Raw genomic sequence first — 66,456 nt, 5'->3', positions numbered from 1 at the left:
CCCAAAAAGGACCACCCTATAACAGGCATTGATTTCTAAAACATTTGAAAGATCTGTCAAAATCAAGCTTTTTGTTGTCAGTCAGAGAAATGACGAGCATTTGGCAGTCAGTGTCCTCTGCTGACTGCACTGAGCAAAAGTGGCCCTTGCTATCTAAGTGCTTTTCATTACATGAAATAAGAGTGCATGAGAGTGCAATCTCTGGAGGACAGTTAGCTAAAAGACATGAGTATCTTCTAAGTAGGAGGGAATTTCTGAGGGAGATTTTAGAGAAAGCCACAACTAAACCATACTCAGGAAGAAAATTCAATGAACAAACAATAAAGTTAACAAAGATCTTCACAAGTCTGAATTAGGGGAAATTTTCCTTCTGCACATCTGGACAGGAATTTAACCTCCTTGATACAAATTAGGACACGTTAAGCTGGAATCTGAAAAAGATCAGTGCAGTGGGATAGCCAGCATTACTCAAACCCATTTGCCAGATGAAGTAATCTTCTGGTGCATCCTCCGCAGAGCACAATTCAAAGTTTAGGTGCTTTCAACCAGTCTCTAAAGGTATCTTTTGAAGGATACTTGAAAGTATGCTTCCTTTTTGGCTGTAGGAAGAACCTGAGGTATTCAGGCTTCTAGCTTATTACCTTAATTAGAGGCCTGGATTTAGATAAGGTGAATCTAAGTCACAAAAATGAAAATTAAGTGTAAGTGCAAAGATCTGCAACATAAAGAACTTGATTTAACAGAATGGTTTGGGTAGTCTCAAGGTAAAAATTAAATATAAATTACTATTGTTGTTACAAGAATTAATAACTATTCACAGCCAGGCAGGTAATGTCAACATCACTTGTAATAAGAGTGATAGTAATAATAATGAAAACTTCACTTAGGTTGAAATTACTGTTAAATATATGTATTTTGGTTCTGATTTCTTCTGTGTACACCAGACAGTCAAGGGGAACCGAATTAATCCAGCAGGCACTGAATTAAACACAGTGCATTCCATTATGCTGCAGCAGAGTAACTTGCTCCATTCCAGCTCTGCAGAATGTCTAAGTAATACACCAAGTCAAGTGTAAGCTCCAAGTCACCATGCTCCCTTCTGTCCGCTTTTCAGAGGTGATTTCTGGAACTCTCAAACCTTTGAGAGTTGCCCTTTTTTTCAAATCCATGTTAATCATTATTCATCTAGCTCTTATCATCTGTGGACAAAGTGCTGCCCAAGAGCTGCATAAAGCTTCCAATAGCAAGAGCAGGTCATTTGCTTGATTTTCTGAGGTCCATTTCTTATTTCCTTCATACTGATCTGACTCCAGGACTCCACAGAATTTACATGAGCTATCCAAGGACCAGTGCAGGTAAGGCAAGATCTAGATCTCTGAATTTTCCTGTTGTTGCAGAAAGACATCAAAAGTGTAACTTTCAGTTTATTCAGGTGTAATGTATCCCTGAATCACTGACAGAGGTTTCCACTACATGCTTCCATGTGTCTCTCTTATCTGTTTCTGCAGTACTCACTGTTAAGCATATTCCAGAAGAAGACAGAAACCTGCAGTTGGAACCACCTGGGGCCCTACTGACGTTAACAGAATTGAATTTCAGGCACACAGAATTAAAGCCTGGCCCCAGTTAGGTCAACAGCAGTTTACAGTTGTGTTTAAGAACTCAAGCGTTCTCTAACATACTACAAAGGCTATGCCTCATGAAGCTCTACTGTGAGCTTCAGAGAATCACTGTTACACACTTTTTCAATCTTAAAGGCTAAGAGCAATGTCGCAGCCAGTGTGAATGGCAGAAAGGGCAGATCCACAGCAGGAAGTTCAGAAGATGGAGAGTAGAGTAGAACTCATGACGGATAGTTCAGAAGATGGAGGACATGATAGATCTCATGATGGGCAGTTCAGTGGATGTTAGACTGAAAGCAGACCCCAGTGGTCAGTTCTAGTGATGCTTCTTGTTCAGACATATCTGATATACTTTGTTCTTAAGTTGCATACTGTCTATCAAAGCACTGCCCTAGCCATGAAAGAGATTAATAGCTATCCAGTGTGCTCTCAGGCATGTCCAGTCTATGGCCAAGGGTAGTCCAGTCTATGCCACATGTAGTCCAGCTCACAGTGCAGTCACCCCTTGCACCATGCCGTCATGACAGTGGCTCTGCCCTGCTGAGCAGCCCATCCTAGCATTAGGCATGCACCCATTGCTCACAACAACCAAATACTGGTGTGTTGTCTGAGCTGTTTTGGCTGAAACCAGAGCAAGGGAAGTTCAGTGCCAACTCACTCAAGTTATGGCAAATAATAGTATGCATTTTGATACATTGGCTAAACACATTCCTGTGAACAGAGAAAAATATGAAGCATATTTTTGCACTTCTCATTTTGATAAAGGAATTTTGATAAAAGTTTCAAGATTACTGAAAAAAACACCGATTTATATTTGTACTCCATTTTCAGTTGTCATAAACAAATTACTTGCAAATTTTCAAACAGAATGTATAGACTTGCTATTACACATTCAACTCAAATATCATCATCTCTTTACCATGTCTCTTCACCAGACTTTTTTTAAGACCGGAGAAAAATATCCCTAGCTTCACAATCACATCTTATTCACGTTATCACTTCTAGACAGCACACACATTTGTGAACAACTGTTGTCAAGGATTAAGTATAGGAAGATTAAGTACAGGAAACTTCATCAAAAGTCTAACTAATGCCTTGAGAACTCACTAAGAATTCCAACAACTCCCATTGAATCAGACTGATGCTACCGTCACAAAACAAGGTCAACTAGCCCACTAGTTTTATGTTTTTAATGCTCTCTTTTTTTTAATATGTTTTAATAAAAATATTAACAGTTAATATAAGTTTTGTTTCTCGTATAGAGTAATAATAATTTGTATTTTATGAAGGCTGCTCCAAAAGTAATGCCTCTTGTTTTATTATGTTGACCCACAACATCAGAGGTGGAAGTTGTGGTAACAGCAGTAGAAGCTGAACCTTCCCACCAATATTCCATCACATTTTGTTGCCGTGGGATGGCAGCAGATGGAGCAGTCTGACAGAATGGAGTCTGACATGGAAGTGCAAATAAAGCAAAGGTGTGTCACTCAATTCCTCCATGAAGTAAAGTTGCACCCATTGACATTCATGCAGACTCTTGCTCACTGTGGGCAAAAATGCATAGCTAATGGTGGGAACTACGTTGCAAAAAAAGTGTTCTGTAGCTGAGAATTTGCTCTATTAAACAGAGTTACTGTGCTTACTGTATCTGTTGTAGTTTCAGTGGAAATAAACAGAAGGCATTACTTTTGGAGAAGCCTGTGTATATGCAGCCCAAGACAACTCCTCTTTACTCAGTGTGGCCCAGGCAAGCCAAAACTTGGACATTCACATAGTAAATCATCTCATTTTAACTGTGATTATAGTAATGCCTCAGCACACATCTACATAATACCTCAAATTTTGTTAATTTGTCTCCCCGTTGTTTGCACAGACATGAATGAATTGACTTTTTTCTTGAGCAAGAGCAGAATGTGGTACTTTACAGCAATGAAATTGTGATCAGAAAGAAAATTGCAGATTTTATTATCCCCAGTGGAATAGTATGGCATGGAACATATTTTCAAAATAGATTTATTCCCACTATTTTGGCTAGTGTATCAGCATACTTCCGTGAAATGAGCTGGTTTGGTTCACGGATAGTCTGACATGATAGGACTGAGGGCAGGCAGGCTGCGCAGTCATGAGACTGTACACCACATTATGTGATGTGGGAATGTCAGCTAGCACTAACAGAAGAACTGAAACCCTCTCCTGCACTCTGGGAAACCTACGCCTGCAAGCTGTTTCACGATTATATAAAACAGAGGGCATGTTCCAAAGAAACAAAGTATTATATTCTTTGTTTTGTTCTCCATAGCTCTATTATTAAAAGAGCAAGCGTTCTTATCTTCAGGAGCAAGATGACAGTACAAATATGGAAGAGACAAGTCAGGATGTGTTTAGGTTAGTAATACATAATCAAACTAGCTCCAAGTTGAATTTCATCCTTGGGTATTTAAACAGTTGGCTGATGAAATCTGAGTTACCAGGAACCAGAAGGCATAAAATGCAACCTATGTTAAAAAGGAATAGGCTGGGAACAATCCACTACATCTGCTTTATCGGGACATAGTAAAAGTTCATGCGCTTTGAGACTCAGTTCAGAAGTGCATGCTTGATCTGACCTAAAGATGTTGATACAGATGCATTTGGACCATTAGTCTAACCCCTGATCTGGGAAGAATGCTGGAATAAATAACCAACAAGCTTTGGTAAGTATGTAAAACAAATTCAATCAATTAACTGTGGTCAGTAATAACTTACCTGGAACAAGTAACATCAGTATAGTTTCAATTTACAAGACCATTCTTGTGGCTACAGAAAGACAGAGCAGATCTCATACATACATTTTACTTCAGTAAAAGTCTTGACAATATCTCACATACCTTCCACAAAAATAAGCCGAGGGAACACAGTTCATGTTAAAATGTTTTAAGTTGGAGACCGAAGTGGTTGTTTTAAGAATAAATTCAAGATTCTGCATTTGCTCAGGTATTGCCAGATGCAAAAACACAGCTGGGAGCTGTCTGGCTATGTAACAACTCTTGCAGAAGCAAAGTGAACCACTGGCTGAATTACGCCAATATTGTGCAAGAAAAGAAAAACTATACAGAGATGTACAAAAGAAAGTACAATCTGCAAGGCACACGAGGTACTAATTCTCCTGCTTCCCTCACTTGCAGTGTTCTGCTTAATATTTGCATCCAGATGTGGAGCCCTCAGTACAGATGAGCCATAAACCTGTTTGAATGCATTTAGAGGAGAGCAACAAAAATGATCCAAAGGATAGCCTGAAAGATCTGGGGCTGTTCAGTGTGGAGACGAGAAGGCTATGGGGAGACAGAGTACCTTTCAGTATCTAAAAGGGAGTTACAGGAAAGAAGGGGACAGACTCTTTAGCAGGGTCTGTAGTGACAGAACAAGAGGAAATGGTTTCAAGCTTAAAGAGGGTAGATTTAGGTTAGATATAAAGAAAAACCAAAATACCCATTCCTACTTAACACGCAGGTGTTTTGAATATTGTAGCAGCTACCTGAAAAGCCCAATCCATCGTGCCCACTAACCGCATCCCTCAGTGCCACATCTACACACTGCTTGAACACCTCCAGGGACGGTGACTCTACCCCTCCCCTGGGCAGCCTGTGCCAATGCATCACCATTCTTTCGGAGATGAAATTTTTCTAATACTCATCCTGAACCTCCCCTGGTGCAACTTGAGAGCATTCCCTCTCATTCTATCTCATCCTAATGCTGCTCAGCAGCCTCCACTTTCCAGTCTTAAAATTATTTTAAAACTTCGATTTCCTGTACGGATTGTATTATCGGTTTTATGCTGGAGCACACTTTTACGCAGGTGGGAAACAAGCAAAGAGTGAAAGATTTTTCTCCACAAGTTGAAGTGTCTCCGTGAGAGGACTCTGCCCTCTGCCGGGACTCCTCACACGGGAAGGACGTGATAGGAGACAACCCACTCAAGTTTGAGATTTACGACAGCAGACAACGGAAAACTACAGGACTGCATCGTCTAGGGCTTCCACAGCCCTCCACGCGCCAACTGGGGAGCAGTGGGGAGCAACCCACTCCCAGCTAAGAAACACAACCGCAGCACTAACCCCACCGCGACACCTCCCCTCCCCGACCCCGCCTCAGCGCGCAGGCGCGGCGGGCACAGGACTACACTTCCCAGCATGCACGCAGAGCTCCGGGAGGGGTGCGTGGCGCACGGCGGGGCGGTGGCGCCCGCCAGAGGAACGCGGCATGGAGACGGATGAGGCGCAGCCGCGCGCCCATTTGGCCGCGCTGGTGCTGGCGCGCGGCGGCAGCAAGGGGATCCCGCTGAAGAACATCAAGCTGCTGGCGGGAGTGCCGCTTATCGGATGGGTGCTGCGCGCCGCCCTCGACGCAGGCGTCTTTCACAGGTGCGCATGCGCCATCGGCCCCCTCGCAGACGGGGGGCTTCCGTGGGCCGGAGCGGACGGCGGTGTCCCAGCACCGCTGTGGGCTGGCCGGGGGCTGGCCGAGGCGGCCCCTCGGGTTTGTCCAGCGATGGACAAATGTCAAAGGAAAGGGAATAACCGTGTGTGCCGGGAGCCCAGCTTGTGGCGGTGCGTGGAGCCCACTTGGGATATTCTTTGGTGCTATTCTGTGGGCTTTACGCACTTCTACCTGGCTATTACACGTTTCTACGTGGCTGTTGCACGATTCTGCCGTTTGCCAGGACAAAAAAAGAATTGTGCAGACGCGCACTAATAGATGAAGCTGAAGGCAGCGCACGATGAGGGTGCTCCTGGTGTGCAGCACCCTGGGTGCAGCTTCCTGATGTCAAGCTGCTTGGACTATGCTAAGGGCAGGGACTTGACTCTCAGGTTTTGTGTTAAAGTGCAGAAATGAGCCCCAGCCAGGTTCAGTGCTAAAGTATGCACCATCTTCTGTGTCTTCACAGCGGCTGTACTGCTATCTGCTCTGGAAAATCTTTTTTATTCTATTCTAAAAAGTACAACAAGCGTCTTTGACTTTATTTTTTTATAAAGGAACAGTGAGATCTATTAATCTAGTAATCTAGATTCTAGTAATAATAATTATAATAATTCTAGTAATCTAGAATCGCTTCTAGAATATTGGTAGTTACCTCATGTGAATCCATACCGCTTCATGACTTACTGTGAATATGATGCACATATGCGTGCTAGGTTTTTCATTTTGCCCATTACACAGCCAAACTCTGTTGGTTAAATGGGCAGTGACTGTTTGAATTAGCCAGGCTCAGGCAGCTTGTGGAAAAGACTTCCTCTTCGTTCATTTACATGGGTTTGACTTGACTTTGTGTCACTGTCAGATACAGTTTGGCTCTGATGATCTCACGATGTCTTTGAATGGAAAAAAATTAACTAAAGCACCACTAGTTATGTGCAGTGCATTGAAAACACCAAGATTTCTGAGAGAATAAAGGTTTTTATCATAATTTTTGGTTTTGTATGATGCTTTTTTTTTCTTTTTCCTTTTTTTTTTTTTTCCTGGTCATAGTGGTGACAGCAACCACCTTACAGGTAGCTGACTCAGGCGGAAGTGTTTACCATCACATAACGCTCAGACTTGGTCCTTCCCTTTGTAAATGTTTACTATCCCTGAACTGTACAATCTTGCCTTACCAGTACTGAAGGTTTCCGGCACCAAAACTGATGTGTTTGTCACTTGAACATCTCCTTCTCTGCGATTATATGAAGCCTAGTTAATGCACTTTAAAATTCTTGCAGAACAAGCTTGTCTTCTGACAGAGTGGCATTTTTACTTGCTGTTGGCCTTGTTTCTGAACCCTGCTGTTATTCTGAGTAAATTGTTCATGCTAGTCACTAATTCAGTAATATTTTAGTATGCCTAATATTGTGGCAAGTTGGCATTGAATTTTCTGGTTGCGCATCTGAATTTTACATTGCTTACACTACATGTATATATGGCAGGTCAGGCACCTCACAGCATTAAACTGAAATGCAACTCAGGCTTGAGGTTTTACAGTGTACGTGGTGTATATTGTATCCCTGTTCTTGAAAGTGCCATGTTGGATTGATGTACAGTTTTACTTCACAAATACAAATAGTTCCTTTATTGCCAACTATAGCACAGGGTATTGTTCAGGTGAGCAGATTGTGTCAGACAAGCCTTTTGCTGGATATTGTTCTTTGTATGATCAGTAATTTCTGTTGATGTCTGCCAACAGTGTGTGGGTGTCTACAGATCATGACGAAATTGAGAAAGTTGCGAAGCAGTTTGGTGCTCAAGTTCATCGCCGAAGCCCTGAAGTATCTCAAGACTCCTCTACATCTCTAGAAACTATCAGAGAATTTCTTAATCATCATCATGGTAAATCAGTAATGAGGCATACTGAGTTTTTATGTCATAGGCCCAGAGGGGTGATTCACTTACTATTTAGAAATATAACTAAAGACTATAGTAAATAAAATTTGGAAAGATTTCCTTCTTTTACGGCCTCTGCTCATCCCACACTTTGGGGTTGTATATATTAAAAATATTCATTGTTTCATAAATGTATGTTTATTTTTCTTCAGAGGTCGATATTGTAGGAAATATCCAAGCAACATCTCCCTGTCTGCATCCCAGTGATCTCATAAAAGTAGCAAATCTGATTCAAAAGGAGGGCTTTGATTCTGTTTTCTCTGTTGTGAGACGGCATCAGTTTAGATGGAGCGAGGTAAAAAAAGGAGGTAAGATTTTTCTGTTCGTGGCTGCAGTTAAAATTAGTCAGAGTTTTATTCAAGGGTTTATTGTTCATACTCAAGACGTTTATATTTATTTGGAAATGATATCATAAGCATGGGCTGGGTTCCTGGGGAGGTGTGAGATCACTTTTAAGTGTCGCTGTTTTAATATTACTGATCATTACTCAGCAATTCTGTATTAGTTTCTAGAAGTGATAAGATGCTGAAAATGGAAATGTTGTTAACATGTTAACTCAAAACATAACTCCCAGATTTACATGTTTATGCCTGCTTGGTGGATTTTTGTGATTTTGTAGACATGACACTGAGGTCATGTCTTAACTAGGGAGATGTTTAGTCTTACTGCGCAATAGCTAAAAAGCTGCAAATATGTGATGTGAGATCTTAGTAAAGACAGGATGACAGCCTCCTAGCCTGGAGGCTTAAGATTTGCTTCAGCCTGCTAATTTGTCTGCTGACTTATGTGAAATTGCAAACTGCCTTTGATTCATGAGGACTGAACTCATGGTAATTAGCTCATACAGAAGAATACAACTATTTTTCCTAGAGCAGATATGCCTCTCAGCTACAGTTGCCAAGAGGACTGAAGTCTTTATTTTCAAATAAAGATTGTATCTTTTCATTGCTGTAAGAGTACCTCCTGTGCTTGTACAAAGAACTATTCCCCCCCATTGTCTGTGTTGCTTTTATTTCTGTGATTAAAGCATAAATGTTGTGCCTTTTTTCCTCAAAATGCCTAGTTCAGATACTGTCTCATCTGGCTTTTTTCTTTTTTTTCTTTTTTTTTTTTTTTAAAGAATGTCTTCCTCAAGTATTAACATTATTCTATTGAGATATATAATGCTTCAGATGTATTTTTTTCTGAGTTTACCAAGTGTCATGCTTTAAAGGAAAATGAAACAGGTGAAGCTTGATACTAGAGGTAAATCTCTGCTCTCTCGTTCAGTTTCTGCTGCATTTTTTGCTGGCATTGACAACAGCATGGGATCTTAGGGAATTTTGTTTGTTCAGAGGCGCTGTTTTGTTTATTTGTGAGTGCTAATTGAACAAATTGAAAATAGTTAATGTTATGTGTGTCTCTCAATAGGAAGTATATTGGAGAAGTGCCAAAATATTTTCACAGATAAAATTTCTCTTCCCAAGCTCTTTTGTCACTGAAATATTTCAGTGTTGGTCCCCTCAGCTCTTGCATGCTTGGGACATTCTGGTTTCCAGGTGTACATAGCTGAATGTTTTCTGTGTACCCTCTCTGAAAGCTCAACCCTTCCCTACCAAGTACCAGGAGATAGTAGGACAATCCTCCATTTTGTTATCCATAGTTCTGAGAAATAGCAAGAAATCTGGTGATTCTTTGTAAATGAGTGAAAGCCATGAGAGAGATAACGAAAGAAGATGGTGGCTGAATTGTGTTCTTAGTTTTTCAACAGAAGGTTTTTAGAGAAAGTCGTTAAGTGATTCTGAATGAGGATTCTGGAAAATTTGCTGGGTTTTTCTTTTTTTTTTCTTTTTTTTTTTTTTTTTCCATTTATCTCTGTTAACAGAAAACAAAATGACAGAGCCCCAAAACCTGAATCCAGCAAAGCGGTACCGGCGGCAAGATTGGCCTGGGGAGCTGTATGAAAATGGTTCATTTTATTTTGCTAAGAGGCATTTGATCGAGAAGGGCTACTTGCAGGTTAGTGCTGTTGGTTTTCTTGGCTCTTCATAATAACACATCTTTTAACTCTTGTCACAGAGGGATTTGAATTCAGTGTTGTTTCTGTTTCTTACACAGTCTGCTAACGGCACTTTGGCCTCAGGTCAGTTAGCTTATTTCTTGTAACATTACAGGACTGTTTGTAATCAGGGCAGTTCAGAGCAAATATATTTGTACAAACAATATGTTATTTTATATATATTTATATATACATATATATATATATATAAAAGCCTAAAATACTGAGTTTCACATAAGATACATACATACAATAAACTTATAATTCAGTTTAGTATTACTGAGTGAAAAGCTTACGTTAATGTAGTGCCATGGGCTTCTTACTTGAATCTATGAACTTGTATTCTTGGCCAGTTTACACTCTTTGTCCTATGCCAGTTTCGCGCTGTGATTTAAACAGTCTGTTATTCTCTCCTGATGTTTGCATACTGGTGTAGTAATACAGAGCCACAAAAATAATCCCTTACCTTTCCCGTGCAAAATAGGTTTGCCATTTTACTGTATGAAAAGACCTACTGAAATCTGTACGTCCTAATAACTGTAATGTATATCATCTTTCTTGCAGGCTTCCTTTAGTTGTGGAAGGAAGATACTAACCATTGCTTTTATAAAGTTTCAAATATTCGGTACTGTGTAACAGAGAATGTGTCATTGTTGGTGGTTCACTTGCCTTTTAGCTGCTGTGACTACAGTGTAACCAGATATTTTGCTTTCATTACATAGTACTAAATTGTACCATTTTGTAGTTGTATTAACTTGAGCAGAAAATTGTAATGAATTCTACTTTATTTAGGGTGGTAAAATGGCCTACTATGAAATGCGTGCTGAGCACAGTGTGGATATTGATATAGACATTGACTGGCCTATTGCAGAGCAAAGAGTATTGAGGTAAAAGCACTATAATTCCTTTTATTTCTTTAAAATTAGTAATTGTTTCAATGAATGTTCATGTGAATTTGAAGGCTTTTTTTTTTTTTTTAAGTTTCAATTTAACAAATTATTCAAGATAATTGAAATACTTCATTTTTCCTTTCTTTGTTAAAATCATCTGAATTACCTTGGTATATATTTGTATGTGTTTCTTATTTGTGTAAGTGCAGTCTGGGGAAAAGGAAGACTGTAATCCTCAATATCTCATAGCAATGTATTAATGTAATCTCTGCTTTTTCCAGCTGTCTTGTTAAGCTTACATGGCCTGGAACATGCTTGGTCATGCACATGAATAAATCATAGAATAGTAGAATCATAGAATCACAAGGTTGGAAAGGACCTACAAGATCATCTAGTCCAACTGTCCTCCTATCACCCTTACTATGCATTAAGCTACTAACCCTTATCTTGTAGCACCTCATCCAGACACCTCTTGAACAACACCAGGAATGGTGACTCCACTACCTCCCTGAGCAGGCCATTCTAGTACCTGACCACTCTTTGAGAGATAAAGTTTTTCCTTATATCTAATCTAAATCTCCCTTGGTGCAACTTGTGGCCATTTCCTTGGTCTCTATTTGTTGCCTGGAAGATGAGGCTGACCCCCTCCCCATCACAACCTCCCTTCAGGAAGCTGTAGAGTGTGGAGAGTGGTCCAAGTAGAAGGTATGGGCTGATTACATCTTGCCTGCTGCCTTTTCTTTGCGGCTACTCTGTATTTCTATAAGGAAATAGCAGATGGGAATTGAATACGTTTGCTGTACCTTTTTCATCCTTTACTCCATTTTGCTTTTTCCCAACACAAGTGCCATATAGAACATAACCTTTTATGCTAAGTAAGTAAATCTCATTCTGATTTTTCAATGGAAGACATAACTTACTTGTCTTTTGGCTTTTTGTTCTTTTCTTAATTGAAGAGGGAGAATTTAGTTGAAGAGTGAAGATACTAAGGGAAGACCTTAGGGGGAAAAATGCGAATTTTAAAGCCAGTTCTTCTGCCTGGAGTTCACAATTGTATTTGAAATATTTGTTTTCAGAGTGCACAAAAACTTCCATTTGAAAAGATAATTTCTTTGTCTTAGCTTTGGATATTTTGGCAAGGACCCATTAAAAGAAGTGAAGCTATTGGTTTGCAGTGTTGATGGATGCCTGACAAATGGTCGCATTTATGTCACAGAAGATCACAAGGAAATGGTCTCCTACGATTATAGAGATATTGTTGGTATCAATCTATTAAAGAAAAGGGGAATCCAGGTGAGGATTGTTCTGAAGTGTAAGGCTTTATTTATTGCTGTGATTAATCAGCGCAGTACTCTGGTTCAGGTTTGGGACAATCATTGTTCTCAGGTTCCTTAGAGGAAAATGAATACGTTTTGATAACATGCTCAATCTCATCTGTAGCAGCTATGGTATCTTTTTCTTTTTGTCCTTGAAAAATGTGGGAAGACATTTAGATGATGTTTTGATGGCACCAATCATATTGTGAGCTGTTTAGTCTAGACACACATAAGCTAGCAGTCACTTCATATCGTTATTTTTTATTTTGACATGATTCTGCTGTAGAAATTGTGTTTTTGCAATAGCTTTACTAAGCAGGACTATGCTTGTTATCTCTCAGCTATGTAAGAAGAAGAGATACCCAGAAAAATTACTTGGCTCATCCTAGATGACTTTTGTGGCTGAGGAGAAATCAAACCCCCCCAGTCACGTCCATCTGCATAGTTGCTTTAACTGTAACTTATGTGGTAACAATTTGATGTAAATGAAAAAACACAAATTATAATGTGGATGCTTTCCTTAGTTATTGATGTCACTTCTTTATTATTGTTGTTGAATTCTGCTGAACAGAGAATTTGCTTGCATTTATGTGAAACTAGCCTTCCTGTTATTGTCTCTGTGTGCACCTGCCTTTGGTGTAGCTTGAAGAATTTAATGAGGTAAGAACTAGATACAGATATGGGCTGCCTTCAGAGGGCCTAGTCTGAGTCCTATTGCGTATAGAGGTAAGCATGGATATGGCAAAGCTAGTTAAACCCTAAGTAGGCCATTGCAGATACATTTTGAAGTCTCTGTTATGGGCTTTTTTCCTGATGTTGTAACAGGTTAGGCAAGACATTCTTTACATATTAAAATGTAGGTGGTGCTGCCCTGGGGCAGTGGAGTAGAGTAGGTGGCTTTCCAAAACTTCCTTAGTTTTATCTTCTGTGAGGCAAAAGAGAGGAAGCTTGTAATTGTTTTGTTGCCTGTGGATGCCTGTTTCTGTACTTTCACTGACTTGGAATCTGTTATTAAAAACCTCCTGGGCTTTGTGTTTCATTTACTTTATTTCTAGTGTATGATGCTAACACAGTCTTACTCTGTGCACCAATCCCATTCATTCTGTACTTAAAATCAATGCCAAATACTTGCTAGCGTTTAATAGCAATTAGGGATGATAAGCTTGTCCACAACTTGGAGACAAAATGTGGAGAGATTGTGTTGTAGATCTTCAAAAATCTTGCTGCAGTCATCTCCTGTTTTTAGCCTACCCTATGTATTGTTTCTAAATTTCATATTTGAATTTAAATCTCAAGAGATTCATATGCCACACCACTTCAATCTGTTTAGTGGTCTCTTGGTATTCTCAAGTCCTTATGTAGCTAAAACAGTAATGTTGTTACGTAGAGGAATCAGGAAAAGTACTTCAAAAGTTTGCTTCCACAGATATTTCAGAAACTGTCCTCAGAAGCTCTTTTATACCCTACTTTGCCTTAGATCAGATGCTGCTGCATTAAACAATGAGCATTGTGCTGTGATATCCAGTATTTTATTTGGTACATGGTGCATATAAAAAGACAAAGGTAAACTTCTATTTTGGGGAAACTCAGGGAAACCTACAGAATGATTTTTTTGCTTTCCCAAAGCACTTCGTAACTCAAGACTGTAATATGGTTTTTTTTGGACACAAATCACTTCTGTTCTGAGTTCTGAATGAGGAAACGAGTCATGCAAAACTCTTCTGATACCTGATTATGTTTCCAAGAACAACACTTATACTCTTTTCTGGTTAATGTCAGATATTCTGGTTATATCAACCAGTTATATAACTTACTGGTCTTTTTTCTTTGTATGTAGGTTTTATTCTAACTTGACTTAATTCAATAGGTTCGGCTCATCTCTGAAAGAGATTGTTCAAAATCCCTGTCAGCCATGCAGCTGGGATGTGTAGCAGAAGTTAATGCAACAAATAAACTACGAGTCCTGGAGGACTGGCAAAAAGACATTGGTTTGAGCTGGAAAGAAGTTGCTTATTTAGGTTAGTTTCTCTCTTTAAAACACTTTGGCCTCTGCTGTTACACTGAATTTAGTGAGATTAAAGCGCAAGCAATAACACATTATCACCAAAAGCAGATGCATATTTTAAGTCTTACTTGGGTACAATCTAAATATTAAATGCAATGGTGAATCATTGTTGAATTTTGTAAGTGTGATATATTACTTAAGTTTATAATGTGATTTAGAAAAGCTTTTCATATTGCGGAAGTGTACATTTATAATATACAATTCTGAATTGATTGTAATGCATTTCACAGAATCACAGAATGCCCAGGGTTGGAAGAGACCTCAAGGATCATGAATCTCCAACCCCCCTGCCAGATACAGGGCCACCAGCCTCCACATTTAATACTCGATTATACTATTTAATACTAGATTTCAGATTAGTATCATACAGGTTATACTCTGAATTAGAAACAAATCACGCAGAATTAAAACTGAAAGCTATGTGATCCCATACAAAACTGTATTTCAGCGGCAGCTTAGTTGTAGAGTCCTGGAGGTGCTTGCTTAGTTGCTCAAACAATTTTACTCTTATGAAAAGTACATACTCTTGCTTGAATATTATGTGTAAAGTATGATCAGTGTTGACATTTATCACTGGGATTTTCTAAAAATATGTACTTAAGGGCTTTTGAGCTTCTCAGATAAAAAATGTGGCAAAAATAGAAATTCTAATAACTAGATTAATATTTAAACAGCAAAATCAATATTTTTTCTCCGTTTTTCTCCTCTGTGGTATTTTTCTTACATATCTGTCACTTTTTTCAATAGGAAATGAAGAATCTGATGTGGAATGCCTGAAGAAAGCTGGCCTGAGTGGTGTGCCCGCTGATGCTTGTGCACTGGCTCAGAAGGCTGCTGGTTACATTTGTAAAAGCAGTGGAGGCTGTGGTGCTGTCCGGGAGTTTGCAGAACACATATTCCTCTTGTTAGAAAAAGTGAACTCTGCAAGAAAGCAAATGGAAGAAGTGAATTCAACAGCAGAGAATACAGGGGGAAAATGAGAACAGCAGAAATGGAAATAAGGAACTAATGAAAAAAACAATAGCAGAGTTGTTTTCTGTTTTTCCACTTCTCCCTTTCCTAATATGGTTTTACACTGTATTAGAGTTATAAAATGTTTCCCTCTAATTTAAGGTTCCACTTTAAGTGTTGACATTCATGATTGTATTTATGATTATTTTAAAAGCTATTTAAGTGCAATTGAAGAAATACTACAAAAATAGTGTCCTCTAAATCTACTCTTAATCATTAAATTTGTTCTACAAGAATGAATGTATCTTTGTTTTATAATCCAGATATATGCAGGGAATAAAGATTTTTTTCGTGATTTGTGGATTTGTAATTGAGACTCTTAAAAAGTTTGTTCTGTAAGTTGTGGTCATTTTATGTACATTTCCTCTATCAAATGTCAGTATGATATTGTACTTACATGCTAGCTTTTCTTGAGATGCATGTTTCTCCAGTAGGGAAGAGTTCCAGCATATGCTGAAGCATATCCTGTATTTTAAAAAGTGGAGTTAGTGTAAAACTAGTTAATGTTAGTTAAGAAAAGTATTTAATCATGTGTTCAATTTAAGCTGATATACAGCTAAGAGGCATTTGGAATTATGCCTCTTACCTTTGAATCTGGTTATATGGGGTTTTATTTCAGTGCTTAAATTAACAAAACCAAATGCCCCAAATTTGAAACTAAATCTCCTATTAACCTTTGAAATCTTTCCTTGGAAAAGTAATTGCTGTGGAAAAAAAAATCATAGTTGATGTTTTTGGGTTCATATAAACTACATTCAGATTATATTTAGCATATTAATTTAAAGTTGGTGTGTATACATTTGTATTTATGTAAAATACAAATTTTACTGGGTTTCGATGTGGAGAACTCAGTGATCTGTAAACATCTGTAGACCTGACATTGAAAATACACATCGGTTTTCAATCCTTGTATTACTAATGAGTCGGGCTCAGCCTTGGGTTAGGCTGAAAAATAATAAAAAACAAATAAAATCATGGCCATATAGGCAATTCTTGTTGAGATGAGTAATAATAGTTAATCATTTTATTTTATGTTTCTCAACATAAGATTTCCTGTACCTCTTTCCAAAATAAGATCCACTGATTTCCTGCTTTTTGTTGATGAACTTTGTGTTTACCTTGTGTCCCTTTCTAAAGCAAAATTTTAAATTGAAAAATCTTTTACTAGCTGTAGCAGTAAGGTAGGTAGGTGAATAGTTGAAAAGTGAATTAGTTGCACTATTGCCCTCTTCAATTATCACTTAAATAATTCCTTTCATTGAGTTTTAGGGCTCTGTACTAGATAAATACCATGGATAGCAATAGCACCATATTTTGGACGGAACTATGAACTTGGTACAGGTCGATGAGTCATTTTACTCACATAAACAATGTAATAAATTGCAGAAGTCCAGATCGTTTGAACAGTTCAGCTTAATAACGTCATTTAAAATTGGCCAAGCTCCTATTTACTTCACCTTGTCGTAGTCAAGGTACTTAGTAACTTTGTGTTCAAGGACAGTTTCCTGTGAACAAATAGATCTAGAGAAGTTGCGATGAACTTGACTCCCATTCCTCTTATGTAAGAGAAAGCAAAAGCATGACTAAGTGCAACTGTAATAGAAATAAGAGTTGTCTGTACTACGTGTAGGTTTCTGTTTAAATCAAGAGCTCTTCTAATGATTCAGCAGAAAGGAATGGTAGCTGATAGGTTTTTTCACTTTGGCAAATTCCTTTGAGAAAAATCCGGTAAAAGTTTTAATTGGACATGTCAGAAGACACTGTGCAATAAAAGAACTCTAGAGCAATTTTACGAAATAAAAGCAGTCTGAGGATATAGGAGGCAAAATCCACTGCCTGAAAGGTTCCCATTTCTATTGCTCTACATTGGAATATAGGGAAATCCCGACTATGAAACTAGAATATCCCAAGAGATGCTTCGATGGCTCTGTTTTTATGGAAGCTCCTCAATCAGATGGGTTTAGGTGTAACAGAGTAGAAGAGATTGAGACGATGAATTTTACCATGAAAAGAAATTCTGAGTACAAAAATGGTACAATCTTGAAAGATGTACCATTTGCTTACTGTTTTTCCACTACATGCCCTGGCACTGGAGTTGCCTTTCACCTGAGGTGTGTAGTTCACTTAGACTAGATTTCAGTGGTCATTTTTGTTATAGTGAACTAATTTTGGAATAATGTTGCTTCAGCCATTAGACTTGAAAAAAAGAAGTGCACATTTGTTTTTTCAAATTGTCTTCAAATATCAATTAGAAGTCTGTGAAGAAGATATTTCCCCCAACTTTTAGCCAATGTAGGATATTTATCATAATTACAACAACTTATAAGGATAAACTATGTAATAATTTATATTAGGCTATTTTAAAAATATAGCCAATTAAATGAAATTTGAAATAATTTTCTTTAGCCCTTTGAATAAGAATGATCGAAGAGTGATTTGTATACTGCAAATTGTAAGCTTCCAAGTCCATGTGACATGAATTGACCCCGTGAAGATAGACAGAGTTAATTGGTGCCTAAATTAATCACACAACGCAGTCAGTTACCCAGTATCTTTGTCCTTATCCGCTGTTGGAGACAAACATTCAGTGTTTGTGTCTGTATGGTTATCCCATTATATAAACTTAACCTTCACTTGCACAATGTTCTTGTCAAAAAAAAAAAAAATGGTAGTTTTGGTGTACTGTGAAACATGTATTTGTGAAGAGTAGGATTGATCTCTTTGTTTTCTGAGCTGTCGCAGCCAGCTCTGACATTCTATGGCAGGATCCTTGTGCAATGAGCAGCTTGTGCTAAGGATTTTTTCACAGAACGTTCTCAGAAAACTCTGCTTTTGAGTAGGTTTCAAGAGCTCTGCTGTTTTCGACAGGTTGCTCTTGCCAGACGTTCTAAGCAGGGGGCAGAAGGATGGACACACTATCACTGTTTCTTAACCTCTATTGAAGGATAACTTATCTCTATCCCTCAACCTGCTTTGGGCTCCATCGTTTTGGTCTGGTCTTTGCCCTGTTCAGTGTATGTCTCTCTCAAGTTCTGTGCTAGTTCCTGCAGAACGATCCAGTGTGTTCTGACTTGAGTTCATTTTCAGATCAATATGAATCACGTAAATCTCAGCCTGGTGTGCTCAGAGAGATTGTACAATATTTCAAGTTTGTAATACTTTTAGACTTCAAGCACACAGCGTTTAAGTGGCTTTTCCAGTGTCCATGTGAGAAAGCTTGTTTTTTCTTTGTAATATATAATATGTTTTCTGTTAATATTCTCTTTAAGAATTATTTCCTGTTTCCAGAAATACAGGATACCCAGCAGGACTAATTATCCTAAATGTCAGTGTTACAAGAGCAATAAGACAAAATCACTCAACTGTGCATGAACCCATGAGTTTTTAGGAATGATTAGAAAAATGGTATACAGCAAAAAGGACAGAAATCATCATTCCACTGTATTAATCAGTGATTTTAATGTATCCTGAATACTGCGTATTTGGTTTCCTACATATTAGAAAAGTTGTAAAACTAAAGGTTTGTATGAGGGTAAAATAGGTGATAAAAGGAAGAAATCAACTTCTGTGTGAGCAATAGTCAAGTAAGAATTCTTCACTTTGGAAGGATGACTGAAGGGAGTTATGTTACATATCCATAAAATTAAGAGGAACAGGGAAAGACTATTGCAGAAATGAAGAGTGACCAAAAATAAATGCCCAAGAAACTTAAATTTGCCATGTTGTGTTATTGCCAGCTCTTTCTAGTTTTCCCATGATCTCCAAACATCTGCAGCTCATGGATCTCTGAAGCTGGATGTGGCTTTCAGAAACTTAGTAATCCTCAGCACATTTCAAACAGCTTTTGTCCGTGTGTCTGAAACATGATATGTTTCCTCAGATTCTGAACCTTGGTTTCTTCCTCTTGTTCCTTGTGTGGGAGGCTCCCAGGTGCATTTTTATTCTTATTTCAGAGTATGTATCATGGTATGGTTCACAGTATCACAGTATGGTTCATTCTGAAGTAACAGTGTGTACCTCTGACACAGTAAGGAAAAGAACATGGCATTACTATTACTACCAGGTATCAATAATCTAATCTTCAAAACAACTTAATAAAGCAAAATTGAACACAGAAACTGTAAGAATGGGGTGACATCAGCTAAATTGGGATCCATCAGTCATAGACACGGTAAATTGCACAGGAAGTTCTCAAACAAAACGTAATTGGAGGTTGGAAAAACATTCAGGAGAATATCATGTGCTTGTCCTATTTGTTCATGTACACTTGCAGACAAGTTTCTAGTTTAAGCTGACAGACATCTGACCTAGCATGGTTACTCACATTGAAGTTGTACAGATAGTGAAGAGTTACATCCCCTGAGAGAGCATGGTTGTAGTTGTAATCCACTTAAGAGCTTAGCTACTTTTATTCCCCCAGCTTTTTTCCCTTCTTACATCTTACCCACAGCAATGCAGCCTTAGCTTGGAAGGGGACATGATACCAATGGATCTTTTTTATCAGTGATGCCCAGCCAAGGTGGTTGGATGAAGCCAGGTCCAAAAAGCTTGTGAATGGGATGGATTAATGATGTAAATGGATATAAAAAGTTTCCACTCATTTCACTTAATAAACCTATAGATTTCTTCAAAGCATTTATTGTGATCTGTTTTTGGGTTTGATTCTATGAATGCCTCTGTGTGTTCTCTTAAAGGATATGGAGCTACACTTGAATAAGACCAGAGTATGAAGGGTTCTTTAGCTGAATTTGATGACTTGCAAACAAATTCTAGTTCTAGCTTGCCACATCTGCACATCTACATAGTTGTTTCTTTCTGCAGTCTTGTAAAAAAAACTGAGCTGACAGCAAGACATGCTGTTTTTTCACTTCTTGCTTCGGTTTGCTTAATACACAGCCAGATTTTTATCATCTTGCCAGTAAGCACCTTGCAGCTAATAGAAGAGTAAGGCTCCCCAGGTTTCTTCCTTGTGTGTTTAGAGAGCACCGCATTTGATTTATAATGGAAGTTAAGAGAGTTGGGGGGCTTTCAAGGTAAGGTTGCTGGCAGTGACAATATAGAGAATAACAAGCTAACTGGATCTGTGCCTTGCACAGTATGCTGCAGGTTACTGATGCCTCTGTCAAGAAGCAAGGTTACTCAGTCTAGGCTGCTCCAGCTAAGTTGCTGTCATTGGTGTCTGAGCTTGGCTAGCAGTGATACACGAGCTGGCTTCATGCTGCACTTCATTCACCTGCCAATGAAGTCTTACTGTGCCATTTTTTTATTGTAAGGTAGGTAAATTTATCCAGCAAGCAATGCTGCAACTAATTCCTCATCCCCCTTAAGCAGCCGGCAAGCAGCTGCAATTGAATAACAGTGATACCACCTGGCTGTTGGATTAGTTGAGGTAGTTCACCAAGGTCATAAATGACAAAAAAAACAGACCCCAGTTATTCTTTGTTACAATGCAAAGTCTTGCAGACAGAAAGGGAAAATCTGCTTTTATTTCCCTTGGCCATTAATATTTGCTTACATGCCTACAGTTTGTCATACCCCCCATCACTCTGCGTAGATTCTCAGTGGTTAAAGACTGACCATCCCCAGACATGGCAGTCTTGCAGACATGGCAATCAGAAACAAGGACGTTGTAAGCAGGCTGTGCATAAGGACTGAGTCACTGAGTACCTGGAAACTGACTGGCCTGCTCCCCTCAGACCTCTGCCTGGTTCTCTTCACCGTCCGTTTCTGCTTTTGAGCTTCATGGAGCCCTGTGCAAATGCATTCTGGTGCAGGGGTTTGCAACTAAGTCACTGCAGTCGACAGATGTCAGTGAAGAACAAATGCTGCGTTCCTTCTGGCCGGCAGAGCTTGCTGGATGGACGGCTGCAGAGCCCATGCTGGAGCAGACACCTGTCAAGCACTCAGGGGCTGCAAGCGGTTTCCAAGAAGGCTATTTCTCCACTCAGCGCTGGCCTGTGGAACCAGTAAGCCTTCAAAAGAGGCACGGCAGTGTAATTCGTGACTCCGCGCTTTCCCGTCGCTGTGGCTTTCCCTCGAGCAGCTGTCGGTGCTCTCCGGGCCACAAGGTGTCGCCGCTCCCCCATGCTCCGCCTGTTCCCAGCGACCCCAAGCACAGACTGCCCAGTCACTGTGCCCTGTTATGGCCTGTCCGCTGGGGCAGGCAGGGCTGGGGAAACAAATGGGGACTGTCTTCTGCCAAAGCCGCTAGGAAAGTTACTGCTGAATTATCTCTCGTAGTGGTTGGTTGCATCAAGAAAGAAAGCTGTCTGTGGTCACCTGCGAGGCTGGAACTGGTGGGAAGGATGTGGCTGTGAACAGTCCTTTCCTCCCTCTCTGAGTGTCTTCTTTCAGCAGCAACCTTCATCCCCACGCTTGGCCTTTTCTTTAAGGCTTGATTCCCTCCCTTCTTATCCCCAGTAGTCTTCACAGCTAGAGTGTCCTTGGCTCTTTGTGATTTGTGTCTGAATCTTTTCTCTCATCTATCTGTTGATTGTGAGGAAAATCCCATGGAAATTCCTTGTTGTCCACCACGTTTACTTTTCTAGATGACAAACGGGTACAAATACACTGTTTGACCCTCTGAGCATCTCTGCCTTGTCTAAACCCAGTGCATGTACCCACTGAGCGCAAGGGCCTTCACCTGGGTCAGGGCAATCCCAAGCACAGATACAGTTTGGGCTGGAGACTTGCATCTGGAGAGGAATAATTGCAGGCACCAATACAGGTTGGGGGATGAGCTGCTGGAGAGGAGCTCTGTGGAGAGGGACCTGGACGTCCTGGTGGACGACAGGTTGGCCATGAGCCAGCAGTGTGCCCTTGTGGCCAAAAAGGCCAGTGGCATCCTGGGGTGCATTAAAAAGAGCGTGGCCAGCAGGTCGAGGGAGGTGATCCTCCCCCTCTACTCTGCCCTGGTAAGGCCTCATCTGGAGTACTGCGTCCAGTTCTGGGCTCTCCATACCAAAAAGACAGGGATCTCTTGGAAAGAGTCCAGTGGAGGGCAACAAAGATGGTGAAAGGCCTGGAGCATCTCTCCTATGAAGAAAGGCTAAGTGAAATGGGTCTGTTTAGCCTTGAGAAAAGAAGACTGAGAGGGGACCTGATCCAGGTCTATAAATATCTGAGGTGTGGGGGGCAGAATGGCGAGGCCGGACTGTTTTCAGCAATGCGTGGAGGCAGGACAAAGGGGAACAACCAGAAAGTGCAGCATAGGAAGTTCCGCACAAACATGCGCAAGAACTTCTTTACAGTGAGGTGATGGAGCACTGGAACAGGCTGCCCAGGGAGGCTGTGGAGTTTCCTTCACTGGAGGTATTCAAGACCCACCTGGATGCCTACCTGTGTGACCTGCTGTAGGGAACCTGCTTTGGCAGGGGGGTTGGACTCGATGATCTCTGGAGGTCCCTTCCAACCCCTACGATTCTGTGATTCTGTGATAATGATTTCCCTTCAGCCAGTTCAGGGCTGTATGCTTTAGCCCTCTCTCTAATCCAGATGTCATGTCCACTCTGTCCCTTTCTGGACAGTATGATATTGTGAGCACGTACATGGATGCTATGTAAAGCTGTATAAATCAGTGTGCCTCCTACTGCCTCATTCTGCCAGCCCAAATCAAAAGCCTTCCTTCACTTCTCTGTTGCTTTCCTTCCCTTCAGTTAACTGTGTGAGTTGATGTTTGGATTTCTTTATTTCTCCTTTTCAAGTAGATCTTGAATTCAGATGGGGGAAAGGCTTCTGTGGGCCTTTGTCTTTGTCTCAGAAGTCCTACCAACATTGTTATTCTCTTTCCTCAAATGCTGTGTGACCTTTAGAATCATTGCCGTACTCAGTTAATAAACACATCTACATTAGCTGATCTCTTTCCATTTATTAATAGTGGAAGAAGGACACCTGAAAGGCATCCAAGGATAATAATTGTTCATGACATTTCAAAAAGAGAGAGATTTTAGTATCAGAGAAGCAAAGCAGCACAAACAAGCTTCTGGTTTCCAAATGTGTGGTTAGCATAAAACAGAGCTCAGAGCAGCATCTGCCTTGAATTGGGTTGAACTCATATATGGAAATGGAGTGTTGCTAAATAGGCTTACCTCTCACTTATGTCCTCAGCATGTAACTACCTGTATCATTCATGCAGATGCACACCAGTCAGTATTGATGTTACCTTCTGCGAACAAGGTGTGAATTGAAAGAGCTGTGTGTCTAGAGAAAGCGTGAATTGTTCACTGTTAATAAGGTCTTACCACAACTTTTCAGAAACAGCTCATCCAAAGGAAAGCACAGAGGAATCGGAGCAAAGTAACAGTGCTTGTCTGCACGAGTTTCTTTTCAGACAGTTTTTGCTGGGAATTATGTAGTTGGTGAGATCTGGTTAGGGAGCAGAGTACTTAATGCTAGCCTGCAAAGCAAATTGAAGGTGCAGACAGAAACCACATCACTCAGTAAATTAGAAGAAATGTCTTCACGCTGTTCCCAGAACAGTCCTTAGATGTGAACACAGACAGCTGATTCTTAAAATACCTGTCTTATCGGGGCTGGGTAAACATGTCTTGTTTGCTTTAAAGTGACTCCATATACTGCTCTGTTTGCCACAGTGAAACTACTGTATTCTACTGAACAAGGGCTGTGAAATAAAATGGTTTCATCAAAACACTGGAAATAGGCATTTTTCAGGAAGAAAGCTGAGTGAAAAAACATACAATGCTGAAATCTGCATGGATTTATATTAGTTTCATTTAAAATACAGATATTATACAATATCTAACAGAGAAATAAGTTACAACAGAGAAGCATATACTGTTACAAAAAACAACAAGCAAATCAAACAAAACAAACCAAAATTTTATACACAAACTTAACTGCAAATCTTCAAATGTACTGCTACATTTTTCAGTTCTAGCATCAGTAACAAAGTCTGATAAAATAGGCACTTTCCAAATCACAGTAGATGAGAAAGGGGTTCAGTCTAGGGTTACATAATCATTTTTTATGATGTCTTTTTAGACATACAGATTATTACAGGATTTTTTTCTTAATATTTAGGTAAAATTTTTAAACCTGATCCAAGAAGTCCATTTGTATACACCTAGAGCAAAAAATAAATAAATGTTGAAGTAGATCTAGTTGTAAAAAAAAAATGGGTCTGACACCTGGCTATAAAACCATGTAGATATGTCCTCCGATTGAGTTCAGTTCCAGCATTGTGCCAGAATTTTCCTGTCCCCAAATCTCTATTTTACAAGCCTTCTTCACATTTCTATTGTTTGACTATGTGAAAAGTAAGGCTGATAGGTAAGATAAATGTATGTAAACAAGGTAAATGAACGTGGTCAGTGCTTCTTCCACCTTCATGGAATCAGTTCCAAGAGCAGCTGTTTTTCTTTGAACTTCTTTTAGCTCTCATCCAGATTTTCCCAAAATTTCTCTATCTGCATTTTTGGTTAAGTATTGTTCTTCTATGAATTTAGAATTCATAGGTGAGATGTTTTGCCATTTTGCTGAGTTTCATTTTCTCACTGAATACTTCATCAAACTGTAAGTTCTGTTTTGGAGTGAAATGGTTCTTCCAGTCACCAACAGTACCTGGAGGAGCAGAGACAGTAAAAGAACAGTGAATCTGGCAATATATAGCAATGAAACAAATCAAAGGCAGACCAGTTTTATTAATGCTGCACTTGGCACAAATTGTTATTGTATTATCAACCATAGTCTCTGTGATATGTCGTGATAGGTCATGATTATGAGTAATTATTTTATTGATTTGGTGAGACTTTGATGGGAGAAGCTGAATCATCATCCATATTAAGCCCTAAGGCTTGTTTCTCATAATGTGTCACCTGGCAGTGCCAGCAATACTAAGAGAAACAATGAAGAGTAGCAGGTTTTAAGGATGGAAATAGAGCTCTTGCTCATCTCAGCAGAGGCATCTTGCCTCATCTTAGATGTTTGCTGTTAAAAATCTCTATCTGGACTTCTTTAGTAGAGGCAAATAGTTGCTAGCTGAAATTCATCTCACCCTTGTCAGCATATAAAACCCCCAGTAGCAAGAAAACAGTTCCTCTGCATGTTTTTTAAGTCACATATGAGCTGCGAACTGCTGAAGGTTTTACTGCAGATCCCAGTTTGGCCAAGAGCTTAAGGTGATCTGTGAGGTCACAGGATGATTTGAGTCATTCATTCTTTTGTTATCATTGTCAGCATGTTTCTTTTTGGGGGGAACATTTCAGTAAGATAACAGGGAGTACAGAGGATAAAGGCTGCCAGCAGACTCCTTCCTAAGAAATGCACCTTTTCCATTCTAGCAGACCAAGTGACCTTGACTGGTAATTTGAGAGGAGACACATAGAGGCTTGTGAGAGACTGAGGGTAAACTTTAGATACAAAAATGCAGATAAAGAGTAATGTTCTGTGAACTTCCCTTTAAGCTCCAAAGCTCATATAGAGCAAACTCTTAAGAACCCCTCATAAGAACATATGCTATGTTTCTCCAGCATAAGCATGCATTTTCAACTGAAGATCTTAGTGAATGTTTTTTCAAAAGGCTTCAAATTGGAGAATCCAATTGCTGTTTCCTGGGAGTGACTCTAAATGTCTTCAAATCTATCTAGGCTTCTGTAAGATAGGTGCCAGTTGATGATTCTGTATTAAGTCAGGACAGTAAACTTACCTTTTCGGAAAATTAGCTTCCTGTTGGATGTCAGGGCACAGACGGTGTGACTGGGGTCACTGTTTTCTTTTTCTGTGTCCTTTTTCATCTCTGAGAAGGATGATTTCTTACAGATATCTTGGATATCTTCATCACTGATGCTTATACCCAGGAATATGCTGATTTCCTTCACAATCTTTGGGAGATTCTGAGATACAGGAAGAATAAAGTGAAGAATAAAGTTTATATATTTCTGAGGTGATAATTAGACTTTCCTTTGACATGGAAATTGTTATTTTCATTAGAATTTCCTCCTTGATATTTTGATTATTTCTATTTATCAACAATTCATTCTAAAACAGGAACAGAGTGCATATTTACCTTTTTCATGTCTTCATAGAACAAAAACAGTATATTTTTGTCATTTTTATGTTCTTCCCAACTTAGGAAATGGTCAAACCAGGATCCACAGACAACTGAAAAGAAAACCCATAGAGATTCATGTATGCTTGATTAATAAATAATTCCGTATCTCACAAATTTTTAGGGGAATGCTTCCTTCTTGGTATGTACCCTATGTTCCTCTAAATCTGATTAAATTCTTTTTTGTGAAGTGATTCAAATTTACAGCCCAAAGAAATTACCATTCCTGTTTGATATTTTTTTTTAATATCAAAGTGACAGATTATTATGGAACATAGTGCCACAGTAGCAATAAATCCAAATCTAGGAACAGGCCTGTAGTGAAGGCAATTGTATGGGCACAACAAGATCTGAGCATCTCAGCAAGTATATCTGTAGATCCATGGTCAAAATAATAATAATAAAAACCTAGGAAAATATACTAGGAAATGAATGTGTTGTAAGTACGACATTTTGTCTCTTAAATGGAGCACACTATTGCTCTAGCAAAGAAGAAATATGTATATTTTCAAAAGTCAAGGAAGAATTGATAGAAAAAATATTTATTATAAAAATACATCAGTCAACCAACCACACAGGTAACTCATAGCTTTATAATTGATGCACAGTACTTGCTTTGTCTGAATGCTCCCTTTAGTGACTAATAGGAAGACAGCTAAATTTCAGCTTTATTTTTACAAAAGCAATTCTGACTCTTCTGGTTCAAAGACAAGGCTGACTGCATTGACGAATGAGCTGAAAGCCTCCTCCAGGATAACGAGCACTTCATGGACAGAGCAATAGTGAACTGTGACCTTGCTTGATACTTTTACCATAAAAGTAAAATATTTAAGTATCGTAAAGGACATCATTTTGTTTGCAAACCTTGAGACGTATTAGGTATTTTGCTGAATGCTTCAGCCTGTAGCCAGAAAACCATCTAATTGCAGAGCACCAGTGCACCACGGTGTGCAATTAAAGCCTGCTAAAGCCCACTGGGAATGTGTTCAACAAATGCACCTGCTTCCCCTTAACCCACATCTGTGCAAGTGCCCAGTCCTAAGAAATGGGCAGGCTTCCAGAGTCAAAGAGTCTACACATAGATTTGGGGTATATCTGCTGCTTTTCTTTCCTGTTTCTATCAGGGTGATAACCTATTTATTAGGACAAATGTCCAAAGAAACTAAGATTGCCTATTTAAAAAAAAAAAAAAAAAAAAAGGAACGATGACTTTTAGGTCCTGTAAGCTCTTAGGTTATAAGACCACTATTGTCTCTATTGTCTCTGCTGTTCTTGATGTTCTTGAGCTATTACTCTGTGGGTTCATGCTATAGGGGTGAGCCATCCGGCCTCCAATACCTGAAACTCAGAGACCCTTTTGACTTTGGGGGTACAGCAAACAGTTTTGGAGACAACATCCCTTTTCTCTGGGTGTCCTCACCATTGTTCTCAACTTAACTCTGTTCTCTCTTAACTCTGCAAGTATACTGCAGGATCCGAGCCAAGCAACACAATCTTTGTATGTTTCAATTAAGAGCAAAAATCACAACCTCTCTCCCAGTATCACCTCTTACGTAAATCTATGTTGTAACCAACATAGTTATCTTTTTGTACCATGCATAAACACACTGAAAACAGCAGAAGACTATTAATTCACAGACAAATGGGAGATGCTTTTAAAATTTTGTGCTATCCTCTTCTTTTTTTAACTAATTGATGTTCAAGGGTGTTACTAAACAAGCAAAGATCCTGCACATCACCGAAGCATGTGTCTTAGGGCTGCTCTGAACAAGGAACACAGGATCCACGAATCAGTGGAAAATACAGACTGACTTCTGGAGCCTTGATATAAGCTGACAAGGACTGCCCTGGCAGTTTGCTTTGATATTTTTCAAGCTCGTCTATCATTGTTGCTGTTATCATCACTGTGGGTAGGAACACGTCCTCAAAGGAGTCATAAAACACTAAAAGTGGGAGTGGATAACCAGAATATAGTCCTGTTGTCAGTTTCCTTACTACTTCTGCCACTTACACAAATCTCACTCATGTCCTTGGTCTTTGGACTCCAGGACTAAGACAACATATCAGGCAGAGTGTGTTCAGAGGTGCATATGAAAGCGTCTAGACTCCCTTTGAAGGGTCACGCAAGACCACTTTCAAGATGAAGGCACTAAGCCTGTAAACTTAGGCTCTCTGAGCAGCCTTGGAGACAACCTTCATATGTGTGCCACCTGCCCTTCTGCAGGACACTAAGCCATATATTGCCCTCTTGGCATCTTCAAACAATGTCTACCCCACCAGTCTGCAGCCACCTGTCAAAATACATCCTTGAAAGGCTGAAGACATTTTCCTATTACTTGCTCATTGTTTAGCATTATAATTTATCGTGGAAAAATAATAAATCTGAAGATGTGTGAATTAGGAGTTCAGCAAGGAGTTTCACAAAATTAATATTTCTTAACTGTTTCTGTTTAGAATAATAATAGAATATTAATAGTAGTAATATGAGCTGAAGGAAGAAAACGGAACACCTATCCTTACCATCTCCTTTTAAGAACAAGTCAAGGAAAACAGTCCAGGTATCTACAGTGGGAAGGTTTGGATTCTCTCGGTAGTAATGATACATGGACACTGCAGTATCTTTTGGATTTCTGCTGATATAGATCATCTGTAAATGAAGACAAAATGGTTATTACTGTTGGATTTGGATTATCCTGAAACTTAGAACTTCTAACATAAAATCTGAAGCCCAGAGCTGATTTTTATGAGCCTCTCACGTACACAGTAAACCACCTCTGGAAACTGTAAGTCATTTTAAAGTGTCTAAGGATCAACAAGACAGAATAGATGCCTAACAGACATTTAATATATCTTACAGCTTTTGTAACTTTTTGACTTACCTTGCATTTTTTATTCTTAAAATGTTGAGGCAACATGTTGTAGTCTAAGTGTGTTGGAATGATTCTCTTTGACGACAGTTGATTCAGTTCCTCCAGTTTGGACATGTCTCCAAGTTCAATGGGAGTTGTTAATGTAACAGGAGTATTGTAAAGCTTTGTTATGACTCCTGCAAGCCAGTGAGTGCCTTCAGGAAATTAGTTTTAAGGAAAAAAAGAAAGAAGAAGAGAAAGGAAGGAAGATTTTTTAATAAGAAAATATATGGAACATGCAGTCTGCATGTGAGAACAGTTTGCTAAACCCCAAGATTCAAGAAACTGTGCAATTGAGTACTCTGTTGGCTCTAGATCCATAAATACTGGAAAAATTGTTGTGGCTGAATTACAAACTCTCTGAAAAGCACTGATATTTGTATCAAAACAAACTCATTAGATAAATGGAATAAAATTCAGACTCCTTGTTAGCTGAGGTGATTATATTATTTCTGGTGTTTATTTTTAAATAATCTGTCTTTTAGGGTTGGAGGGAAGGATTCATTATGGTAACTGTGGCTACTGGGAAGATAACTAATTGAGCTTCCACCCTGGCATGAGTTTCTGCCTGTGAGAGAATTGGGGAGAGAAGGAAGAAGAATCTACAGACAAAAGCCATAAAAATCACTTAATACACCTCTTCTCTTGCTCATAATTAAATGCATAAAGGCCTCAGGAAAATTCTTTGAGTATAGATTTCACTTACAATAAACAAATATTTATTTGCTTCTGAACACATAAAACATCTGACAATATTCTGTATTACAGAACCAACATTTAAACAGTGTTTTTTTTCTTGTCATTGCACTTGCTTTAGTTTGTTGTTTTTGTTTGTTTTTTTTTTTTTAATTTGTTTTGTTATTTCAATACTGACTGAGAGAATAACATACGCACATATTCAAACATCCTTGCCTATTTGTTTATTTTTACAGACATTTCACAAGTATGTTTAGAGAGAACATGAAACGAACTATTGACACATCTTGGAGTTAACATATAGAATTAGAACTTACCAGATTTGGGGTAGGAAACCAAAAGGACATCATCTTCTCTAGCATCAAAAGCATCCAAGGAATTTAAAAGCTCTGGAGAAGACCTGGAGGTAAAGGAAATCCCCTTAAACTTGTGAATGAGTTCTGCCTCACTGAGGTTGGACATGTTTGCTTAAGCCTATGATTCCTGCAAATCAGATAGCAGTGAAATGACGAGAGGGTTTAAGAGTAACCTCTAGGTCAGATGGTTTGAAGTAACAAATTGAGGCCGGCAATACAGACCTCATGCTTATATAGTTTGCTGTGCATATTGAAATCTCTCACAGATATTGATTTTTCAAGTTAACTGATAAAGGCAACTGAAATATTAGAGGTCATTTGATAAATAACAGAAATGCAGCGTCATCAAAAATGCGTGTCGTCATTTATTAGCTTTCCAGAGAAGGAAAAGGAGTGATAGTGAAATTATATTAACTGTGGAAAATGTCAGACTGATCATTTCATGTTGTCATAAAATAGGATCAGTATGATTCAACAACTTATATAAGGGCTGCTCAGAAAGTAATGCCTCCTGTTTTTTGGTATCCCACAACATCAGGAGTGGATGTTGGTGCAATAGCATTACAGGCTGAACCTCCTCACCAGTATCTCTTTACATTTTGTTGCTGTGTGACAAATGGTAGCAGGGGGGCAATCTGACAAAATGGTGTCTGACATGGAAGCCTGTATGAAGCAGAAAGTTGTCACTGAATTCTTCCATGAGAAAAAAAGTGCCACCTACTGCCATTCATTGACACTTGCTGAATGTTTAGGAGACCAACCAGGGGATGTGAGTGCAGTGACGAGGTGGGTGGTGCATTTCAGCAGTGGTGACAGCAGTATTGGGTAACTGCCGCTGGTGCCGGTTTTTATGAATGCAGCATGCAGGCCTTTATTCATCACTGGCAAAAATGTACAGCTATTGGTGATGACAGTGCTGCAAAATAGTGTTTTGTAGCTGAGAATTTGCTGTATCAAATAGTGTTATTGTGCTCTTCATTGTAGTGTCCATGGAAATAAATAGGAGGTAACCTATGTACTGTATTGGAAGCAGTGTCTTGCTTTATGTGAATGAAATACTTTGGGTTCTCATTTTATCATGTATGCGGTGGCCTGTATTTTCAAAACTGTAAGTTGATTCCAAATGCTTCAGAGATGTCAAGGAACTAATTTTCTGAGCATTTCAGAATTTCAGCCTGACCTTAAAAACAGAGGTAATCCTGAGTCACAATCATTTTCTCAGCTGTCATATCTGTAAGAGGAGTGGGTTTTATCTTGTATGTTTTATGACTAGGAATGGGTGAAGTTTTTTAAATCTTTCCACAGAAAATGCAGATTCATCAAAATAAAGGCACTTGCAAGAAAGATGTAGTTCTCAATTCACTGCCCATTATGAACTGTATTTTTTTTTTTAAAGTTTGAATCTGTAGAAATCATTATGAGTGTTTTTCCACCTGAAAGCTCCGTGTTTGTCCAAATTACCTTCAGAAATGTGAATGAATCACATGAAAATAAATGGCTCAAATCTGAATAAATGTATCTTAGGGTGTTTAATATTTCAAATTTCACTTTCACTGCCATACATTAATCTTTTCTGGTGTGATGCCAGGACCTACAGTCTTCAATTTTCTGGATTTCTTTTTGTGGTTTTGTAGTTTGTTTTTCCCTAAGTCTCAAAAATTTCCTGGAATAAGAAAGACAGTTGTAAACTGCCCCTCAATCATCTTTATGTTATTTTCATCAACCATTCTGTGACTTCACTATTTCCATTGAAAATCTCCTACAAGATATCCTGCTGAGGTCCTTCAGTGTATTTAACTGAATTTGAGAACCTGCATGTAAATCTTGGTCTTTTTTTTTTCTTAAACAACAAACCAAACCTTCAGAAATTTCTTGATCCTTGTTTTGTGATAAATAACTGTTTAGGTTTAATCATTGCTGCTGACTGCCATATGTACCGAGGATGAAGTGGAGATGATGGGCATGGCCTTCCAAGGAACACTTGACCCATTGAAATTACAGACAAGGTGTAAGGAATGTTACCAAATTCCGCACATGCTTCTTTCTAATTAAATGTCCAGGGGAAAAAAAAAAAACAACAACCACCAAAAAAACAGAATATGAATGATTCCTTTTTCTTTCTTGGCAGTATTGCCAGCCTACCAGTCAAAGATAAGTCAGCAAGTCAAGAAGCCTATATATTCTCACCTGTTTTACTAAATAAACTGGTCTTAAACAGGTACAGCCTATAAAACATGCTTTGTATCATCAATAAAGCCAATCCTGCACGGCCAGACATGGGTCAGAATCATGTCAGTTATGCTCTGGAGATGTGTGCCCTACCACTAGGGATGAGAAGAGAGACAGGGAAACCTTTCAGGAGGTAATTAATGAATTGGTGGTTGGGACATCTCTAGCTAGGTGCTTTGAATATGTACTCATATTTCTGAGGAAGATGGGCCACTGCATAATGTCCCAGCCCTTTCTACTGGAAAAATGAAAGGCATGAGAAACACATGGACATTGATACTTAGATAGAATTTGAAGGATCTCTCGGTGACAAGCTCAATGTTTTTTCCTTGTTTCTTGATCTGAAGACCTAAGTTACTCCTAGTTCGCACTTTATATGGTCTAAATCTTGAAAATACATTTTCTGTCAATAGATTTCACTGTGGGTAATTCAGTGCACAAAATAATTTTGGAGGCATAATGAATCCTGTTTCTGTGCATTAGTCTGAACTTCTGAAAAATTTCCAAGGTTATTTTGCAGTCATACCTCACATGCAATGAGTGTAGGTTAAGAGACTTATTGCCTTGACCTAGCAAAAATAAGCTCACTGTAAAATATATTACTTATTTACTATGTCTTTTCCCTTTAATTTCTTCATATGTTTTTATTAAGCTCTGAGTCAGCACATTTACCTAATCTAATCACTTGGAGCCTAATTAATCATTCGTAAAGGAAATGACCACGGTGTAAAACAGAAGCAGTACAGTAGCATGGCAAATTCCAATTCTTTTACTTCATCTAAATTGCTTCTTATACTAGCTTCTGTTTTTAAAATCCATGAAAATCCACGGGGAAATCAGTGCTCCTTAACAAATCTTGCCTATGCTTAAAAATAAGGCCTATTCTGGGAAGAGTACTCTCAAAAAGAGAGTACTCAGCACTTTGCAGGATTGCACGCAAACTTCTGCTTTTTATGTTAATGCAACAGAAAGAGAGAGTGGGTTTGAAAAATATGAAACCAAGTTCTCCCTCCAGCTTTCACTGTCTCTTTAGCCTGTATTAAAACACAAAATACAGACTACAGCTGACACGTTTGGAGCCAGATGAACAAGGCATGGCAAGCTAGCACTAAAAACTTCCTGTGTCTGTTGCATAACCTCCACAGACTCTGAATAACTTCTCTTAACTGAGCATTGTTTTTGTCCTGTTCTTTGGCACTGCTGTTGATGAAGATGGAGCACGCATTTTATCAGCAGGGTTTCACAGAGACCTGCTTTCTTTATAGCAGTCTTGAATCTGGAGTTTGAGGAAAATACGGCTTGGTAGGTGAGCACTGCACTCCTGGGCTGCTTCTGCCTCTGTATCAGACTTACTTTATGCCATCTGTATCCTTGTTCTGGTGAGTGACTTCATTCCATTTTCTTGAACAACACAAAAATTGAGCTGCTTCTACCTTGTCACCTTCACATCAAGCTCACCATTCCCTTTCCAGTTTGATAAAAAGCAGCAGCATTTTCATCTCCTTTAATTTCAGATCTCTCTGCTGAGGCTAGTCACAACATCGATCCCCTTCAAATACATCTCAGGTGGTAGTACTGAGGGAAATAAGTGATGTTGTCAAAAATACGCAGGTGAAATCAATTGTGTTGGTTACCTGACCTAAAGCCATGCAATACAATATTGTCATTTTGATGAATGAATGGAGAGGCAGAAGAGACTTTGGAAATCAATGCACTTTGAGTTGTTCCCAGCTGTCAGGTGATGTGACTTAGTCAAAACTACTTCATCCACAGACATTTCATTACTTTGGATTTCCAAATGCAGATCTTCTGCTCAGTATGCTTTCTTGCAGTTCCTGGACTCTTCCATGTGGGCTGAAAAGACCTCTCTTCACTTCTCTGTGGATCAGTGCTAGATACATACTATGATTTCACAGCTTTGATTTCAAAAGTTTGCTATCTGTAACGATTACATCCACGTTTAGGTATAGTATGAAGAGGGTCAATGTGCAGAGTCATATTCTTTTACAGCAGGTCAGATTATAAACTTCCATGACCTCATTAGATCCTTTTCACAACACATCATTGCCCAAGTATATTTTGTGCCAGCTGATACAGCTAATCATAATATTGCAGAGCTGTGCTCTTTGGAGAGGGGCAGGTCTTGTAGGTAAATGTCATGGCTGAGAGGACTGTCACAGAACCATAGAATGGCTTGAGTTGGAAGGTATCTCAAAGATCATCCAGTACCAAATCCTCCACTGTGGGCAGGGTTGCCAACCACTAAATCATGCACTAGATCAGGTTGCCCAGGGCTCCATCCAGTCTCACCTCCAGTACTGGGGCGACCGCAATTTCTCCAGGCAGCCTATACCAGAACCTTACCACACTCAGTTAAAAATTTTCTGATCTCTGAAGTCTTTTAACTTCTAGAATAAAGTTGAATAATCTTATATTACTACTAACTATATCAGAAAAGCTATGATCTAACTGAAATAAAGCATTTTCCCCTTTTTACCTGGATAGAAAATCAGAATCTGATCCAAACAAATGAAACTGACAACTTCTAGAGACTGCTAGGCTAACATTTGCACCAAATTTTTAATTTGTGGATCCACACTAAGATCTCCTAAATATCATTCAGGTCTCTAGGCTTAATATTTCACATTGACTCTGTTTTCTGAGTCACCTTGCCAAAAGATATCAGTTAATGTGATTAAGGTGTACTGTGAGGTGATTTATTAGTTCATTTTTAAAATTCAATTTGACTTAATAGGTTTCACATCTTATCAAGTCATAGCCAGCTTCAGTAACTTCTATTCACAACAATAGCATCTTTATTAACTGTGTAATTTCTTCAAGTGAGCTGTAATCATCCTACTTTTTCAAAATTCTCTTATCCTGTCAGCTTAGTAATAACATCATGAGCAATTTTATTTTTCTCTTAAGAAAAGAAAAAGTTTTTGAAGATCAACAGGTTAAACATAAATTTGAGCAAATTAGTGCCAGTGTTACAGATCTTGAATTCCAGCTGCTTTCCACAAAATTGCCCTCAATTTCCTGCATTTACAGATCATTATTTCTCGTACTATCCTGTTATTATTGTACAAAAAGAAGAAAAGGAAGCTGGATGAGGGTTAAAAAGAAAAGTTATTGGAAGAAAAAGAATGCAGAGATCCTTTCTGCACAATCAATTGCAGTCACTTTTCCAACATGATCTTTTATGTAAAATAAAATAAAGACAGTAAATGCAAATATCAATATCCAGACTCAGATTTCTCCAAGGTTTCAAGAACAGCTAGTCTTTGGCTCAAATCCATATATTTATTTTAAAAATGTTTCTTCCTGTTTTACTTGTGCAGAAAATGGAAGATTCAGAACATGCAATGCAATACTGATTTGAATGGGAACAGCATGTTTATGCATGAATTAATGAATCTGGCTTTTTCATTTTGAGGTCTGGCTGATGAAAAAGAAATTACTGTGCAGCATGGAAATAAAAACACTTCATATAACAAGCTGCAAGAATACAAAAATGAAATATTTATGTGTACGGCCTCTTTAAATGTGAATGCAGAAGTCACACATATGGAAGATATGGGTTTAAAATGTGAAAATGAGTGTATGAATATGTGAAATGAATACATGTAAATGTAATCTGGACTTTCTTTTATTCATAACAGCAGATAGATCTTCAAATGCCTGTTTATGATTTGTGCTAACATCTTACAAACTTGTTAGGCCCATTCATTTTCTTTAGGCTTGTAAAGTTATTTATCCTGCTTAGTGAAAGATTTGCCATCAGTGTTCTGCCATTGTTGTCAGACACCACAATAAGCAACGACTGCATCACTTTCATTTGATGTACATATATCAAAATCTTCAAACTTTTTTTCCATTACTTCTGTTGCTCTTTTGGTAAAACATGAAAAAGAGGTGTAATAGAAAAACAATGAAGTCAGCCAAGAGGAAGCATTTTAATGCAGAATTAATGCTTATTATTCTTGAAGCACAAGTCTAGAGATGTATTTTTGTGCTAAGCAGTAAGCCACAGGCTGTTTTTAAATGAGTAGATAACATTTTGATTGATGTGAATTATTTTCTAAATAACTGCAGATCAGATTTATGGTATTTATTTATTCACTTGCTGAACAGCAGCCAGTTTTACTATTAAGGCAAATTTTTACTGACTAGCAACAAACAGAACTTAGTCTAGCAAAGATCCCTTCTTTTATAAATACATAAATTACAGGGTGGTAAATAGCAGTGCTTGTATGCTCTTCCTAGTCACTTTCAGTTTTGACCTCTACAATGCAAAGATCCTGATTTTAGATAATAATATAAATATTGAATTTGTTCATTGTAAAATTCATAAAATTAGAGCAAAACGTGCTATTATTTTCTGTAGGTACAACTTTGGTCAGTGCTCTCAGATCTTGTCAGACGTATCAGCAGGCATTCTGGTAGCTAATGGAGAGGCTGGAATTTCTTCTTCTACTCTGATGTCCTCTCAGCATGTACTCCTTTCCTCCTACTTTCCTTTCCAGCCCTTCTCTCACCACTCCCTTGTGGATGTGCGCTATCGATCTAACTGTGCCACAAAGAACAGTGAGAAATCTGATTTGTACTGACGCTTTTTGCTTCTCTATTGGCACATCACAGCCAGCGGTTTATTAGAGAACATCAAATCAGGCCCTTACCTGCAGTTTCGTCTCTCCTTCTGCTGACATCATCTCTCTGCCTTCACTCAACACCTCTGAAAGATAAAAGAGCCTGTACTCTCTCTTGAGAGAGGAAATGAGAGGTGCAAAACTCAGTTATACAAGAAAATGATAGCTTACATGGAGGTCTTGGTGCTCAAGACTGAGGTTAAGGCCATGCTCTAACTTATGTATAAGTGGGTTCAGGGTAGGGGATGGATTTCCTCAGACTCGAGGCCAATTTCCCACACTCAGTCTGTGTGTTCTTCTCTACATCAGCATGCATGCTGTCAGCAATGTAAGAGAATCGGTCTCTCCTTTCTAGCTAGATTTCTGAAGAGCAGGACAGGAGAATAGATTAGCCACGGCTCCACTGGGAGAGAAATTTCCAGTCTCTTTCTTCCACCTGAGACCCTCAGCTCATACCAGATCCCCCTTCCAGACCCACCAGCATCTTTCCTTCACTTTTACCTCTGCATTAACCTCACTTGTACCTCTTCTACTTTCTGTCTCTGGTTACCTGCAGTCCTTACAATCCTCTGCTACTCTTCTCTTCAACCCTTTGCCAATAGAAGGTGCTATTTTTATTCTTTATAAAGTCCTTTAAATTTCCCATAGTTGAAAGCATCTGTACTTGACAGCACTTCTCTTTCATAATGCTGATAAAGACTGCTTGTGGCATTGTTTTTTTCCCATTTCTTCCTATCACGTTCAAGTGAATATCGTTCAAGTGTAGTTTGGGTGTTACAGCATCACAGGCAGGATGGCTTTGTTCTTGAAAGAAACAAGATATTTTTAGATTTGTTTCTCATGCAGAAACTAACCCTGCAATTTGGGTTGATAATTTGAAATGTATCACCTAAATTCTGACATAACCAGTAGACAATCAAACCAAACCACAGCAGAATCTTAAATTAATTTGCAGTATTACAAATGATTTGCTATACTGGACATATTAATAAATCAAAACAGAGAGCAGCCATGCAACAAGAAAAATAATATTCTTACTAGTGGTCTCTTCAGCAGTTACAGGAGCATCAGATCCATAATCTACTAACAATAAAATTATTTGCAGCATAAGTAATGCATGCAAGAAAGAACCAAAATGCTGTCAGAAACGTATTTGCAACTTGTGGGTGGTATGTACACAAAATCCCAGAAGTACATAATATTCTCTGAATGTCCATTCCAGCTCCTTCTGAATGCTGTTACACCTAGTGGGACAAACTCTCCACTCTCATCTGCTTCTACAACCCTCTTATCCTCTTATGGCCCATTGTATCTAAACGAACCAGAGAAAAAAAAGGAAGTCAAATGAGTATCTAAACAACCCTATTTCTATGGATTTGCCACAGGTCTCATATTAAAGTAATTTCTGGAGGATGCTGCAGCTGCTACCTAGAAGATCAATCACTTGAGTTTCATTAGATTTGACAGCTATAAATGCTTCTAGATTCAAAATCTGGTAGGCTTGGATTAGTCTTCTTAAAAGTGAAGTCACACAACAGTGTAGGCTTAGGGTAATTGTCCTAGTCAGGACTTATAGAAGGCTAAGAGAACAAGTTTTCATGTTTGGGTAAGTGACTGTATTTGGAACATAAAAGTAATAAAGAAAATGCTGCTGAATCTTGGAAAGTAAAAATACAGGTGTCTATGTTACTGTATAAAGTGGTAAAAGGCACCACAGCATGTTCATACTCAGAATTACAGATTCCTTGCTCTGGGAAGTTATTCTGCTATTAATTTAGATTTATTCTGTTGGTTTATCTGGGGGGAACATCGTTTGTTTTCTTGCTTCTCTGAAATATAATAAAATGTTTTGAAAGCTTACTGATCCACTGTAGTAGACTGATTTTTTCTTATGCAAAGATCTCTTCCAAAGGCTATTTTCTATTCACATGGACTCTGAGCAAAGTGAACTTTGTTCAGCAACACACAAACTGGTCCAGTTCTCCATGTTAAGTAGACATTCTGAGAACATATTAGGACACTGGAACAGGTTGCCCAGAGAGGTTGTGGATGCCCCCTCCCTGGAAGCACTCAAGGCCAGGCTAGATGAGACTTTGAGCAACCTGCTCTAGTGGGAGGTATCCCTGCCTACAGCAGGGGGGTTGGAACTTGATGATCTTAAAGATCTCTTCCAACCCAAACCATTCTATGATTCTATGAGTCTGTAGCATTTACACTGGGAAGTGTCTGCTTCTGTAGACTGCTTGCCACCTCCAGAAGTTCTGTCTGATCACTTTGCATAACAGTGTCCCCAGCTGTGACACGTATGTACTCACACTACTTAGGACAAATGGTATGCAAAGCACTTTGTAGCTCAGGGAGAAATTAAGGTATCCTAATACCTTAGGAATCTGGTTCATTATCTAATTAATCTCTGCCAAAACCTGAAGGTAGATATACGAGGTTTTTTATCTACCAGTGATTAAACAAAGTGAACTTAATCAAGTGCTGGGCAAGTAGTGAGACTATTAGGAGTCGCACTCAAGCCAGTAAAAAAATGCCCAATAATGTGTACTGTCTGTACCAAAGTTGTTCATTTGTCCTTGTGGAGCTTGACTCTGCTCCCACAGAGATTCATGAATGTTCTTCTATGGATTGATAATCCTGCTGCTACTATTTCACACATTTCTGAGGGCGCAAGGTATTTTTACAGGGTGCTCAAGCTTCCTTAATTTAGGAAAATTAGGGCATAGTGAGCTAATTCAAGAAAAATCACAGACACAATTTCCACAGTGGATTTTAGAAAGGAACATTAAAAGTGCTTAGAGTACTAAATGCCCAGGTGTCCTCAGCAGGTGGAATTTTGTAACAGCAGCCCTCAGGAGGGGACAGCATTTATTTAGGCACTGACTGAATTCAAGTGAAGGATGGTGCTTCCCTTGCTTGTAACCTGCGCTGGGTTTGAGCCATTGGTTGAGATGTGAACCATTGGATGTACAGAGCCATTACAAATGCTCTAAGCTATTCAGTCCTAGTAGGTGTTGTTGTTGGTTTTTTTTACTAGTTGGATTTTTTGCTCAAGAATTAGCATCTCTACTTTGGCTTTTCCAGTGTTCCCAGACTAAATTTCCTCAACCTTCAGCCTATTAACAGATTTTGGCAGAAAAATTTCCATTGAGAGAGAGGGATTCAATGAATAAGCAGGTGGGTATTCCCGTAGGGTCTGTATTCCATGAATAAACAACAGTAAAATTTCAGGTACAAGTCTCCATTCCCCGGGGTGTTACCTATTAAAGATGCCAGGAGGCTATTAATGAAGGTTTGATTAAACATGTGCACTCTATAAAAGAATTCAGTCCAAGCCATAAATATAATTTAGTCAGATGATGTGGAAATGACATTCTCTAGCTGCCTGTTTAGCAACTTAGCTCTGTCTGTATCAGCATTCACCTCTATGTATCACAATGCTCCATCACCTTCTCCAGCCAAAACAGAACCGATGGGACAAGCATGGAACAATTACAGCAATCAGAATGCACCAACAGCCATGTTTTAGGACATTTATTTGTCAAACAGACATTTTGCCAAGGTCACCTTCGCATGAGAGGTGAAGTTTAATGTATGTTGGCCATAAAGAGGATAGAGATTAAAAAAGTGGCTGGATGAAAGTGTTACTGCCAGACTGTGTGAAAAGAGAATAAAAAAGCATGGAAACAGATACGTAACAGAAACATCTCGGAAAGGTGAATGTCTGAGATTAACTACAATTAGGAAGAAGAAAGAGCCTAATCAGACTGATAGATTACACTAAAGAGTGCTAAGTCTTTATTTTTTTTTTTACCATCACTCTCTGCCTCTCTGCTCTGTCTACTGACACAGTGCTTTCTGAAGTTACTATCTTCATAATGTGTACAGTGGGCAACACCGTAGGATTCCAACTGCAATTGGAGCTGCTATGTGCAGCTGTGGTACATGAATGTAAACCTGACAGAGGAGTGAGGAGATGTATTTGGAAAAAGGAGAGCCAGCAGTGGTAGGCAGGAAGATTGCCTATGGCAGGCAGCATGCTCAGAGGGTTTGCAAGATGCCATGAAAGCAAAAATTCTGAGAATTGCTCAGCTTTAGCCATAGGGGGTGCAATGTCAACGATATGAGGGAAGACAAATATATGGTTCCCATTAACTTTACTGAAATACATGCAGCTAAGCCCCTCAAGGGGAGCTCCAACAGCTGGATCTAACCATGTAGATAATTTACTCTGTCTGTTTTCATGTACTTCTGTTTGGTTGACCTGCTAGAAATTTCTAATTGAAACATCAGCTTTATAAGTAGATGGAGCACATGTGTGCACGAAAGTCAGCTGTGTTATTATTCTTTCCAGTGGGAATAAGTCACTGCATGCCAAGGAATTACAACAGGGAGGAGTTATCCCTGTAGCAGTTAAAATCTCTATACAGCTGTTTCAGATAGCTGCACATTATGTAAAATTTCACGCTGACTGTGGTGGTGACGTAGAGAGGAATTAAAAGAACAATATGGGATATTTAGCTGTTTCTATAGTCACAGGAACTAAAGCACGCTAAGATTTTTATCCATTTTAAAATATAGTGAAGTCCAAATTATAAGTAGGGGTCCATCTCCAGAGCTGTCAAAACAACTGCAGTAAATAAAACAACACCAATACATACTTTCTGAAGATAGGAGTATTTATATTTCTGGCAAAAATGTAACTTGGTCTGCATTTTTCACATTTTGGGATTCTATCACTGTAGTAGTTTTGGGGAGAAAGATATTGATTCCATAATCTGTTATTGGAAAAGGGCCATTTTCAATTGAAAATAAGGTTCTTCTCCTCATTTTCAGATATTCACTATCAAGAAAAAAATGTGGGATACTTTTGATTCATTTACACATCAGTTCAGCAAGCCCAAGTGGTTTTCTCAAAGATTGATCATTATGAGAAGACCTCTTTATCCCCTCTGAGTTACTGACTGTACCAGTTCTCTGAAGTGGAATGGCTTTCTTTTTGAGACACACTGACAGAGAAGTAAGTACCTGCAGTGACAGTGTGGTTGCTCAGCCTTGTGAAGGGACTGGAAAGCAATCAGAGATGGTATTCCACAGTAAAGACAATTTCTCAGTGTCACAGTCACAGTGTCACAGTGTCAACAGAGGAAATACCCCAGCAGGTGGAGAACAGACTCTGCCCCCCTACCTCTTGCTGTTGTGTTCTGTAATTCCTTCTAGTGCCCTCGGGGCAGCTAAAAGGGTTTCTCGACTCTTCATATCTATGATACTGTTCAGGCAGCTCATCTGTGTGTCACAGATACGGATCGAAACCAGCCAAACCAAGTTGACAGTGAGTTTGACTCTGGCAGACCTTGGACCGTTTTCTTCCCAATACCATCAGTCTCTAACATTGACTGTGAAATTCTAACCAAGATTATGGCTACATAGATCAAGGATCTGGGGGCTTTACTCGTCTGAGTAGGTATTGCCATCAACAACGAATGACCTAGCTACTGAAGCTTGTCAAAAGAAAATGAAAATGTATGTTCCAGGGAGGGGTTAATAGATCTCAATATTCATCAAAACAGTATCATCAGCTTACAATTTCCATGTAGCCCCTGGAAGTAGAGAACAATACCATTCTCTGGCAATATTTTTTCTGCCAAAACACTGTAGAGAGTTTCCTGCATTGGGATAATATCTTAATGATTTACATCTAGTAGATCATGAACCCAGAGAAAAAATACATATATGCCTATTCTGGGTAGACTGGGTACAGGGTGAAGTAAATAGTACAAAAAAATATTGATTCATGAACAGGAAATCTTACCCGCTTGCTCACGTCTCACTGCTGCACTTTCAACTGCTCCTTGAAACCTTTATTTTACCTTGTGCAGAAGAAATATCTTGCCTGTATGAGAGAACACTGAAGATGCCGTCCTGAAAAACAAATATCACAGTTACAAAAACAGCCAACAGTTGGGAAAATACAGTCTCTGAACTAGATTACTATAGGAGTAGTTAGGATAGTTGCACAGAAGAGGGAGAAAGAAAAAAAAAAAAAAAGTGTGATATGAAAAAATGGAAAGTAGAATAAAATATTCAAAAATATGTAAGCAAAAAGAGGCCATCCAAAATGGTTGATGTGAAAGAAGGGTAGAAACGCAAGACTTGACCTAGCTGTGTGAGCTTACTTCTCCGGTGTGAGTGGGTGGATGGATGCAGAAGCACTGCAACAGAAAAGCCAGCCAGCATCTGCAGAAAAGCAGGTGATGCTTTAAAAGGAGCTTTTACCTTTATCAGCCACGTCAGAAGCGTGGCTGTACATTATGCAGAGTAGTAAAGCAATTTTAATAATGCCTTAGTGAAACTGCTGTAGCTAAGAAGTATTGATAACACCAATGGATTATATAAATTCTTTTAAATGATCATTGCCATGTAGACTGAAATATCAATGACCCTAAAATAAGAATGTGTATAGAGGGAACTCTTAAAGACTGTAGAATTTTACAGTGTGAGCACATGATGAAGCCAGCAGTCCCAAGGCTGTAGACAGACATTCAGAGTGGCTGATTACTCATGACTACAGGAATAGGACTATGAGAGGAACTGATTTTAAGGCCAGTAAAATAAATAACCCTGTAATGTAGAGTTATGTTTATGTTAGTGAAGCTGTTAATAATGGTAGCAGGATGTTACATCCCAAAGGTTGTTGAAGGAGAACAAGAATCTTGTGAATAATTGTGTATGCATCTAAAGCATATCAAGATGAATTATCTATGCCCATAACAGATTCTTTTGAACAAAGACGTCTTTAAAAGTATCCCAAAGCTTCAACAACTTCAAGTTGTGCATGCACCAGCACTTTAGAATCAGGTGTGCAGAAGTGATCACTGAGGTACCCTGTCTGTATGTGTTACCTTACTCAAGGGAAAACATACGTCTACTGTGTTTGTTTCAGCCAGTAACCTGCTTCAGAACTTCAGCTGTAGTTTGTCTGCAGTGGTATGGACTAGTAGCAAAGAGAAGGTTTCAGAGGTGATGAGCTAGTTCTTTGGGAAGATTCAGTTTCCTATTAAGGAATCAATCTGTAGATGTGATGCTGTCTGAACTCCTTCCACTCTGATGTCTGGATCAAGGTGGAAATTAGGACATTGGGCTTGATGGCCTGATGTAGCATTGAAAGGAGGCCCATCACTTGTGGTGTTTATTTGGAGCCTGATTCAGCCTTGCCTATTTTGACAAGCAAATGTTAGCTCACACAGGCTGAGAATTTATAGCTCCAAAGCTTACTCTGAGCTAACTTCCAGGATGGACTCTGAAGCTGCTCTCAAAGACCTAGAGGTATATACAACAGAACATAGGGTCTGGAGGAAAAAGCCAACACAAAAAAATATAAAATAAGTTGGAAGAAGTTACTCCAAAATCAATCTACTTGTGACTTTTGTTGTGTCAATATAATTACATCAGCCCCAGCTACTGCGAAATAATGTAAAGCCTACCCAAGCAATTTTTCTTCAGGACCCCCAGAGGCATAAACACTACATTCTTCCCATGGCTGTACAGAAACTCAATATTTTAATTTGAGAGAGTATTACAGTTTTCAAAGCAAATTGTAGAGGGAGAAAAATATATTTCAGCTCTGTATGACAACCCCCACAGCCTGTTTCAGACAAAGGCTGTAAACTCTTTGTTTACAGTTACCATTTTTTGATTCACGTATTTGAGGGACAGGACAAACTTATTTTTGCTCCATCTGCTATTCGAATGAGGAATTCTGGCAAGCTGAACTAAGCTACAGACTGCCTCGGATCTTTGAGTGCTGACATTAGATTTCTCCCTATACAGTCTTTACTCCTCCTCTTTGGTTAAACATAATTCTTACTCTAGCAGACACCTCTTTATTTTTGTCAATGCTTCTTTCTATCTATTTCTTTCTATGGCACTACTAACATGTATAGCAGGTTTGCTCTGATCCATGCAATGTACTCCCCAAAGCTTTTATTTCTTAACTGTGGTCTCCCTCCACCCAGGGTATCCTCTCCAGAAAGAGGATAAATCACCTTTTCACTGGCAGCCTTCCCCCCAGGAACCTTCTTATCACATCTGTTCATAGTGCATTCACCCCCAGGATCCATCTCAGCAGACAAAGAGGCATGCAGGCTCCATGCATCCTAGGACAGCTGGGTGCTGCCTGTTTCTCTATGTGTCTCAATACTGCACTTAATTCACAGCAGACCTTCCCTTTCCAGTATATGCAGGCTTTCAGGTTTATCACCTGGCTCACGCTGTCGCAACACAGAGACCAAGAGAAGAGCCTAGGGTAACTATGAGGAGGAACTGTCTAATGGGTTAGTGACATATCATGAATTCTAACACATATTTTCATCAGGTGAGATGGATTTTTTTATCTCATATCTTTCTGAATGCCCAATTTTATTCCTGTCCTTACTAATGCCACTGATTGATACTACTGACAAAGGAAGAACAAATAAGGATCAGGTCACTTAAATTATTCCATCTGGCATCCACAATCATAAACAGACATATAATATGCTGCTGATTGCCCAGTGATCTGCATGGCGTTATTCTTTCCCAAGCTATATGCCTCTGAGAAACACCTCTTTCAGAAAGCACAACTCAGCTCAGGAGAGTGAATAATAAGTTTCTCTCACTAGAGCCCACCAGCAGAAACAGCGAGGTTTGGCTGTTGCAAACATATTGTCTTGCCATGGCTGCTCCTGACAACAAAGCTTATTTCTGAGTGTTCTCCCCTTAGGAAAACTCCGTGGCTGCCCTCATCGCAGATAACTGAAGAGACAGTGAACGTCACTGCTTGTACTGTGGGGCATCCAGCAAGTGCTGGAGACACTGAAAATATTTCTATTTCATTTCTGTCTTTCTTCTTCAAAGAAAGAAATAGTACCCAGAGACACTTAAGATTTTAGCAGAAAATCCACTGAGCATTGAAAGAATTTATTCAATTTCTCTTCTGTGTGATTTCTAAGCAAAATAATATTAAATTTCATTTTGACAACATATTGCAGGCAGTGGGTTGTTTACTGGACAAATTTTCAGGACTCTCATTTCAGTTCTTAATTCATCAATTGTGTGTTGACAATGGCCTTGTTCCTGTTCGTGCAGCAGAGGTGAAACAGGGATATTGATGATGACCTCCTTTGCGATCTGGTGTCAAAAGACATCACTGAAGGACCAAATATTATTCTCCTCAGAGCAGTGAGTTAATAGCAAATTATTACATTTTTTCACATACCAATAAAGTTGAATTCGAGCATTTTATTTCAGAGGTAGAATCTTGTTTGATGGCATCCATGTGAGAGAGCTTTGCAGTTCTAGCTCCCTTCCCTGTTTCCAACTCCTGTAGACAGAAGGCTGTGTGTGTTTGAACTAGATGTAGTATTGATCCGGTAACACAGATTAAAATTCTAACAAAATAATCAAGTGGAGAGAAGAGAAAGTAGAAAAAAAAAAAAAGGAGCCTGAAACTGCTTTTAACTGCTTGTCATGTTTATGTTGCCTTGCATGGCTCAGTCTTCAGTAACCCAAAAGATAGTCCTGCTATTTGTCCTCTTGTACATATGCGTTCTGCACTGCACATTAAACCCCGATATCGGATTGCTCACCTGAAACCTTGTACCTGAAAGAGTGGTTACGACCCACACCACTGGAGTATATGTTTTCATCTGATCTGTGTGCCTAGACCATATGTGTTTCTGTGCACTGGAAGATTCCGAATTCTCTGGAAATGCATCCAGATTTGCATAAGCAGATTAGGAGAGTAAACACAAGTTGCTAGTTTAAGGGGCAGCCTAGTTCAGTGAAAGCAGCACCTTCATGTCAATTTAAGCAGCTGCATGGGATACCTGTCTCCAAATGTCACTCTGGTTAACACAGGCTGAGTCACACCCAGCATGGTCTTACTTACCTTGGAAAACCTTATGCATAAGGAAAATGTTTGTTAGGATCTCAGTGACCCAGTTTTTTTGATGTCCTGGTAAGGATGGATTTATTTAACATAAATCAGTTACCAAAATATAATTTTTTCATTAAAACCAGGCTAAGGTAAGAAGAAACCAAAGTATATATGAAAAGCAGACAGCACAGATTGCAAATGCTTCTGAAAACAAGGAACAAACAGCCATTTGCATTGGCATTCATCTTACCCAACTTTAGTGTCCTCCCTGGAGGACCTATGAGCCTGCTTGCTAAGCTCCCTGTGAGATAATGGGGAGCTGGTCTACAGAGCATGCACAGAGGGAGGCTGATGTGCTCGCTCAGCTCACTTTGTCAAGGCAAGACATAGGCATTTCACTATGCAGCTTGCAAAAGTAAGAAGTCAACAAGAGTCTGAGATGAACTGTGCCCTAGAAATGTTGATTTATGCTTGCTGAACATAATGTGGATTTGGGGAACAGTCCAGACTGTCACAGAAAACTGTTGGGTCAAGTAATTATAGCAAGGCCTTACCACTGACTGAGGAAACATTTGAATAATGCAGTGAAGCCTTTTTAGGCTTTGTAATTTAATTATTCCCAAGAAGAACATACAGCTGTACTTCATATAGACATAGGATTTCATATAAGTGGTGTATTACCATGAAAAGACACAAGTAGACAGTCATTGAGGGCAATATGAAGTCCTCAGCCACATCTTCAGCAAATATTGTGACAGAGAATATTTTGTGAGATGCAGTCTGGGTGATATCTCATGCCACAAGAGAACTTCTAGCTGCAAATCCTGCAAACAGAAGCTTGTTTTCTAAACAGAGCTCGGTGCAAGGTCCTGGCCTGGAGGCATTTTGTGATGGCAGATCATTAAGCATATGTCTTTCCAGCTGACTGCTAAAGAGCGTTTTGAACTAACCTGGGTGTGTACCAAATGCTTTCTTGTTGTTTTTTAATTGGCTAATTTGACAGAAAAAAGGAACAAATAATGCACACCCAATCATTTTAGATAAATTTGCTCAAAAGATTTAATCTAACTCCTGTCTCTGGAGTCATTGAAAGGATTCTAATCTGTTGTTCTTGGACAATGCTGAATGATATCTTCTGATAACAGAAGATCCCATGGATCAGGAGGAATAATTGCCATCATTTAAGCACAAGTTTTAAGTGGAGCAAGGACTCAAAGGAAACAGGAATGATTAGTTGAGGTGGTTGCAACAGTGGCAGAGGAGGAAATGCATCAAACTAATCTGTAGGAAATCTGGCATCATCAAGCATGCTCTCTTGTTTGTTTCAATTTGCAGATCACTGGGGTGAAAAAGTGACATTGCTAGTGTCAAAAAAAAAGTTAAATTCATTAAGAGGATGGCAGTGAACCTGCATCTGCTCTAATTTCCTTTTACTGGAAATGAATTCCCCAAAGACATCAGTTAGCCATGTTGTTATAAAATAAGCCCTTAGATCAGGGTTTTACGCTTCTGTCTTCTACTTAACAAGCTAAAAATCCTTGAAAATTTTTCCTTACTAGTCTTCAGATGTGAGCAAGTAGTGGTTAGTGGCATTATTTTTACCATAAATGAAAATAAATAAAAAGACAGATAGTGGTGCTTAAGGCGTAACAGTAAGAACTTAAATTTTAGATACTAATTTGCTTCAGAGTTTGCAAAGTAAAAAAAAAAAGAGTGTGAAGCAGTAAAGAATAGCTACATCAATTAAATCTGTGTTTTTGTACAATATCTGGGCATTGAATTTAATACTGGAATTCTATATCTGGGTGTATATGAAACTATATCTTATTTCTATTTTTTATTTAAGAAGGAGTCATCCAGTGTGCACTGAAGGGCTGTGAGCAGCCACATTTTAATTTCTGCTCCAGGGCTAAAGAAACATAACCTTACCTTTCAGAATTCTTACATGATTGCTCATTGAAACTATTAATTAGTTTCCTGCAAATACACTGCCTTGAAAATTCTGGGGAAAACTTGTTATCTGGACTGTGTACTAGTTTTCCACTTCTTCAGTTAAAAATAAGACACTCCAGGATTTCTGGCTTGAACTCCAGCTGAGCATCCATCCATACCTCATGTTGTCTTTACCACAATCTTGCACAGTGGAAGAGTACAAAATTAGTGACATATTCCTTTTTCAAACAGAACTGCATTCCTTAAAAAGTTTGTTGATGTCCCACAGAAATAAAAGACAACCAACAGGAATACATTTATAAAAGTAGGACCAGTTCCATGGAAGGCAGATACATGGATCAAATAAGAAATTATGTTCCCCAATCCTAAAATCAACACTGTTATGCAATAAACAGGTCTATTTGCCCATTGTGGGCTAATGACATTTTTAGTCATTAGTAGAGAATGAAGGATCCCATCTAGGAAAGCAATCAACTTGCTATCAGAAATCCAAGGTCTAAAACTCTGAGATCACTTGAGATGTAAGCAAACACTGCCCATATGCTATATGTAACAAAATTGATTTTACTTTAAAATTTTTTTTTTTATTAGAATATAAAAAAAATTAGAGAAACAAAAACAAAACTAGCGGGATATTTGACCTTGTTTTTGTGAAACTAATGCATTGCTTTCTGGTTTTATGGAAGCGGTTGCAATTCTTAATCACTTCTCAAGATGTTTATCAGATTTTTGATGAAATCTTACTCTTCCTACTCTTATCTTTGGAAACAGTTGTTCAAAAATGTACTTATTGCCAAAAAGTGATGACACGAATAAGGTGTGATTGTGAAGCAAAGGATATTTTTCTCTGGTAATTTATTTATATCAATTTAAAAAAAAAAAAAAAAAAAAAAGGATGATGCTTTCAGCAGTCTTGAAACCTATTCTCATATCCCTTTATTAAATCAGAAAGCAAGGCTATATATTTCTCATTGTTCACAGGACTGACTGTGTTTAACAAATGCATAAAACTGTTTTCCACACCTTGAGTCAGCCCTGCACTCCTTGTCATTGTTTCAGCCCAGACAGTGCCTATTGCACACTGATGTTTGGCTGCTGCTGAGCAATACACACACGGCTGAGGCTAGGCTGGGCTGCTTGGTAGGTCAGAGCCACGTCCATGATTGTGCAGAGCAGGGGGCAGCCATAGGATGGGTTGTGCTTCGCCTTATGTGGCCTACAGGCTGCAGCTTGCACATCCCTGCCCTAAGCCATCTGTTTCATGTGTTTAGCAGGGTAGGGTATATATCCCACTCCAAATTCAGGCAAATGCACCGTGGTCTCTGATACTATGATCTTTGCATATATACATGTGTGCATTTTTGTTATTTATTGGGACATCAGATTCGTTGCACATTCTGTACGTGTTCCCAGGAGGGATGGCACTACCTGTGATACCGCTCACTAAGTAGATAATCAGCTGTGGCTTGGTAGAGGAGAAAGAGAACACCAATTTCTGAGAGGATAAATCAGAATAGTCATGGAAGGGCAGAGAACTCACACTTCCACTCACTATAACTTGAATTTATAGAAGAAAGCAAGAAGGATTGTCGTGGAAATCCCACTACTCACTTCATTCCAGAACAGAAGCATATGAAGTACTGGGACATGTGGAAGATGTCAGACTGATGGGGGGAAAAAAAGACCATTTTTCATTTTCTAAACTGCTGCTCCCGGGTTGAGGATCTTTTCAATGTTGTTGAAAGCTTTATAAGTTTACAATTCTGTTCATCACCACATCCAAAAATAATCCTCTGCTCTGGAAGCCATCTGTCTTACTGGGAAGATGGAAACATTGACCTGGTTCTGTGGAAATGGAGACAGCAAGTTTTTCTCTGTGGATGCATTACATTTCATTCATTCGGAGTGAAACACACAATGATTCTTTGAGATGCACGCTTTATAAAGGAAGATTTTAAAACTCTTAATATAAGATGAAATGCAATGCTTCCATGGAAGGAGGGATCATAATTGAAGTGTTTAGGCTGACCTTTCATTTTAATATGTATTTCTTCCTAGAGGAGCTGCATCACTCGCCTGAAACAGCCAAGAGGTGTCCACATTAAAAAAATCACATTTTCTTAGCTGGCAGTACCCTGCTACAGTCCTCTGACTGATGTAACAGTGTAAACTCTTCTCCAGTGAAAATATATTCTAACTTCAGATACACAACACAGGCAGGACTAAATTGGACGAACATATGTTTCTTTGAAGGCTGTTTGCTAACAGTAATTGCTTTTACTTCCAATAAATTTGTTGGGAGCTCCTCTAGCACTTATCTGGCAGAGCTATAAGGAAAGTAAAAAACAACATTCAGAGATATGAATCTGTGCTGCTGTTTTTTCACACTAAGAAGACAGGTAAGACAGATCAGCATCAAAACAGAGAGGTCCCAGACAAATTAAAGCTGATTTTAATGAACGTTTTTTTTTTTTACTTCTGGATCCAAGTTTTCTGTGATTCAGGAATATCTTTGATAATTTACCTATGGGAATTTCCCAGAACAAAGCCACAGTCAGGTTTAACTCTGGGGCATATTGTGGGTCTATCCTCCTCCTGATTCCTTCCACTTTCTTTAAATTCACAGAACATAAATGGCCCACAACAGCCCGTCCTTTAAATATAAAAATATCTTGCACACACAGTGTTTCTGACATCTAGAAGACTGCCTTAATTACAAGGGCAGTCACTGGGAGGCAGCCAGGCCTGACTGGAGGATGGTGAGGACTTCTGTCTTATTTTCAGCTTTACCTCTTCTGTCCTCACACTCACCTGACATTTCACCAACTAATAGACATGGGAGGTCTAGTCCTTCAGCACAGATGTCCTCCATCATGGTCTGCACCAGCCTTGCAGAGAGCAGCTAATTTGAAAAGCTTTTTGAAAGAACACAGGTTGTAAAAGCATCCAATGGCCAGAATTTAAAATTCAAATGATAAGTTTATACTATTCAGTAAGGCAGGCAAATACAGATGCTAGCTAAAAGGAAATGTTCACCCCTCCCCCCCCCAAATCCTTAAATTGTGATATGATGATTTTTTAAAAGCACATTTTGATTTAAATTAAGTTTATTGGAGTGCACAGCATGAGGGATTACATATATATAGCTGAAAACACCAATGGAAAGTCCCTATATCAGCACATATAACGAGACAAATGTGGTGCATGATAATATGATCCACATAGGATGCCTCCCTTTCTCTTATTCTTCTGCCGAAGTGGGAGGGTGTAGTTCCTAGAACTGTGGTTTAGGAAGCAGACAGTGTGGAAATCTACATCCATGTGAAATTCTGGGAAACTAGTGTCTGGTTTTAGATGCTGCAGTGTTTTCAGACAAATTAGAGTACTGTCACCTGAAAGCCATAGATTTTCCTCTGTGTTTGGCAATCTCTGTGAGCAGTTTCCATGAAGAAGCAGGGTCAGCTTACTGCTATCAGCCACTGGCAGGGACCTCGACCTTTCTGCATGAACCAGCCACATCACAACTGAGATATGAAAGATCACAGTATTTCCTGTAAGTCCCTCTGCTTCAGGCCTCTTATATATTTTGTTGTATATAGTGTTTAAAAACACTGAAGTCAAGAGATTATATCCTAAGGGTAGAATACAGAGGTATGTAGTTTAATAAGGGAAGGAAACAAGTGATCGTAAATTACAGAAAACTCTGCTGAGTTGGGGGTGATATGTATATACAGAAAAAGTAACATGCTTGCAAATCTCTGTTATCATTCATCAACAGAGAAATGAACTCTTTTTTCTACTGCCATTTGACGTATGTAACTCAGTTATAAAAGCACTAGCTGATGTCTCCATAGAATGGCTTTTTCAAGTTGGAATTTCTATCTGTGCTCCCAAGAAAAGCAACCTCAGCATCATTTTTCAGACTAATGGAAAATGAAAAAAGTTAATATAATGCATCCCTGTGGGACTCCCATAGCTGTTTCTATCCGTTTTTATTTATTCATTTCTCCAAGTGTGTGGCACCCCTTTATGTATGAGTATGTCTAAATTGCAATAGAGAATACACGAGTGACACAACTGAAGACTTACGTACATGTAAGACTTTTCCTCTGGAAGGATGACCAGAAACACTTCTAGCATGAGAAAGTATAAAAAATTCAATTATTGCTTCCTCCCCTCCCCTCCCCTTCCCTAACCTAGGAACAACTTCTCATGTCTTTGGGAACTGAAATTGAGGTCTCAAGGAAATGAAAGTTTCTCTGCTTTTCTGCAAAGTCATGTGTTTTTCATACCCCCATCTTTATCTCAGCTTGCATAACTCGTAATAGTCCAAACCTCCTCACTTCTCATGGCAAATCACATGTAAAAGGCGTGTAAAGTCATGACACTGGAGGAGAGTTTCAGAGCTGTCTTCAGCTGGCCTGAGACTCCTCAGCTTGCAACCCCCCTCCCCCTGGAATAATGACTAGTTAATAAGCTAATACATTGTTTGCTTAAAATATATGTGATCATATGCAACAGCTTGCTCAGAATACACATAGTAGGTTGTTTTGGTGCACCTAATCTGAGTCAGTGAAGTACACATTAGTCACTGTCTTCTCACTGGGCGAAACAAACCAGGGAACGGGATGGGATAAAGGCTTAATTCCCATTTAGCTAATATCACACAGGATATCAGCTTTTCCCCCATGGTTTCAGTTTCCCCTTCTTTTGCCTTCCTGAAGAAAATTTTCATGAAACTGTGCTGTTCAGTCTTAATCAGATATTTTACTCCACCTTCTTGAGAGGGAGCAGATTACAGAGCTTTGACATTTTTCCACATAAAAAGTACTCTTCAAATTTAACTTTGATTAATGACTGTCTTCTCTGCCTTCTTTTTGAAGAATAAACTTGGGCCGTTTTATTTTATGGAGTGCTTTTCCTCATTAATAACTGAAGGATTCTTCCTCTCCATTGCACAAACAGTTGGGTAGCCAGAGAAGACTAATTGAAAACCAGCCTGGAAGAATCCTGTATGGGAAGGCTTTTGCTACCACAGGAAATTAAGAAGCTAGAAGGAGAGGGACTGACTTTCTGTGTGATTAAGGCCTATTTATATTCTGAAATGTGCTTTGGCCTAGCTATTTGAAAGTTGCAATTTTATGTAAAGGAAAAATGTCAAGAAAAGAAAATTGTATCATCTGTAGATTCAAGTATGAATTTCTGTGCATGGCTACTCTTGTTCAAAAAGTCAAAGCAAGAACAAAAAGATTTTTATTCCCCAAAACACTAAATACTACATAATCATAATCAAAATCTTTAATGTTTTTAATTGCATTATAGTCAGTGAATGCTCAGAAGAAAAGCTCTTCTGTCTTGAAATGGATTTTGAGTTACTATATCCAATTTCCTTTCCTTAAGAAACTGTAGGCATATTCTGCATATCCATATGATCTTCCATATTTTTGCATTCATACTTCTCCACTCCTGCCTAAAAATTCAGCTATCTCTGTACAATTAAAATCTGAATGCATTTATTCTATGAGGATGCAGCTGCTGTAGATAACAGATATACAGTCAATAAACTTGCCAAGCAACCTGAACTTTTTCTTTGAAGGCTTCATCTGCAGTGGTTATCAATTTGTTGCAGTGTCTGCAATAATCCTCAGCAGTTGCATGGGCTATGAAAACTGGAAATGAAGTGCATAAGCCAAGAGCCTTTTGCCAAGAAAATTTTAATTTGCTTACATTGCAAAAGCATCAAAGTAGATGTTTCCTTGACTTCTTCAAGATTACATCCTGGATCCAGACAGCTTAGGTCATGAGTTTACATCCTGGATCCAGACAGCTTAAGTCATGTGTTTCCAACTTTGTGGCTTGTCTGGGCCTCACTGGCTGAAGAGGAATTGTTTTGGGCTGCATATTCATAGGTTGCTCTGTAAGTAATGCCTCTTGTGTATTTCCATGGAAACTACAATAGATACAATGAGTACAGTAACTCTGCTTGATAGAGAAAATTCTCAGCTACAGAAGAATAATTTGTACCATACTTGCCACTATTAGCTACATATTTTCACCATCAATAAATAAGAGCCTGCAAGCCATGTTCCTCAAAACCCGCAGCAGCTGAGGTGACTCACTGTCACTGTCACCACTGCTGAAATGCACCACCCACCACCTCACTGTGCTCATATCTATGGTTTGGTCTCCCTAAACATTCAGCAAACAATGACAAATGCCACTGGCTGCCTTTCTTTCCATATGGAGGAATTCAATGGTATTCCCTTGCTTCATATGCACTTCCTTGTCAAACATCACTCTGTCAAACTGCCCCTCCACTGCTACATGTTTCATGACAACAAAATGTAATGGAATATTGGTAGGAGGGGTCAGTCTCTACTGTCATACCACCAATGTATGTATCTGATGTCATGGGCCAACATAATAAAACAAGAGGCATTACTTTTGGAGCAGCCAAATATAATATAGTTAATAAATAAGTAACAAAACAAATTTTAATTTTTAATACTTCTATTAGTACAGTTTTAAAAAGAGAGCAACAAAAGCATAAAACTAATGGTATATGTCACTTTGTTTTTTCAAACCAACACATCAGTCTGGTTCAGTGGCCGTGGTCACAATTCGTAGTGAGTTCTCAAGGTGCTCATCAGAGATTTTTGATGAAATTTTATTCTTCCTGTGACTCATTCTTGACAGCAGTTGTTCACAAATGTGCACACTGCCCAAAGAAATGACATGAATAGAGAGTGATTGTGAAGAGAGGGATATTTTCCTCTTGAAAAAGTCTGATAAAGAGCCATTACCCCATTTTTACGTTGAATGTCTGACTTCAACTCTACATATTCAGTCTGAAAAATATATTTATGTTGAATGAAAGTGGAGTTGTAAGTATAGCAAAAATTTGATTATTTCTTTCAGCAATCTTGAAACCTGTTCTAAAACTCCTTTATCAAAACAGAAACAAGTCTGCATATTTTTTGCTGTTCACAGGACTACGTTTAGCCAATGTATCAAAATGCATACAGCTATCTGCCATAACTTGAGTTAGCACAGCACAGTAAAAAATAAACTTTGAGCCATCTTCTGGTATTTCTGGATGAAAAAATGTCCTTCAAAATAATGAGAGAAACTTCTGCAGGTGCCAAGAATGAGATTCTTGACCAAGCTGTAGCTTTTGGTTAGGACAGGCGACTGAACATCTCAGTATTCTGCAGGTTAGAGTGAGCTGCTCTATGGCTGAAATGCAAACTAGTCAGGATCAAGACAGCTGTCTAGACCATTAACAGCTTGTTTCATTTCATTCCACAGAGAAATCCTATGGTCAACCCCAGCCTCCTCATCTCTTCTCTGATCTAACTCCAACGTGTCTGATTTCTGCCCTGGACTCTCAAGGATATAATCACCCAGGTAAGAGGTAACTGTAAAGCAGGTATCATGTATAGTGTGGAAAAAGGGGTCTGGGGGGGGGGGAGGAGGGTTCAGACTCCTTGCAGTTCACCTGGAGGGGATGATGGAATAGAGTGTAAACCCCAATTAATTGTTTCTGCTAGCAAATCAGGAAAGCAAAAAAGATACAGGAGTGTGTGCTGAAATTCTTCCTTCCCTAACCTGTATCCTCTGTTCCCTCTCTTGTTTTTTTTTCTTGTACAGTTGTGTTCTGTCAAACCTCTTGTTTCATTTTAGTATTTTGTAAAGCCCATCCCAACTTTTATTCCTTGTTTATCAGTAAGAGGAACAACACAGAAATAAAACATCATGGTGGCTTTGACAAACCTGGGGCAAAGAAGGTAAAAACCTCTATTCTGACTGAAGGAAGGAGGTGGAAGGGATATTTCTTTTTTTTTTTTTCTTTTTCTTTTTTATGTGTGTGTATTGGGTGGGGATATCATTGAGTATGAGGAATGAGGGATCCCAGAGCCAACTTTAACATGGAGTTAGCTGTTGTCTGTGCTGCCTCCAATTCGGGATGATAACGATGCAGCTTGGAAGCATGTGTGATTGGGTTTCTGTGGAATGTGGCACCAAAACCAACCTGTAGTTTGTGCCAGTTAGCGCTTTGCAGATCATATTGCAGAGCTGGGCCCATGGAAATCTGAAACCGCGGGAAGAAAAAAGAAAGATGACTCCTTCCACGAATGCTTGTGCCCACATTTTGCATATTTACATCATCTGCGTATTACTTGCATCCATCCATTACAACCATCACTTGCATATGTAAATGCATGTCAAATCTTGTGACTCATTCCTCTGCCCCTGAATTACATGTAAATTGCCAGTGGATGGGAAGGCACTGGGTTGCCTATTTGGGTCTCTGCACTGATACCAGCTGTGGGGAGTGAAGGGAATCAAACCTGCCATGCAGAGCTCTTACAGCTCCACAGTAGCAACCCACAGTGCTTTGTGTCAAGGGTCAGGCAGAGAGGTATCACAAATTTATTTTTGTGCATGCTTTCTTAAATAAAAGTGTTTACGGTTTAACACTTTCATGCCAGTATTGCATTTCTTTTGGCTGCGTCTAGCATGTGGGCTTGGTTCCTGTTTACTAGTTACCTTGAAAAGAAAATTTGGGTGTGGACATTACTAAATTAACAGCCTCCACTTAAGCGTACATTGCAACTGAGACTTTTCTGGTTATCAAGAGTCAGAAGTCCTAACAGCTGTCTGTTTTCCCAGCACTAAGACCAGTGCATCTTTCAACTTTCATCTTGGCCAGAAAAGCTGTGAAAACTACATTGTGGCTGAGAAGCTCCTCAAACTCTGCTTGCAATAAGCTAAAATACAGTAGGAATATTTGGGCAGCCTCAAACACCACCTTAAAGGAAAGTTTAGGACGCTAATGGTAGGAGTGCTGAGGAGCCAGTGAGTACATACTAATGAACATAGTTACAGCATGAGAATTAGTGCAGTTACCACTATACAATGATATATTTCCTGGTATAAAAATGATACCTTGTACATCTACCAGGGAATGAAAATCAGTTCAGTGCAGCTGACTGGAGTATGTGTTGTTCCTATGCAGTGCTGTAGTAAAATGTAGCACTTCTCTCTCTAAGTATCTTCAGAAAAAAAATTTTCAGAACCAAGTATAGTCAGAGGAGAGACATCAGTGTTGGTTTCACCTGCATTTTATCAGAGACAGGAGATGCAGAACATCTTTAATAGACTTCTGTGAATAACTGATTATTTTGTTATTCAGCAGTTCAGAAATTGAAGTACATGACTGCACTACAAACCATTCTGCAAGCCTTCTTTACTCTTTAATGTATGCTGGGTCTCTTGCTTCACTGGTCTTTCACAAGAGATTATTACTCTTAGTATTTCCAACTTCCCATCTTGCTATAGTAGGATATAAAGTGGATTAGCAGATCTGATGTGAACCATCACTGTGCCCTGTGTGCAGTTCTGTTCAGTAATCAGATGTGTTAAAGCAAAAAAAAGTGGAGAGTTGTTGATGTACAGAATTCTTTCTGCAGTAATGATGGGAAGTCCTGCATTAGACTGTGGTACTAACATCCTTATCTTTTGAAGTCTTGCTTCTGTCAACAGAGTAAGGGCTTGAACATGTTGGTTCCTCAGTAAATACTCCTTCCAAGACTCCTTGCAGTGATTGCCTTGCCTTTGCCCTGAAGTCCCGCCCCACAAAAACATACAACAGAGGGTTGATGCAGCTGTTAGCATATGCAAGTGCTACAGAGAGGTGATCCCAGAGGATCAGTGACTCCTTCAGTTCTGTACCAGGAGTAGCCACAAGGGACAGAATCCCAACTATATGGTAGGGAGCCCAGCAGACAAAAAATGCAACTACCACAAGAATGATAGTTCTCAGCATCTTGCTTTGTGGCTTACGATAATTACTTGCACGCATCCTGAAAGCAATAAGGGCATAGCAAACTGCCATTATGCAGAAGGGAAGTATGAAGCCAAAGACAGCCCTAGTAATAGTTATTACAGTTAAAGGAAAGGGCATGGCATAATCATTACCACTGAAGACACTGTCAAAATCAAGCAAATCAAGAGGAGGATCAAGTAGCTTTAAATTGAAGTCATTGTTGGATGGTACAGGCAAGTTGGTGTTAGGTAGATCACTCTGAGATTCCAATAGCCTGATGTCAGGATAGGCAGTTGAATTTAACAAGGAGTTCACATCTACAGTGGCATGAGAAAGGTGAGCTTCTGCAATTATGCCTTTGTTGGTGGATATGCTGTTTGCTTGAAAATCTAGGTAGCTATAACTATCAGTAGGCTGATGAGCAAAGATGGTGCCAACATATGTGACAGCTGGTACTAAAGGTGAGTATTCTTCCAATAACCCAGTTACAGGATCACTGTCATCCATATATTCTAGTATTTCATAATCTCCAAAATTGTACCCACACTCAGTTTTTCCACCATCAGTGATTGTGTTGCGGTAGTGAAAGACAGGACAGCAGAAAATAAAGGCCAGGATCCAAATGCCACTGCATAGTAGTGAAATAAACTTAATTGTTCGATGATTTTGACACCAGACGGGTTTCATCACTAGGAGGCACCGGTCGATGCTGATCACCATAAGTAGGAAAACACTAGCAAACATGGTGAAGATTATGACTGATGGGATGACTTTACAGAGAAACCAACCATATGGCCAGTGTTCGTTGAGGAACAAGTGAACAATGAAGAATGGCAGAGATAAGCAGCACATGAAGTCAGCCACAGCAAGGTTTAGGAACCAGATGATGTTCACAGACCTCTTCATTTTCAAACCAGCTACCCAGATAACCAACCCATTGCCTGGGATACCTATGATGAAAACGAGGATGAAGATAACCAGGGAACCAATGGATTCTGGTGCATAATATATAGCATCCTGTTCATGTGAACTGCTGTTAACCAGGAGTGGAGGCATTCTGTAGTTAGAAAACAGAGAAGAAATTAGTAGGCACCTCCCCAGGCTTTTTGTCTGTACTGAAGAATCTCTGAGTCAGGAAACGGTACTGAGTTGGATGGATACAAAGGCATCGGCCTGTACTTGTTTGCACTAAATGCTTACCTCTACTAATCTGGAAATTATTCAGCTTCATCATTCTTATAGTGGCTTAGTTAAGCAAAGTCCACTATTCAAACAGGAGATCTGTATGCACTTATATTCTTCTATTTCTGTCATCCTTTTTGATTTCAGCGTTGTTCTTTTTATTCTCTTTTGAAGTTCCCACTTTATTTATATGCCCTCAAAATCACCATTTTTCTTTCCTGATCAACTTCCTGCTTTGTATGCAATTTTCTTTTACAGAATGATGTCAGCATTTTAGTTTCGTTTCCCTTTCAAATGAGCAATCTTTTCCTGGTATAACCAGTTAAATAGACATAGGTTGAGAAGGCAATGATTATCTTACTGGAATAACTCTGCCCCACTTTCTGGAAATTATAAATAGAATGGATAAGACAGCAACTCTGTTTGTTAAAGGACATTTTTAAGGAAGTCACAGTAAGCACTTCCTTCTCCTTTCTTTTCTAGCCTATGTCCTGAGCTCTTTGCTAGATCTTTGGAAAGCTAGTCTTGATGAGAAAGGCAAGAAATAAATGGTTTAAGAATGACGGAGATACAGTTGAATAAAAAAGAAATAAGGAGCAATAGTAATACGATTATTGAACCACTTAGGTTTAAGAAAAGCTATTATATTGCATGAAAGTGAAGCTGAGTCACAGAACATCTTGGAGTGGTTTAAAACTGTGAGAGGTGGCAGTAGAAAAACTTGATTTGTTCAGTCATTCTTAGATGTAGATGCTAGTTAACTAAGAAGAGAAAGTTAAGAAATCTAGAAAAGCAAAAGCAGGTCAGAGAAAAAGAGCTTAATACTCATCTTATAAGCTTTAACAAAATTGTTTTTAAAATCCCTGTTAACTACAGTCTTGACAAATCAATGAAGATGGTTATGTTGCTGAATGATCAGTAAAAGAATTTCCAGAAGGCAAAGAAAATGCATAGGCAAGAGTTGAATACAACCTGCACAAGTAACTGAGATTACATGAATAAGAAAACCAAGGCTGTTTCTATTTAAACCTCTGTTATGCCAGTAATGAGATGCCAGTCACAGACTGCTAAGTGCAGGTCTAAATCTATGCTATTATTAAAAATAAAACAAAATAAGAACAACCACATCCAAATAATCTTTCTCTTTCTTGTATAACATATAGTCTAAAGATGGAGTACATCACTCCGGCATTTGAACTGTTCCATCACAAAGAAAATTATGTAAATGGTTACAACAGACATTGCAATTAACATTTTTTTTTTTTTTTTGTAATAACTGTTCACAGTCTTTTAGGTGAGTTGACGTGCAAGGAAAGCTATGAAGTAAGTCATTGGAAAGCAGCAATTACGAAGATGGAAATGAGAACTGAAGGGGGGGACAAAGGTTTTCAAGAGTGAATAATATGAAACTGCACATTAAAGTAGAAAGCAAGACTGTAGCTTATTGCACCTACCTCAGTGAAGCAAATATTGCAGTGCATCAGGGTACAGGAAGCATCGGTCCTGTGTCCAGAGTGACTGCAAAAAAAGAAGCTCATTACATTTTAGGAACTGCTTTTTTTCCCTTAATTTGCATGTGTATGCAAGGTAACCTTCCCACCCTGAGGGAGAGGCTTATAGTGTCTCTTATTTGAAGATTTAAAGGCAATTGGCAGGTAAGTAACAAAGCAAGAAAACCATAAGAAGCGGTTTCAGCGCTGTCAAAATGAAATACTGTCCTACGTCAAAGAAAATCGGGAAGCTAAAGAGTGATAATCACAGACGCATACTTTAAACTTTCCATAAGAAGACACAAAATCTCAATGCCAAATCAGTTGTCTTGCCTACTAACGTAACAGTGAAATGTTCTTCATTTACTTCACAAATACAAAACCTAGCGCAATACCATCAGGTGTCTGATCTGTTGTTTTGTAGCCACTTCATCTTTTTTCACATCAGTACGTTCATTTAGCTCATCCAGTTTCTTATTGTACTGGATTCTTGACAATCCAGATCAGCTTCTGTCCCAGCCTGAGTTTAGTTCACAAAATACAGAACATTGTACTCAATAAACCATAATTGCATGTATCAAAGATCAAAGGCATTTTAGTCTGTTTTGTTACCTTTCCGTACAGCAGATACGGAAAACTTTATTATTATTATTATTATTATTTTTGTGCATGCGTGCATGATTTATTTTTTTTTTTTAAAGGAAAAAGAAAACGGAACTTGGCCTGATGAAATGTTAGAAATGGTGGATTGGTCAGCGGAAATGTTGATACCACAAAACGCTGGCAGGCTATAAGAAAAGCCAAGACATTTAAAACAAGTAACAAGAGAGTTCCCCCCAACACACCTAATCTGGGAAGTCGAAAAACTGCTAGCAGGAATGGCAAAGCATGGGTGTACAAGAATTGGCCTCAGTACTTTGATTTCAAATGGAAAATGAACCATAACTATGGGGAGTTCTGCTTCAAAGCATGTTATCTCTTCTGTGCAACACACGAACGCTGACTCAAACACAAAAGCCATGTAACCACAGACAGGAAGACAGGCCAGAAATTCGCTGTTCCCCTAAAGATAAATGGACTATTAGCAGCCTGCAAAGACAATTCCTCTATCTGTGTCTGTTCTCAGCTGCTGTCTTTCCTGAGGGAATCCAGAGACCTGGTTAGAAAGGGATCTGTGCACTGGTGTCTTGTTGAGAGGAGTGTATTCCTGTGTGTTTCTGTTGGCCAAAGGATGCACATACTTTTCACTAGCATGTGACTGGCTAGCTCCAGTCAAACTTTTCCTTGCAAGAAGACCCTTCTATACCAGTCTATACCAGATCAGGTCTGATTCCTCCAGTTAAAACTTCTCCCATTGCAACCCTGTCACAACAAGTACATTACATTTAGTCCAGCCAGCTAATTCTGGACAGTGACAAGATTATGAAATACCTCATTGTGTATGTTTCCAAGCCAACTGAAATTTGAAGCAGCTCCACTAGTAATGTGTTTTGCATCCACTTCAGAATGAAAAAGCTAATGATGTAGGCATTGAAAGGAGATGGCATATTTTGTTACTATCAGAAAATGGTGACTGATCAAATTAGACCTTTGATAGCAGTTGGGATGGCAATCCCAAATCACCACACTATACTAATTTATTCTCTTCCAGATTTCACCCTTCCCCAGTTGTTAAAGAGTCAGCTTGGAAGGTCTCTAACTCACAGAATCACTGAAAGAACTTCTGGAGGTGGTCTAGTATACCCCACTGCATCAAGCAGGATTAGCTAAAGCAGATTACTTATGACTGCTTTAAGTTTCCACAGAAGGAGGCTCCCCAGCTTTTCTGGAAATTCTGTTCCAATTTTCAACCACCCTCAAACAAAAAAGTGTGTACTTTTGTCTTTCAGTCGGTACTTCCCATTTTTCACTTTGTGCCAACTATCTGTCACCATACACTACTGAGAAGAGTCTGGCTCCCTCTCCTTTACATACTCTAATCAGATAGCCCTGAGCCTTCCCTTCCCCAGGCTGGACAGTCTCTGCTATCACAGCTCGTTCTTGCATGAAAAGTGTTCCAGTCACTTAACCATCTTATTGGCCTTTCACAAGCCTCACTCTGCGATGTCCATGTCTCTATTGTACTGGAGAGCTCAGAACTGCAAACAGCACTTTAGATGTAGTCTTATCAGTGCTGAGGAAGGGGAGAATCCCTTTCTTGTGCCAGCTGGCAGCACTTCTCCTAATGTAGCACTGAGTGCCGTTAGCCTTAATAGCTATGATGGTGCATCACTGGCTCATCTTTCAGCTTTTTTTTCACCAGAACCACAAGACTATCATTCTCTGCAGAGCTGCTTACCAGTCAGTTGGCCGAAGAATGTACAAGTGCACTGAGTTGTTTCCTCTCGGGTGCTGGAATTTGCACTTCCCCATCTTGAACTTCTTCATGTTTCTTCCTGACCAATTCTTAGCCTGTTGATGTTCCTCTGAATGCCAGCAAAACCACCTGGTGTGTCAGCCAGTTCTGAAACATCTGCAGACTTGTTAAGAGCGCACTCTGCTTCACCATCCAGGTTTTTAATAAAGAGTTAAACAGTACTAGAATGAGTGTTAACTGCTGCTGAATACCACTACTGACTTGCATCTACTTGGATTTAGCTCTTCTGATTACAACTCTCTGAGTCCGCTACTTCAGTTGCTTTTCGATCCACCCCACTGTCCTCTTATTTAGCCCATACTCCATCAGTGTGCCTATGAGGATGATTGTGTTGAAATTTACCTTGATGGTAACTATCAATTGGCCACCACAAACAATTGACTAAAATCTTAATGCAAGTTACAACTGACATTGCTTCTTTCAGATGTTACAAAACTGCAGCAGTCTACCAGTCACTGAATAGTTAGTTACATCCAAAAAAAACCATCAAATCATTGAAAGGTTTGAGTTGGAAAGGAACTTTGAAGATCAGCTAGTTCCAATTCCTCCTGCAAAGACACTCTTTCCACTCGAATGGATTGCTCAAAGCCCTATCCAACATGGCCTTGAACACTGCCAGGAATGGGGCAACCACAGCCTCTCTAGGCAATCTTTTTCAGTATCTAACTAGCCTAATTATGAAAAATTTATTCCTTATATCTAATCTAAGCGTACTGTAGTTTAAAACTACATTTTGTCCTATCATTATACTCCCTGGTAAAGAATCACTCTCCGTCTTTCCTGTGCAATGAGGTCTCACTGGAGCCTTCTCTTCTTTAGAGTAAATAACTCCAACTCTCTCTGCCTTGTCTTCATAGGAGATTGGAGAGGTGTTCCAGCCCTTTGATCCTCCTTATGGACCTACTCTAGACTTGATCCAAAAGGTCCATGGCTTGTACCAGGTATCTCAGTTCTAAAAGTATTATTCCAGACAGGCTTTCATGAGAGTGGAGTAGAGGGGGAGAATCATAGACTTGCAGAATCATAGAACGGTTTGGGTTCTAAGATCACCTGGCTCCAACTCCCTGTTATAGGAGCTGCTCCCTCTAGACCAGGTTGCTCAAAGGCCCATCCAGTCTGGCCTAGAATGCTTCCAGGGTGGGGGCATTCAACACCTCACTGGACAACCTGTTTCAGTGTCTCACCACCCTCACAGAATAAAGAATTTCTTCCTAATATCTAGTCTAACTCATGGCCCTTCTCTGGACCCACTCCAACATCCCGATGTTTCAGAACTGGACGCAGCACTCCAGGTGAGGTCTCATGAGAGCAGAGTAGAGTGGCAGTATCCCCTCCCTCAACCTGCTGGTCACACTTCTCTTGATGCAACCCAGGAGATGGTTGACTTCTGGGCTGCAAGCACACAGCTAATGTTGAATCTTTCATCAACTGACACTCCCAAATCCTTCTCCTCAGGGTTTCTGTCAAGACATTCTCCATCCAGCCTGTAACCGTGCTTGGGATTGCTCCAGCCTGGGTGCAGAACCTTGCACTTGGCCTCATTGAACTTCATGGGGTTGGCATGAACCCACCTCTCAAGCCTGTCCAGGTCCCTCTGGATGGCATCCCTTCTCTCTAGTGTGTCAGCTGCACCACTCAGCTTGGTATCATCATTGATGCCCTTCACTCTGGCCATCTTCTTTGGATGCAGCTCAGGATAAGATTAGCTTTCTGATTTGCAAGCACACATTGCTGGCTCATATTCAGGTGTCTCTGCATAAAATTCTGTTAAAAAACATGTATAGATACAATGGAATTCAAAAGATAAATACTTTAGGAAGTATTCAGCAGCATCTTGAATACTGAGTTCTGTGTTGATCCTCTATCACAAAAACAGTTCTGATACCAGAAATTATATAGACGACTGGACAGTCATGGCTCAGAATGGCTTCTGGTGGACATGCTATACAAGTGAGAATGTTTCATCTTGTGAAAAAGACATCTAAGTGATAGCGTGAAAGATGAATGGAGAAGTCAATTTGTGGAGGTGTCTCACTGTTGCCACTGTTGAAATGCACTACCCACCACCTCACTGTGCTCACATCCACTGTTTGGTCTCCATAAACATTCAGCATACATTGATGAATGTCACTGACTGCCTTTTATTTCCACATGGAGAACTTCAATGACACACCTTTTCATCATACACACTCCCATATCAGATATTCATTTCAGGGGAGGCGGACTACATAACCTTTAAGGATCCTTTCCATCTCTAGGGATTCTATGATTTCATATTTCTATATCATCTAGTCTTTTATTTGTGTTGAAGGTGGTTATTTTTATGTCTAAAATATGGAGCATTTCTATCATGACACTACATTTCAGCAACCTGAGTCTAACCTGCTGTGGTTAGGAGAAAAAAATAACCACACAACTCACATTG

General features: G+C 39.2%; 3 protein-coding genes across 5 annotated transcripts; 1 reads left to right on the top strand and 2 right to left on the bottom strand.

Annotated features, from left to right (window-relative positions):
- Positions 1-5,847: 5,847 nt before the first annotated feature.
- On the top strand, positions 5,848-16,335 carry CMAS (cytidine monophosphate N-acetylneuraminic acid synthetase). 2 transcript variants are annotated; one of them, XM_042890238.1, is made up of 8 exons: positions 5,848-6,022; positions 7,819-7,961; positions 8,168-8,323; positions 9,880-10,013; positions 10,846-10,940; positions 12,065-12,236; positions 14,127-14,277; positions 15,072-16,335. In XM_042890238.1, the coding sequence occupies exons 1-8, from the start codon at positions 5,862-5,864 to the stop codon at positions 15,302-15,304; spliced, it is 1,245 nt and encodes a 414-aa protein (XP_042746172.1). In that variant the 5' UTR covers positions 5,848-5,861; the 3' UTR covers positions 15,305-16,335. The 2 variants fall into 2 exon arrangements, with proteins under 2 accessions (XP_042746172.1, XP_042746173.1); XM_042890239.1 differs by lacking the exon at positions 5,848-6,022 and adding an exon at positions 6,101-6,208.
- An 8,077-nt stretch (positions 16,336-24,412) lies between these two features.
- On the bottom strand, positions 24,413-30,467 carry LOC122190406 (sulfotransferase 6B1-like). The gene is made up of 6 exons (XM_042890383.1): positions 30,323-30,467; positions 29,280-29,464; positions 28,921-29,047; positions 26,359-26,453; positions 25,999-26,185; positions 24,413-24,914 (listed from the first exon to the last, which is right to left on the bottom strand). Exons 1-6 carry the CDS (start codon positions 30,465-30,467, stop codon positions 24,796-24,798), a joined length of 858 nt encoding a protein of 285 aa, XP_042746317.1. The 3' UTR covers positions 24,413-24,795.
- A 26,289-nt stretch (positions 30,468-56,756) lies between these two features.
- Positions 56,757-61,782, bottom strand: LOC122190178 (C3a anaphylatoxin chemotactic receptor-like). 2 transcript variants are annotated; one of them, XM_042889978.1, is made up of 3 exons: positions 61,726-61,740; positions 61,580-61,643; positions 56,757-60,000 (listed from the first exon to the last, which is right to left on the bottom strand). In XM_042889978.1, the coding sequence occupies exon 3, from the start codon at positions 59,997-59,999 to the stop codon at positions 58,608-58,610; it is 1,392 nt and encodes a 463-aa protein (XP_042745912.1). In that variant the 5' UTR covers position 60,000; positions 61,580-61,643; positions 61,726-61,740; the 3' UTR covers positions 56,757-58,607. The 2 variants fall into 2 exon arrangements, with proteins under 2 accessions (XP_042745912.1, XP_042745910.1); XM_042889976.1 differs by having other exon boundaries at positions 61,580-61,782.
- Positions 61,783-66,456: the final 4,674 nt, after the last annotated feature.

The sequence above is a fragment of the Lagopus leucura genome, unplaced genomic scaffold (genome assembly GCF_019238085.1).
Source record: "Lagopus leucura isolate 7727_CA_CO unplaced genomic scaffold, USGS_WTPT01 Super-Scaffold_100159, whole genome shotgun sequence".
In the NCBI taxonomy this organism is placed as follows: domain Eukaryota; kingdom Metazoa; phylum Chordata; class Aves; order Galliformes; family Phasianidae; genus Lagopus; species Lagopus leucura.
This window is presented reverse-complemented; position numbering and strand designations above follow the sequence as displayed.

Excerpts from the sequence above, each read along its gene's own strand:
- CMAS (XM_042890238.1), top strand. The coding sequence starts at position 5,862 with ATGGAGACGGATGAGGCGCAGCCGCGCGCCCATTTGGCCGCGCTGGTG. Across the intron at positions 10,014-10,845 it reads TCGAGAAGGGCTACTTGCAG|GGTGGTAAAATGGCCTACTA; the intron begins GTTAGTGCTGTT and ends TACTTTATTTAG. Across the intron at positions 10,941-12,064 it reads GCAGAGCAAAGAGTATTGAG|CTTTGGATATTTTGGCAAGG; the intron begins GTAAAAGCACTA and ends TCTTTGTCTTAG.
- LOC122190406 (XM_042890383.1), bottom strand. The coding sequence starts at position 30,467 with ATGTCCAACCTCAGTGAGGCAGAACTCATTCACAAGTTTAAGGGGATT. Across the intron at positions 29,465-30,322 it reads GGTTTCCTACCCCAAATCTG|GCACTCACTGGCTTGCAGGA; the intron begins GTAAGTTCTAAT and ends AATTTCCTGAAG. Across the intron at positions 26,186-26,358 it reads TCTATGAAGACATGAAAAAG|AATCTCCCAAAGATTGTGAA; the intron begins GTAAATATGCAC and ends CCTGTATCTCAG.
- LOC122190178 (XM_042889976.1), bottom strand. The coding sequence starts at position 59,999 with ATGCCTCCACTCCTGGTTAACAGCAGTTCACATGAACAGGATGCTATA.